This window comes from Polyodon spathula, chromosome 19 (genome assembly GCF_017654505.1).
Source record: "Polyodon spathula isolate WHYD16114869_AA chromosome 19, ASM1765450v1, whole genome shotgun sequence".
NCBI lineage: Eukaryota > Metazoa > Chordata > Actinopteri > Acipenseriformes > Polyodontidae > Polyodon > Polyodon spathula.
Window position 1 is genome coordinate 25,283,044 of NC_054552.1, and position 60,948 is coordinate 25,343,991.

The 60,948-nt window shown below is 40.3% G+C and overlaps 2 protein-coding genes across 2 annotated transcripts in view; one reads left to right on the forward strand and one right to left on the reverse strand.

Moving 5' to 3' along the window:
* LOC121294732 (OTU domain-containing protein 7A-like) overlaps positions 1-28,717 on the reverse strand; it is a 119,902-nt gene extending 91,185 nt beyond the window's left edge. Inside the window, exon 1 of the mRNA XM_041218777.1 lies at positions 28,562-28,717. The gene's annotated coding sequence lies outside the window, so the exon portion shown is untranslated. The remainder of the gene's footprint in view (positions 1-28,561) is intronic.
* A 9,204-nt stretch (positions 28,718-37,921) lies between these two features.
* On the forward strand, positions 37,922-59,946 carry LOC121294411 (proprotein convertase subtilisin/kexin type 5-like). Its single transcript, XM_041218079.1, has 16 exons — positions 37,922-38,201; positions 43,780-43,983; positions 44,566-44,634; positions 45,314-45,356; positions 46,958-47,103; positions 49,116-49,310; positions 49,915-50,001; positions 50,195-50,384; positions 50,895-51,118; positions 51,668-51,910; positions 55,324-55,569; positions 55,689-55,884; positions 56,165-56,370; positions 56,781-56,881; positions 57,486-57,651; positions 58,377-59,946. The coding sequence occupies exons 1-16, from the start codon at positions 38,027-38,029 to the stop codon at positions 58,781-58,783; spliced, it is 2,898 nt and encodes a 965-aa protein (XP_041074013.1). The 5' UTR covers positions 37,922-38,026; the 3' UTR covers positions 58,784-59,946.
* The last annotated feature ends 1,002 nt before the right edge of the window (positions 59,947-60,948 follow it).

Sequence of the window (60,948 nt, forward strand, 5' to 3'; positions counted from 1 at the left end):
TGAAGAAGCAGTCCCTGCTGATTTGTCTCCCTAACCTACAGGTGCACAGCCAGGATGTGTACCTGAGCATCCGTAAAAGACCACCAACTGTGCTGTTACAAGGTGAGCCATTTCCATGCTTTGCTACAACATTTCTTTTCATTTGCCCCACTATCTGTGGCCTTAAGCATTAAAACTAACCCCACACACTCTATTTAACTAGAGACATGTGGTGAATTACAGAATTTGAATTAACTGCACAGAAAGAACGTTGGCAAGCTTCCATGACTCCAAACACAGGGTCAGCTTTATTTTACCAACTGCTGAAATCCCATTCTTAATATTTATGTTAGGATCAAGATGTCAGAAAAATAAAAGGCATCAGATTAGTGCCGTCCTGGCTACTGTTTAACCAGTAATAAATTGGTTAAGGACAGTTAAGCAAGAACTATACCTTTGCATAAAATACCTAATTATTAATCACACTAAAAGTTGTGTATTGTGTTCAAATCAATCAACACCTACAAAGAAAACCATTATAGTAGCAGTAATTCATACAAGACAGATGCTGCCAGTCCTACTAAGAGATTGCGGTCACATACTGAACTGTGCAGTGCAATGAATGCCTCAATTCAAGAGAACACATCAGGACATCAATAACTGCTCAATGTCAAAAGTGAGCCTGTTGTCTGTTCCATTCCTCACTGCTTAGACAGTCTCCTTTGAAACTTTATACACACATCCTCAATTTATGCAAAACTGACGTAGCCCACTCAGCTCCTGATCTTTAATGATCTGTAACATGGTGCATTTGGAAAATAAGATGCCACCTCATATAGTCTTAACAAAAAAAAGTAATCTTCCCTTGTCAGACAGTATTCTTGGAAATAAAGGTTGACAGACTGAACAAGTTGTGAGTTTTAATGTTAAAGAGCAGTATATAATACTGCAACTTGGCTGGATGCAACAGAAGAGCATGAAGATCAGGAAAAGTGATGGTATGTTTGTCACCCTGCAGCATGCTGCATTCACACTGACCCTCGTTGACACTTGATGCCAGCGCCGATACGAAACAAGGGCTCGGCTTCTATTCGATCCCGTTTCCAACTTTGTCCTTGTGTTCCTGCTTTATGCTGCTCTGCAGCGCATTGTTTTTCCCTGGATATAACTGCAAACTGGTGGAACTTCCCTGTAATTACTTATCAGGTCAACACAATGAAAATCACATCCTTACTAAAATACATCTCAGGTTTAGCAGGTTACATTTATTAATGCAACCCTACACCTCATGCATGCTCAGCCTTTTTGTTTTATTCAGAAACTGTAACAGTAGGATGTAACACTAATATTGGTTAATTGCTTAATTTCACATGAGCAAGTCTGAAGCACAGGTGTGCAGTTAGATGTTACAGTATGTTATACATGTGCATGCTTTAAAATGCATTTCAAACAACATGCTTGAACGCTCTGGTTATTTTGTGAAACCTGAGGCACTTTCCAAAACAGAGCTCTGTAAGAATGCAGTCAAGTAAACTAATAGGAAAACAAACAAAACAGTTCAAAACCTGCTGGAGGTGATCTAACATTAACCTAATGTGTGCAATACATGACACAAGCTTAGTGCTGCCTGCAACTCACCAGCGTCAGCATTCCTTGGGCAAGAACAACAGGCACATTTGATTCAATATTTATAGGTCACATTGTGAGAACATGGCGAGTAGTCTTAAGCAGGGGACACTAAATTTAACAATGGGGTAAGAGAATTCTGCATAAAACTGTCTTGGATCTCACTGTCTTGCAATCCAATTGACACATATGCACTAGGATGAATTTGAAATGTGTTTACTTGCAAACAATAATGTCATACCTTCATAAAAATTACAATGATGTTTATCAGATTTAGATATGCAGTTCTCACAAATAAAAAAAAGATGATCTAAATAAGAACAACTCTCTCCGCTATAACCCAATGGGATATTTAATCCCCCGCAAGGTCAGACATGCAGAAGATCTTTATGCACAGGTCAAACAAGGTCTTGCTGAATCTAAGTGTACAAGTGTACCCAACCATTTCCTTTCATGCCAAAAGCAACAGTGTCAGCTGTCAAACCATATACTGGACTATTACTACAAGTGCTACTATAGTACATGAACTGATCTTTATTGTTACTACATAACAGGGTCTCCCTTAACAAGCGCAATACACTGCAATATTCTCTAAGCATCTAGTACAGTGTTAGCAAACTGTAGTCACAACACTGTAAATAAATAATGAACTGTTTAACCCATGGTCATGTGTGCACATCTCAGCTATTTACTTCAGGATCCCTCTTCACCTGCTTGGTCATCAAGATTAATCCAAAGCAATTGTTTCAACACATCAGGTTTCTCTGAAGGTGAAGCTGGGTCCTGCCGACTATTCACTTTACTGAATGGGCCTCACTTGGTTTAGTTTTATTGCAAACCTATTCCTGTGTTTCCAGAGTGGCCTCCTTAATATTAGATCCTAAAGAGATTATTCATTTGTATCTGCTGTGATCAGGTGTGGCATGATTCACAGTGAGAGTGAATACAATTTAGTCTGGTGATGACAAATCCTGTTACCAGTACAGCTGTACAGTACGGATTGCTAATATTTTAACCTTCTAAGCACTTGTGAGTAATTATTACACTACCACGAGGATCCTCTGTATGCAAATGCAAAGGTTGTCTTCTGTCTCTTCCGTGACAAGAGCACACACACACAAAAACTGGTTCATACAACAAAAAGGTTGGACTTTTGTAATTCTGTGAAATTCCTCTAAAATGATATCAGCATAAAACCATTTGGAAAAAAATACAATACAATACAATACAATACAATGGCAATATACCTTTTGATATACAGTTCTTTTACATTCTGAGCCATGTTGTCCTTTACAACCTCCTAGTGTTGTCTGGCAAAGTCCTGTGCCCAGGAAGACATTTTTCAGTGTCAGAACCTGGTATCCATTCCCGGTTAGGGTTATTTTACAGGACGACATCTCATGAATTTGAGAAGAGGCCATACAGACCCATTACTTTATGTGCTGCTGACATCACATGCCATACTACAGCTACTGTAGTAACTACAGTACAAAGCTACTTCAAATCTATCACTAGCCAGTTCTTACAAAAGTTTACCAGTCAATTTGCATGGTCATTGCAGTTTTCCCATGCTTCTTCCATGGTTATACTATGCATTTACCACAGTTTAACATTGTTTGCCAAGTTTATTAATATGCTTTACTATACAATACTTCTCTGGTTTATCTATGCTTTACCATGCTTTATTACACTTCGCTCTGCTTTTCCTATGGTAAACTTCTGTATGAGAATGTGTACAGTGCATGCCATTCTCTCAGAACTGAACACAAAATAATGTGAATCAGTAATAAATGTAGGTATATTTTCCTGGACATGGCTTGACGGTGATTCAAGACACACTGATTGACAGGTGTGCAAGCCCGTCCAGAGAACGCTGACCTGTCAGAGACGTAATGTTCTTTGGTTGCATAACTTGATTTAGCACAGACACACATGTATAAATATGGGAGGGGGTTCAGCTAAACAGCTCACAACAGAAAGATGCAATGCAAACCAATAGAAAATAGCAGAAATGGATCTTGTCAGTCACAGTCACTTTCTATGGTACACAGCAAGGGCCGTGCTATCAGCTGTTCAGAGATGGGAAATATAAAGTGCAATTATACCCTTTTGAATGGTGGAACGGTACACAAAAAGCAGTGGGTGTTGGGGGATTAGCAGTTGGCACAATGTCTGAAGATCCGAAGATGAAACTGTGCTTACATTAACCTGGACCTGATCGGCCTACCAACAACCTGACTTGGTTTAGAGATAGAGATTTTATGAGCTTCTACAAACCCTATGCATTCATACCTTGAAGCTGGCCACTTATGCTTTTTCAGGGTCTTTTTTTATTAAGTTTTTTATATACAGTATCCAGTTACTAATATGGCCATGGTAAACCCAATATTTGTATAAAATATAAAAAAAAAAAAAAGTTGAACCAGTAGTAGCAAAAAAATCCTGTTTAGTTAGTTAAATAGTAGTAAATTTTGGTTGTCTGCAATTGAAATGAACAGAAATATATATATATTTTTTTTTTTTTTTTTTTATTAACTCAGGAGTACTAAGTGAGAACAATGGATGCATGCAATTAACAGCGGGTAAAGATTTCTATTGTATTAGAAAATGTTAGTTATCAAATGAAAACTTGTCAAACCTCCACCACAATTCAAATCAACACATAATGAAATCTTCTGACAGCTGCTGTTAAAAATAAATAAATGGAGGAGGCTTTTGGTACAGAAATGTGTATGAGTCTCTGCACTGAATCATTTCAATGGAACAAAACAGACAATGTAAGCATTAATTTGAGTATAACTGCCATCCATAATGAAGACTATATTGCTGACTGCTTAAGTTACTCAGGGGTCAATATGAAGGTCCCAAACACATTTAGCATGGACGGTATATTTAACCTTGCAAATATGAAGTTGAAACGGCATATGCTTTCTGAGATAAGGGACTGACACTGCAGCTTTGTACACTGCTGATACAAAACAGTTATCAAGCTATGTTAATAGACAACTCTGCTGTTAAAAGCTATAAACAAAACACACAGAGTTGAACTTGAATAAGTCTCTTGTTCTGATGCTGAAGAGTCTTCTTGAAGAATAGAAGTGTCTAAGCCAAGGACATTGCCTGCATGCAGGGGCATGAAAAAGTTACATGGCCTGAATCTGATCAACAACAAAAACATTCTTGATTTTGTATACTGTACTTAAATAAGGGATAACAGAAGGGTAACATGCTGGCCTTCATCAGACAGTGCCCCAATTTATAAAAATGAATTAATAGTTCCATTTCAGGGATTCAGTTAAAAGCCTGTTTAAACAAGCGCCTGTTAATCTTAAAAAAAAAAAAAAGTATAAACTTAAATTCAGTTACTGTTTTTTTTCAAGTTTTGTAACGTCCATGGGTGTTTTTTTTTTCTCTTTCAGAAATCATGGTTACTTTCATGCATGGGTTATATTTTTGTGTACATTGAAAGAAGGGCAAAAAACCACAATAACAACTTTGTAGCACTGGAGCAGACTACAGCATGACTTGCCAACAGTCTACGACTGGAGCAAGGTGACAATGGTCTGGGGTTTGAAGATTCATCAAGGGAGAATAAAATACTTGAGGGAGAAGGGACAAGGGCCTTGCATTGATCAGTACTTCTTACGAAGTCAGTCAAGTCAGTTGAATGAAATCCACAGTTTGCAGGATATCAGCACCCCTGTCATAGACGGAAGGAGGACTTGCATGGATACAACTATTAATGAACCTAATGATCCTAGCGAACCATCAGATGAACCAGATTAAGAGAGAAAAGAACGTCAACAGGCACAAGCCTCGAGTTAAATGGCCAAGAGTTTGTGAGAAAACTGCGTGGGACACAGTAAACACGGATCTCTGTTTTACTTTGGAAAGGTTAAGTGGAACAGTTGAAAAGAAGGTAGATAAATGTGGGGACATTATCTACACATATGGAAGCAAGAGGTTTGGAGTTGAAAAGGAAGGAAAAAGTACAAACTATTCCTGAAAAGTCTAGACGGCAGCAGGAGATTGAACGCTTAGTTAGAGAAAGGAGGCAGCTGAGGAAGCAATGGAGAAGAGCAGAACAAAGTCAGAAGGAGGGGGACTCAATCTGTTACAAAGGGTCATAAAAGATAAGCTTGCAACATTGCACAGAACTAAGCACCTAAGGAAACGCTACAAAAAGAAAGAGCGTGCGAGAACTAACTTTTATAAAGATCCATTCAAATTTGTAAAGAAGATATTCACCAGTGCGAAAAATGGCACACTAAAATCATCTAAGTTTGAGCTGGAGAGATATTTAGAGGAAACACATACAGATTCAAAAAGGCTGGAACCTATGTCAATTCCTTCAGACATCCCACCTATCAATCCACTTGAATACCAAATGGAGGACTGTGCAGCTAAGTGGAAAGAAGTAGAGCAAGCTCTGAGAAAAGCAAGGGCATCATCATCTCCAGGGTCTAATGGATTTCTGTACAGAGTATACAAGAGTGCTTCTGGAGTTCTACGAATCCTGTGGAAATTGATGAAAGTGGCATGGGAAAAACAGGTTGTACCAAGAGCATGGTGCCGAGCAGATGGAGTCTTTATATCAAAAGAAAAAGATTCTACAAGCACCAGTCAGTTTCACCCTATTTCCCTTTTAAACATAGAAGGCAAGATTTTCTTCAGCATTATTGCTCAGAGATTGTCAACCTACCTATTAAGGAACTGCTTCATTGACACTTCAGTACAAAAAGCGGGCATTCCAGGTTTCCCTGGATGCATAGAACACATCAGCGTAATCTTTCAGTTTGGTCTACTGCCAAGACTGCTGTGGCCACTGACTGTGTACAAGATTTCCTTGACAACAGTTGAGAAGCTGGAAGCTTTAATCAGTTCACATGTCAGGAAATGGTTGGGAGTTCCATGCTGCCTCAGCAGAGTTGGACCATGGTAAAGGAATACTGCAGCTACCAGTTTCAGCTCTAACCGAGGAGTTTAAGTGCGCCAAGGTCTGACTGGAAATGACATTAGTAGATTCACACGACAAATGTATAAGGGAGGCAGCACCTGTGTTGAAAACTAGAAGTGGGCGGCAAAGAAAGCATTGGAAGATGCTAAGGCTGCCCTTCGAATCGGTGATATTATGGGGCTAGTTCAGCATGGAAGAGGGGGTCTTGTCTCAGTTTAGCTACTCATACATGGCATAAGGCAATCCCAGCTCAAAAGAGGAAGCTGGTAGTCAACGAGGTGCAAAAGCAGGTGGAGAGGATGAAGTGTGTAAAGGCCATTTTCCAGGCCAAGCAGGGAGAATGGATAAGATAGGAGATTGTGGAACAACGTAAGATTGGCTGGCAAGACTTAGGGACAATGGAACAGAGCAGGACCAGTTTCCTCATCAGGGATCAACATATGATGTTCTCCCATCACCATAGAACCTAAACCTCTGGGTGGGTGAGGATCCCACATGTCCTTTGTGATCATCACCTGCAACATTAAGGCACATTTTGACAGGATATAAGGTGGGTCTTAGCCAATGACGGTTTACTTGGTGCCATGACCAGGTGCTGTGATGCTTGGCCTTAGCATTGAAAGACAAGCGTAACCTGACCAATAAGTTGCCACCAGTTCCATCAAAGCATTACACACAAAAGACAATATTCCTCCATCCAGGTGAGCAACCACCAAGAAAAGGTGTTAAAACCAAGCCTTGCCCAGGACAACTGGAAGCTGCTAGAGACTGGAAAATGCTGGCAGATGTTGGTCAACGGCTTATTTTTCCACCTGAGATTGCCACCACTAACCTTCGACCAGACATTGTCTTGTGGTCTGGATCAGCACGCCTTCTTCATATGGTAGAGTTAACAGTGCCACAGGAGGATGCTGTGGATGAGGTGTATGAGAGGAAGAAACTCAACTAGGTATGCTCAACTAGCTGCTGAAGCTGAACAGCGAGGATGGAGAGTCCAGGTTTACCCAGTGGAGGTGGGTTGTCAAAGATTTGTGGTACACTCTACAACGCAGTTTCTCAGAGATATCGGGTTCAATGGCCAAGAGTTGCGTCGCACAGTGAAGAACTTATCTGAAGCAGCAGAAAGGAGAAGCAACTGGCTGTGGTTGAGAAGGGGATCTCAAGCACAATATAAAGAAAGCAATGCTGATGTACGGGTAAACAAGCTGGGCTGAGCTGAGTGGGGGACAGAGGGGGATGATGCTGGGATGCCAGAATCGCTGTCGAGCCCTCTTGAGGTGTTGTGGGCTAGTTGATGAAACACAGAGGACAGAAGGTGCCCACTTGAAGACCATAGAGATGTACCCTACTTAGCTCAATCCAGACGGTTGTCATGCTGATGTGCTGGGGCGACTGCACTGTGGTTGATCCCCGGAGCAAGCATTGCAGCCGTTGTGTGTGCTGATGCACTGGGGAGGCAAAATAAGCTGATCCCTGGAACCAGCATTACACTTCAGCCATAAACACCAGGCAGAAGGATATCTACATCATCAGATGGAAAGAAAAGCAAATGGATGGAAATGCAGATGGATCACATTAGTTTACTGTAAAGCTACGTCTTAGTTGTTGCTTATCTTGGCCAGAGCCAAGTTCAAATCAGCATGAAATTTTAACATCTACTCTCATGTAATGAAAATCAAACAATTTGTTAAAGTCACACAACAAAAAGGCTCCTCTAGGCGCAATATGACATTTTTATGAGGTTTCACTTATGAAAAAATATTACTTCTGCAAAACCAGTTCTCAGTTAAAGTAAAAGTAAATGTACACTGGGAAAAGTACATATTATTTTTAGATACAAAATTGAGTAGTATTTATTAGAATAATGTTTTTCTCCAGAGTGCAGAAAGGCTATTATGCCACATTCACACAGCCAAGTTTGGACAGTCAAAAAGCTTTTATAAGAGGCTCACCTGATGAAAGCATGTGTGGTGTGGTGTGCAGGGTGAGTGATACAGTAAGGGGAGCGCAGGTTTGTGTCCTAGTTGCACGAAGTCGCTGTTCTTCACTGGGGATTCTGGAGGGAGAGTTGCATTAGCTCTGGATTTCCCGTGGAATAGGGAAGCAAAACCTAAAGGGACTGTTTCTCCTCATTGCACTGCAGCAGACCCTACTGGCCAGATGTCTAGTGAGCTCAGACAGACACCTCCAGAGGCTGGTAGTTTGTGACATTCGCTCGCGAGGTCTTTGGTGTAATAAAGGAAATTGGCTTGGACGTGAGATCGGTGGACACCTACTGAACCTTCAGTTCTGGTGAACTGTGTGGGGAATTGCTGCATAAGTAAACATAATTGGCCTTTCTAAATTGGGTATAAAAATGGGGGTAAAAAAAGAGACAGGTCTAGTTTTGAGTACAAATCAGCTTGATCATGTTTGGTTGAGTCAGGTTATTTGTTTGTAGGTGCAACAGAAACATTTAATTTGACTAAATCGCTTTCAGCACACCAGGTTTTAAACTTATGTAAAATATGCTTGCCTTCAGCTATCAGTAAATCTGAACTAGCGATGCTGAATGTTATTAACTCAAAGCACATCAAGCTTCTGGCCAGCAAAAATTTGGCAGATCAGATAAAAAATGTCATCATCTCACTTATAAACCACAACCTTTAAAGGATTGCTAACCGGGGCTTTCAAATATTTTGCTTGGCAGAATATTGTGGAAGATTTATTAGCTTGGCTTGTTTGTTGTTTTCTTTCTTAGATCAAGTACTGTACTCTGTATTTATTCATGTACTTAAATAATACTTCCCATATTGTGGGTATCAGAAAGAAGCAGACACATCAATAAATCCGCATTTAAAAAAATATTTAAAAAAAAAAAAAAAAAACACAAGCACTCACGCTAGTGCCGGGAAATAAATTGATTGGCCTTATTTCTTTGCATTCTTACTTTATCCAACGTATCTTTCAGTAAGTCTGTTGATATTAAAGAATGAGGCCTCTGACTACTGCAACCTGCACCAGAGTACTGCCTGCCAGACCACAGGCCAAACAAAAGAATGGGGCAGACACAGAGCTCTGTGTGGGGTATTCATTTATCATTTGCTGTTGGCCTGCGCTGAGGAACAATTATACAGTAGCAGCGGTGAGCTTCAATGAAGTAAGAGCCATCCTGACACACTGCAAGAAGTACATTTTGAGAAGAACTAATTCTAGACAACAAGGGTATAGTCTCCTCAGATCAGAAGCAGCTAGTGGGCTGAGCTTTGACAGTCACACAACAGCAGTGCCTAGCCTGTTGACAGATATGTTGTGAAATTCCTTCTAAGTAGGTAGGAGGACAGCTCAGATGTTTAGAGGTCAGAGGTCTCTCATACAGCTCAGAGAGTTGCATACACTAGTGGCTATGCAGTTTCGATCCTTCCCTTTCCTCACACATGTAATGCTAGTGAAATGAAAACAACACCGGAAGCATCCTCTGGTCAAAGGTTCTCAGCACCTCGAGGCTGATAGGACAGCGAGCGTGACGTTAAGGGTGTAAATGTAACAAGCCCCAGGAATCACTTCAAAGAAGGGGCTGTAGGGGCAGTCAGAGAGCAACAAATACTTTAGACCGTCTTTCCTGTCGCACAGCCTTCAAGAGTGTTCTGTTCTTTCACAGCGCTGTCTGACATCTTGAACTTGAAGTCAGTCAGCATCAGAAGTTGTATCCATTCGTACATCCTTTAGCAATGCGCCCTCAGAAAACACATTTTCTGAAAAGTATAGAAAACACATCAGTACCAAGGACACATTTCCCCTATATATTAAATAAATGAAATACCCAGATCCGGATTACCTTAGGTAAGGAAGTCCAAGATTAATGCTAGCCAGTGTCTGTGAATCATGGTCAACTAATTCAGGTCTTCAAATGCTGGCTTCCTTGTTATAGTAGCATTTGTGCCACACACAGTGGGGTATACTCTGCCTAGGCGAACGTTGTAGAATCTACATTGCGTGGATGGCTTAAAGATGAAGAAAAACTCCAAAGAGGGCTGCTCTTGGGGTTAAAATGCAATGCATTGCGCTAACGAGTGAGACAAGCTGCTGTATGAGTGTGCTGAGTGCAAGACTGTTTGTTGTTTTTGGTGTGGCCCAGGCTAACGGGCCGGAAATAATCGTCCCAATAAACCGTGGATTTGAGTAGCTGCAAATTGTGTGTCTCCTTCCTTCATTTTCCAACGTATGTTACAATAGTAATTTGTCTTGTGGGCATTGTAGATCATTTCGGGAACAAAAATGCCAATATTCAGTACCTAATTATGGACCCTGACAACTGCATTATAACAAGGTAGCACTGTACTTAATTGCTGAGTCACTTTTGCATCAACTGAATGCCACAATTATCCAGATATATGAACTACTTATTTTACAACCTGGATGTGAAAGACTGCATTGCTTTCAATTCAAGGTAACACTGGCAAGACAGACAGAATACAAACTGCACATATTTGTATAATTAGTAGAAATATGAAAAGGGGAGGGGGGCAAAATAACTTGGCCCCTTTAGTAAATCTTTGTTTGGGAAAAAGAGTCTTTATGTAATACATCTTCAACAAGGAAGAACAAAAAACCAAGAGATTGTATCCACAGATTGTATCATCAGATGTTTTGCATGAGTGTGTAGATCTCTAATGAATCATAAGCAGAATGGCAATCAAACAATCATATAGTTGTAGCAATACCCTAGTTTTCACATAACATGTGGTCCTGTATAGAGAGTCACAGTATTTGCTTTGCCCATTTTTACTTGGCAGAAGTAATATAACAGTGGCTCTCAATATGTTTAAAACTCCTGGTGCACATGAACAGATATAACAAAGCAAATAATGTACTGTACAGTACAAATATTGGTCACAGCATTACTACATATGTATATATTTGTATGTGTGGAGCTTGGTCAGCAATATCAAATCTGTCACTAAATCTGCTTCTGCTTATTAAACATCTCACCAGCAAAGCTATTAAAAGACTGGCTCACAACTTGATCGTTTCAAAACAACCGCACATACTGGCCGAGCCAACATGCTAACCTCTACATTACGTCTACTTCACAGCACTGAAAGGATGGCCCCAGGCTCGGTCTCAACTCAGCCAAGAGAGAACATGTTAGGGATGTACTTTGGCTGACTTCAAACTTAAGAATTTAATGTACGGTTTTGGCACAATCTAACTGCAGTAGCCTCTTGTCCACACTCACTATGAGCTCCTGCTCCAGCATGCTTCTATCTCTGCTCAGTCAAGGCTTGTCTATTATGTGTCCCACTTCCCCAAATCCCTCCATTTTAGAGATGCAGCCTATTGTGCATTTCCCTCTGTGGCAGAGCAAAGCTCTGCCCTTTTAAATTGGCAGGGATGGGGTTAACTTCCCCTGCCTGCCTGGGTTTATTATGTTCAGGTGGCTGGGGTTGATTAGTTGATTAGGTTGATTAACGATCAATCAGCGCCCAGCCACCTGATATAAAAGGAGGCCTCAGCTTCTCATTTGGGGAGAGGGAGCTGAGGAAGCAGGTTGGTTTTTTTTTTGGTTGTTTAGAAAAGTTTGAATCCAGTGAAGGCATTGCCCAGCCTGGAAACCTTTATTTTTGTGAGTTTTGTTTTTGCTTTATTTGTGTTTGAGTATTTGTTATTTTGCCCTTGTGCACTTTATTTTTGTTTATTTATAATAAAATAGTTATTTTTTTGAACTGCAGTCTGTCTCTGGGCCTCTATCCACTCGCCAGCCTGCCACATTTGGTGTCAGAAGTGGGATAGCGCCACCTAGAGGCTCAGAGCAGTATTTATTTTTTTTTTTTTTTTTTTTGGGAAAAAAAAAAATGGGAAAGAAGAGCAGACAGCGGCAAAGGCAGGAAAAGCAGCTGAAGAAATGTAAGCTGCTGCAGCCACCGCTGGAGGACCCGGCCAGCCTCTTCCCCTGGTGTTCCTGGTGCGGGAAGGAGGACCATCGTTGGCGGTCCTGCCCAGACGTGCCACCGGCAAACTGGTGTGGCCGGTGTGAGGAGGACGGCCACAACTGGGCAGGATGCCCCTACAACCAGGCCCAGGAAGAGGTGCAGTGTTCACCCCGGGCATCAGGGGCCACCCCACTACCTCTAGCACCACCACCTTCACCACCGTCCCAGGAGATCTGGGACTGGTTGATGCACCCTGAGGCAGACCTCGTCCACGATCTCCCCATAGTTATCAACACGCTGTGGCGTCGAGATGGGGAGAGGTGGGAACAGTGGGAGGAACAGCACCACCCGGCCTCCTTCCCAGAGGTTGCCCTCATGGTGGTTAATTACCTGGCGGTAGACATGGGAGATCCACCGGTCACTCCAATAAAGAGGGGTGAGCCGCCTTCCCGAGAGCCAGAGAGGGGTGAGCCGCCTTCCCGGGAGCCAGAGAGGGGTGAGGAGCTGCCGTCGTCCCCAGAGCCAGAGAGGGGTGAGGAGCTGCCGTCGTCCCCAGAGCCAGAGAGGGAGGAGGATCTGCCGTCACTCCCAGAGCCAGAGAGGGAGGAGGATCTGCTGTCGCTCCCAGAGCCAGAGAGGGAGGAGGATCTGCTGTCACTCCCAGAGCCAGAGAGGGAGGAGGAGCCTCCGTCACTCCCAGAGCCAGAGAGGAGTGAGGAGCTGCCGTCGCTCCCAGAGCCAGAGAGGGGTGAGGAGCTGCCGTCGCTCCCAGAGCCAGAGAGGGGTGAGGAGCTGCCGTCGCTCCCAGAGCCAGAGAGGGAGGAGGAGCCTCCGTCACTCCCAGAGCCAGAGAGGAGTGAGGAGCTGCCGTCGCTCCCAGAGCCAGAGAGGGAGGAGGATCTGCCGTCGCTCCCAGAGCCAGAGAGGGAGGAGGATCTGCTGTCGCTCCCAGAGCCAGAGAGGGAGGAGGATCTGCTGTCGCTCCCAGAGCCAGAGAGGGGTGAGGAGCTGCTGTCGCTCCCAGAGCCAGAGAGGGGTGAGGAGCTGCTGTCGCTCCCAGAGCCAGAGAGGGAGGAGGAGCCTCCGTCACTCCCAGAGCCAGAGAGGAGTGAGGAGCTGCCGTCGCTCCCAGAGCCAGAGAGGGAGGAGGAGCTGCCGTCGCTCCCAGAGCCAGAGAGGGAGGAGGATCTGCCGTCGCTCCCAGAGCCAGAGAGGGAGGAGGATCTGCCGTCGCTCCCAGAGCCAGAGAGGGAGGAGGAGCTGCCGTCGCTCCCAGAGCCAGAGAGGGAGGAGGAGCCTCCGTCACTCCCAGAGCCAGAGAGGAGTGAGGAGCCGCCGTCGCTCCCAGAGCCAGAGAGGGGTGAGGAGCTGCCGTCGCTCCCAGAGCCAGAGAGGGAGGAGGATCTGCCGTCGCCCCCAGAGCCCGAGAGGGAGGAGCCGCCGCCGCTCTCAGAGCCAGAGGGAGCCGGGCCGCCGCCGCCCTCCGCCACCAGAGGGAGCCGGGCCGCCGCCGCCGCCTCCGCCACCAGAGGGAGCCGGGCCGCCGCCGCCGCCGCCTCCGCCACCAGAGGGAGCCGGGCCGCCGCCGCCGCCTCCGGCACCAGAGGGAGCCGGGCCGCCGCCGCCGCCGCCCCCGCCACCAGAGGGAGCGGTCCGCCGCCGCCGCCGCCGCCGCCTCCGCCACCAGAGGGAGCCGGGCCGCGCCGCCGCCGCCTCCGGCACCAGAGGGAGCCGGGCCGCCGCCGCCGCCGCCTCCGCCACCAGAGGGAGCCGGGCCGCCGCCGCCGCCGCCTCCGCCACCAGAGGGAGCCGGGCCGCCGCCGCCGCCGCCTCCGCCACCAGAGGGAGCCGGGCCGCCGTCGCCGCCTCCGCCACCAGAGGGAGCCGGGCCGCCGTCGCCATGCTACCTTGGACATTCGGGGCCCCCTCAACCAAAGAAGGCTTGGGGGCTCCGACATCAACCCCGCCCACCACCACCCACCATAACAGCCCACCCAAGGGACATAATTGGACTCTTGGGGGGAGGAGGGGGGGGGGAGGGGGGAGTTGGCCGATTGCGGCCGGTGTACGTTGTACATGGGGGGAGGTGTGTGGCAGAGCAAAGCTCTGCCCTTTTTAAATTGGCAGGGATGGGGTTAACTTCCCCTACCTGCCTGGGTTTATTATGTTCAGGTGGCTGGGGTTGATTAGTTGATTAGGTTGATTAACGATCAATCAGCGCCCAGCCACCTGATATAAAAGGAGGCCTCAGCTTCTCATTTGGGGAGAGGGAGCTGAGGAAGCAGGTTGGTTTTTTTTGGTTGTGTAGAAAACTTGAATCCAGTGAAGGCATTGCCCAGCCTGGAAACTGTTATTTTTGTGAGTTTTGTTTTTGCTTTATTTGTGTTTGAGTATTTGTTATTTTGCCCGTGTGCACTTTATTTTTGTTTATTTATAATAAAATAGTTATTTTTTTGAACTGCAGTCTGTCTCTGGGCCTCTATCCACTCGCCAGCCTGCCACACCCTCGTTCAATTCTTCAAGCAGGTGCACTTTAAGCGATCAGCCAGGCACTGAAAACACATTTGTTTATTCCTTGCTTGGCTGGCTCTGTGATTGACTGATTGATTGATTGATTGGTTGAAGTGCTGTTAAATGAGCAGACAAAACGGTGAGTTGTGTTCAGTTCTATGCGGCTCCTAAAAAGTGAGATTGAATTTATTGAATTAATATGGAATTGGTTTAATAAAGTTAACAGGAGATTTTTTGTTCACCCAAATATTGTTCATGTAGAGAAAGAAAGAAAAGACATAGGAAACCTAAAATAAGTAAAAAAAATAAATAAAATCAGCCACAAAAATACAGAATGTACGTTTTTTTTATATTAAAATGGTTTCCTACTGTTACTACCCTGTCTATTTATCTTTTAATTTTATAAAACTGCATTTGATCTATATAGGCTACATTCTGAATTGTTTATTCTGATTCTGTAGCTCTACCCAGGACAGATGCTAAATTTCTTCATGTAGAGCACAGATTTTAAAATGTAAGCACATTGAGACATCTCTTGAGTAATGAAGTGAATATGCTTATGCTTAGAAGGTGTGCTCCGGTCAACTCAGGTTTTACCTGGTTATTGCTACAGAACCAAAATGTATCACTACATCTTTATTTTAAAATGGAACTACTAAAGATCAGGGAAGTGATATGTTAAAAAATACCCAGTCTGTTCACAACAGAGAACTACCGACGGCCACCTTCATTTAAGAAGATTGACTGATGCTTAGTTCAGCCTCTTTAGAAATATCAGGAAATGATGCCAGTCAGCATTAAATGTAGACAGCATTTCCACATATCATCAGTATATGCAAACCCCTTAATTCCTACCAAACTAACACTACACAATAAATTAGGTGATGGCCCAGCTGTGCGCAACAATATGAAGTAAGACATACCAATATCCCATACCTTAGCGACTTCAGTTTTACCTTGAAAGGTTGGCTATCCGAGGTCCATGCTGGGACGCACAATGGTGTGACTAAAAGGTTAAAAAGAGTAAGTATTTTTTTACTGTCCTGTTTTCTACAATAATTCAACCATTCTGCATTGTTCTCATTATCAAGGGTTCCAAACACAGCTGTCAGAGACAATACAAACACACACCCACCACAGATCAGGTCAGGCTCTGTGACACCATCCTTTAACAAAGATGCATTGCTCCACATTTTGCTTTGTGCACTAGGTACTAGGTACAACATCCTGTGAAACACAACAGCTTAGGAGTTCTTGAGGGATATTGTTCCTGAATGACAGCACATTACAATGCAAGAGCAGTTCACAGCTGGGGAGCTACAGACCTCTGGAGTTCATGCTTATCAAGTACCAGATGTGTTCTGTTGGTTTCATGTCAGAGGACTGGTCGATCCACAGCATGGATCTTGCTCTGTGTTTCTTTCCACTAGGTGCTTGTGTGTGGGAGCACCATCTTCTATGAATAGCAGCCAGCTGGTAAACACAGGCATAAGAATTGCAATGTTTTAGTGGACTGTCAGAAGATAGCGTTTATTTATTGATGAACTTGTCAGTATTTGGGTCTCAAGGTAGTATACAAGGCATCACATTACCGAATCCATAACAGTCCACGAACGATTGTGTTTTATATAGAATACAGATGCTAAAAATGGTCACAGAGAAACTAATTTCTAGGGGGTCCTTTCTCTAACAGTGTGGTTTAATGGTAAAAACCACAGCTTTGTTAAGATAAAGAAAGCAAGCTAGGTGGTAGCCTGCTTTGTAAGCCTAAAAGAAAATCTAAAAATATTTATATTAAAAGCTTATGTTTGTTTGTTTTTATGGACAAAAGTCCATGTGATCTAATTAAAAACACTTTACATTATTCACAGTACTAATCGTTTATTTACATTTTTCAAATCTGGCATCTAATGAATGCTAACATGAAAATGTGCATAGAAAATATTGAAGGGATAACCATAGGGTGAGGGTACGGGGCAATGTGACTCGTGACTAGATAGCCACTGAGACAATTAGGAGGAATCATGCTACTAACCCCCCCTTTTCCCCCTCAACACATCTTTCATTCTGGTTTCTTCTCTCCCTGTAGAGGTAGATGAGACTCCTGACACCTCATCAGCACAGTGACAAACTGAGAAGAAAAATACAATTTATATATTCTAAGTTTCCACAACACTCAACCACTGCCCTAGGCAACTGCCCATGTTTCTTCCTGGGTATTGTCATAAATATAACTCATTGTAACCCCAATCTCATATCAGTCTGTAGAATAGACCTGCAAAAAAAGTGAAGAGACACCCTGATATACTTACTTACAGTATGTCTCTGACAATAATTACAGATTTAAGAAAGTAGACAAACATTGATTAACTTGACTTAATTCTTTAGTTTTACCACTTAATGGGTGATTGAGTATAGTGTATGTTGGATGGGTGGGTCTGTTCAGACCTCCTATGCATACCGAATAAAAAAAAAGTCCTCAAAGCATCCCTACCCTAAGCACAATGGGGAGTGGAATGGTTCTGATGAATCACGAGTACAGATAGTTCAGAATGTCAATCCCTCTCTCTCACTACCTCACAAGCTGTAGTGGTGGGAAGATTAACAGAGTTTGTGGGCGTCATGTCAGCATGATTGCAAATCAATAACCCACCTGTTTTGCTCTGGATGTCCGTGTGGTGTAGGGTTCTACTACGGAAATGTTTTCTTTTTTCAAAAGCCAACCTTTGCATTATGTAATAGGAGCTTTATGTTTCAATTAGGAGTACTGAATTATACCCTAAATTACCCCCCCCCCACACTCATCTCTATTGATTTGTGTATTATAAAACATCAAAATAAAATTAACTGACAGAATGTAAATCCTGAGAATCCTTTCTGTATTTCACACTGACCCACCCTGGATTATGTTACTTATCATGTGATTTATGTTTTTAAATCTGTAAACTTGCAGATTGTCTGTATTCCTAGAAAGCTGCATTGTGTATTGTGCATTGTGTGTAGGAAGCGCCTACCTAATTAATATGAAAAAAATAATACTGAATTGTAGCAGGGCAGCAGGAGACAGCCTGTGCATGATTGAGAAGAGGCAGGCAAAGCCCTGCTTGTATGTATGTTTTTTGTTATTATTATTATTATTATTATTATTATTATTATTATTATTATTATTATTGTTATTGTGATGCGAATAGCCGGGTGTGTTGTTACTGTTGATCTGAATTAATGTTGTGTTATCTGAAAATACAATGTTTTCTTTGTTATTGGTTGGTTTGGATGTGGTCTGGCAAATGCGATGGTAGCAGCTCATATCTGCCAGACAAACCTGCAGCACTATGCACTCCGGGTGGGTGTTCGAGAGGAGGAACGAGAGTTAGATGGGAGAGAAAAACGAAACATTTTTTATTATTTATTATTTATTATTTATTAATTATTTATTTTTGCACTGTGATCAGCGCCCTTTTTCAACGTACCTGCAGTGTCTCTGTTTTGTGTCCTGCATCTGGCCTGACGTCACCACTTAGCCAGCCTGTCACATGAATTACAGTGTCTATAGACAGTCTACACCCACTTTCAAAATGTTCACCTTTTGTTGCCATAGCCTGGAATTAAAAGGCATTAAAATAGTTTTTTTTTCACTTATCTACACATCCTACCCCACAAATTCCAAGTGAAAAAAATATTCTAGAAATTTGTAGAAAATTAATTAAAAATAAAAACTGAAATAGCTTGGTTGGATAAGTGCCCACCCCCCTTGTAATAGCAATCCTAAATTAACTCAGGTGTAACTAATCGCCTTCAACATCACACACCAAGTTAAGTGGCCTCTATCTGTGTTAAACTGCAGTGATTCACATTCACTGTAGGCTCTGCTGGGTAGTGCATTTCAAAGCAAAGACTCAACCATAAGCACCAAGGCGCTTTCAAAAGAACTCTGGACAAAGTTGTTGAAAGGTACAGATAAGGGGATGGGTATAAATAAATATCAAAGGCCTTGACTATCCCGTGGGGCATAGTCAAGACGATTATTAAGAAGTGGAAGGTGCATGGCACCACCAACACCCTGCCAAACTGGATGACTAAGCAAGGAGGAGACTGGTCAGAGAGGCTACCAAGAGGCCAATGGCAACTTTGCAAGAGCGTCGGGCTTTTATGGCCAAGACTGGTCAAAGTGTGCATGTGACAACAATATCCCAAGCACTCCACAAATCTGGCCTATATGGTAGGGTGCCAAGAAGGAAGCCATTACTCAAGGAAAAAAAAACACAACAGGAGATTCTGTAGCCATGTGGCAAAAATTTTGTGGTCTGACAAAACTGAAAATTTAACTTTTTGGCCTAACACAGCACATCACCTAAAGAACACCATCCCTACTGTGAAGCATGGCGGTGGCGGCATCATTTTATGGGGATGTTTCTCATCGGCAGGAACTGGGGCACTTGTCAGGATAGAGGAGAAAATGAATGGAGAAAAGTACAGAGAAGTCCTTTAGGAAAACCTGCTGCCCTCTGCAAGAAAGCTGAAACTGGGACGGAAGTTCACCTTTCAGTAGTGACATTGACCCAAAGCACACAGCCAAAGCTACAAAAAGGTAAATGTCCTTGAGTGGCCCAGTTACAGCCTTGACCTAAATCCAATCGAAAATTTGTGGCATGACTTGAAGATTGCTGTCCTTCAACGCTCCCCAAGGAACTTGACAGAGGTTAAATAGTTCTGTAAGGAAGAATGGTCAAATATTGCCAGATCTAGGTGTGCAAAGTTGGTAGAGACCTATCCCAACAGACTCACAGCTGTAGTTGTTGCCAAAGGTGCTTCCACCAAGTATTAACGTATCCAATTATGATCTTTCAGTTTTGTAATATATAATTTTCTTCTCAATAAAAACCTTTTTTCCCCTTAACATTGTGGAGTATGGCATGTAGATAAGTGGAATAAAATTCCTCATTTAAATGCATGAAACTATGAGGCACTGACACAACAAAATGTGAAAAAAGTTTAAGGGGATGTAGACTTTCTATAGGCACTGTATATAAAAACATCTTTGCATGCATTACTGAGAGATTCAGAACAGAACAGTCTTTTCTTTCCTTACAAAAAATTAAATAAATACAACTCTGTGGCAAAGTGCACCACCCCTGGGCTATTTATTTGTGTTGTAGGTTATGTGTAGTGTGTTAATGTTGGTGTATAGTCACCGATAAATGGGATATAAATGGGTCTGTGTAACACAAGTGTTTAAAATGTATATTTGTATTTAGGCACGAGGATTGCACAGCACTTCACGTGTAGATAAAATGTAATAATATGTGAGCACAGGGAACTGCATTTTTACTGATTCACGTGCAGTTGTACCGAGACTCCAATTGAATGATTGATTAGCAACTGAGTCTTGGTACAGCTACATAAAAGCAGCATGTTTTTACTCACTTGGGGTTGTGTGTTCAGTGAGTGGAGAACAGGCGTGGAGAGGAGAGAATTTAAAATGAAAACTAAACGTAAATATATAACCGTTGTTTTGACTCACTATGTTTGTCTGTTAGTGCACTGTTTGTTTAAGTGTTAGTCCGTTTTGATTGTCTATTTATTTTGGCATCAAGTGCCGTGTCTTGTTTTTTGTACTGTTTTATTTTATAATAATAAACCACGCAGAAGCACATCCATCTATCATTTCATCTCGCAGTACTGCGTTTTATTTCTGGTCTGACGTCCCCACTACAGCCGTCTTTGTCACAATCTCACACAGAGATAAATGAAGAGGGGGTTGGGTTGGTTTAAGTTTGCAATCAAGGAGTCATGAAATATAAAGTACAGCATAAGTAACAGTTACCAGTACATATTTCCCTTTCCCACAATAGTAAGATAAATAGTCTGGAGAGTCAATGAATGGAAGTCCAAATGATTTCCGCAGAAGGCTACAGACTCAGAGCTTCTTAGTTTGTGTAAGTGAGTAGTCACACTAGCTTTTTAGTTTTGATCTAACCAGCTTTAACAGCGTATGGTTTCTTACAAAAGCATTCAGGCTACATAAAAAACAAATGATAAAAACTGCTTCACTCTCCCTTATCTTCCTAGTCCATGACATTGGGTGTTATGGTTGTGTAAAAAAAAAATAATAAACATTTTTTTTTCTCATTCTCTTCTCTCTAAGAAACACTGTAATACTGCCTAAGATGATCAAGAGAATCATAGAATACAGAGTGTAACCAGTATGAAGCCTATGTCTAACATTGTTACATGTTAGAAATAGTACATTGCAGTATGATAACTTTTATACAAGGCTCTTTATTGCAAGTGTGCACGTGGCCTACAGGAACCACCTTCAAGGTAAGAGAGCATAGGTATTGGCTTCTATAACATTCTTCCTCTTTCTTTGCTATCTGAGCACTGTTCCTAATAAGATTATTAATAAATAAATGATTATTAATAAATCATATTACATCATATAAAATCTCATCAAATATAAATTGAATTGATTCAAAGAGAATTACTAGTACAATACCTTCCACGCCCGAGAACGTAGACTTGCTTTTGAAGAAGGCTATTTAAATGGTACAAGGACAGAAGATAAATGTACACGAGGAAAGCAAGCAAGCAAACTACATCCCACACAATGCATTTTGTCTTCATTAAAAGTTCTGCAGCCCTGTGGCTCCATTAACCACAAACATACCTCCTATTAAAAAAAAAAGACAAACAAGGAAGCCAATGCACACCAGCATCTGTATGCAATAACTCTGTATTGTTAACACTTTCTGTTGTATTAAAGCAATTGTATTTACTGGAAAGGTGAGTAAATGAACAGAACAATGTTAATGTAAAACAATAAAGAAAATGTACTGTCCTTGGGGTAGGAAGGCACAGCCACATATTACTGGCTGATGAAGAGTAATGGTTGTAGTAAGGACCCCATTTTATTTAATTGCTATTGAACAGCAGTAGTTAAACTGAAAGCCCTCTTATTAGTTTTGCTGCTGAACCACATACAAAATGATACCTATCTGCCCTTTCCAGTGCTTCTGCAGACTCTCTGCAATAATATCTGGTTGATAATAAATTGACTCGAAATTAAAAACGATAGCAGAGCAAATTTTACAGGACAAAATTTTTTTAATTTTTTAAATTAATTTTAGCAGATGCCTTTATACTTTATATGGGCTTTGAAGGTATTATCACAAGTGCAATTTTACAGATTTGTACCACTCCTTGGGGGTGCATCATAATCTGCTTCTTTAGCATTTTGCTCATAACAAGAATATTTACACAGAATTGGTCTTTGCCTAAACCCAATGTGTGGCAAATATCAGGAAATTATCACAAATAATTCAAGATCATTTTAGCATAATAGCTATTATTATTATTACTATTATTATTATTTATTTCTTAACAGATGCCCTTACCCAAGGTGAATTAGTTATATACAAAAATACATATCAAGAATTACAGTACAGTTAAGAGCAAGATAAAAATACAGTGACTTCAGTCCTAATAAGACCAAATACAAAACAAAGTACAATTTGATATCGGGCAGTTCGAGAGCAGATAAGTGTTGATGGATACATCAGGGTTAGATATGAGTGCAAGTGAAATACAAAGTACTACAGATTGGGTGAAGTGCAGGATTAAATACAGTAAAACAGGAAGCAGATAAGTGCAAGTTAAAGTGTACTAAAGGCAGAGTGCTATATTGTCCAGCGGGAGAGCTGAGTTTTACAGGTGTTGTCTGAAGAGGTGTGTCTTGAGGAGGCGCCGGAAGGTGGACAGGGACTGGACAGTCCTGACATCTGTAGGAAGGTCGTTCCACCACTGCGGGGCGAGGGTGGAGAAGGAGCAGGAGCTGGCTCTGGAGGCAGGGGAGCATAGAGGAGGTACAGCCAGTCATCTAGTGAAGGCCGAGTAGAGAGTTCCAGTGGGGGTGTAGGGAGAGATGAGGTTCTGGAGGTAACTGGGTAAAGTCTGGTCAAGGCATGATTAAGCAAGTACAAGTCTTGAACTGGATGCGAGCGGTGATCAGGAGCCAGTGGAATTGCGTGGGAGAAGTGAGGCGGAGAGAACACCAAATGAGCAGCGGAGCTCTGGATGAGCTGGAGTGGACGGGTGGCAGACGTAGGGTGGCCGGCCAGGAGGGAGTTGCAGTAGTCTAGGAAGGATAGTACCAGGGCCTGGACGAGGAGTTGTGTGGAGTAGTTTGTGAGGAAGGGTTGGATTCTTCATATGTTGCTCAGGAAGAACCGGCCGGTGCATGTATAATGCAGACAAGTGAAACCAGCAAAGAAGACTAATATTGAATCCAGGTTGGCTTGATGATATAACACCTACTGACATGATAAAATGAAAAAGATTCAGAATGCATTATTCCCATGAATACTGCTTTAGAGACTCTTAAGGTCCAATTTACTAGGCATTTGCTGGAAAAAAATTTTTTTATGAAAGCAAAATACTGCACATATGTTTCAGAACTAGTTCTAGCTCTCAATTTTGATTATATAATTATCTACTATCCTTATTGCAACTTTGAAAATATGCTGAAACACAAAAACTGTGATAACCATGTGCTGTGGTTATTATTATTATAATTATTATTTGTCTTCTTGTATTGTCGCTTGTAGTTGAACATAGTACTGTGCAATTTCCTGAATAGACTTCTGGGCTTTGATGTGTTGAGACAGGTGGCAGGCATCAAGGGTTGCTCTTGGCTGCTGAGCTGCTGAGGGCATTACTTGCCTAGTTCTTCCTCATCTACCCTCATTCAGTCCAGTGCTTTAGGTGTTCTGCTGCATTTTGCTTCTACTTCTGGCATCAGTCATTCATCTGGGACAAAACCCCCGTGACCCTCACTGACATAAAAAGCCAGTATCCAAACAAGGCTTCCATTGTGGCAGAGCAGTTTAGCCATTACAATTTTTACATTGAGCTTTATGACTCACACCTGAGTCTAATTAGGCCAGTCACAGTGGGAAAAAAAAAAAACTCAGGTGTACTTCATTAAAAGGTTATTAACCAAGCTTTTGCCTCTCATTAGAGCACCTTTCTTACAAGTCCCTTCAGTATACAGTTTACTTTATTTCCACTTTGACTCTGGTAAAGTCCATTGGCTACCACACTAAAGATTCACTTCCCGGGCAGCAAATATTACATCAGATATAAAATTGTTTTAGTAGAGCATTTTACAGTAATAGGGAGTCCATCTGGGTAGTAACAATCACCTTTTTATGGTGAATTCCAAAAAACCAAGGATAGCTTGTCGATTCAATAAATACTCTAATAATCCAGCTGTGGTTAATTCTGGTATGGTATGGTATGGGTTGATCAGATCCACTGCTAGAAATAAATCAACCTATATTGGCTTTCTTTGCTGAGATAATGCTGGTCCTCTTTACAAATATAACACATATCCTTGTATTCATTGAAGATGTACTTTTTCATAAATCAATACTGAGCTACAACTACCTTATGTGATGCTTCATATCCTGCTGTGTCATTTCCAAGGTAAAGCAGAGCTTTTTAAACAGAGACTGGACTGCTCGTTATACTGCTAATCCTTGAGGAAGGGTCATGCTATGTATTTCTAACCATGCTGATTTTCTACTGGGCCTCAACCATGACCTGAGGAGATCTATACTGGCAGGAGGAGGGTGGTTCATGGACTTCCCATGGTTATTCAATCTAGGGCTTCCCTTTCAGAACACACTGGCAACAGAGTCAGATTCAACAATAATGTTACAGTTCATAGAGACTGCTCTGACTCTCACACAACCACAACTCCTTTTCCCTTGTGAAGAGGCTACATTTATTTTCTTAGCAGATGCCCTTACCCAGGGCGACTAATAGCTGTATACAAAAAATACATGCAAAGAATTACAGTACAATTAACAGCAAGACACAAAATACAATGACTTCAGTCCTTCAGTTTGAATTCAGATCACCAGCAGTAAACGGTGGAAGTTAAGCCCACTGAACAAATTATGTCCCATCCGCTGCAATGAATGCTGATCACGTTTAGGTGTGTTTAGTTGAATTTAGTGCTTTAGTTGGAAGTGCAGCTGAAAAACAGAATGCTACACCTACCATATGTGTCAAATTTAGAAACCCACTTACGTGGAATGTTGCCATTCGCCTCACTTGCGTTGTTGGAGGTAATGAACTGACAACATGAGCACTAGTGATCAAACAAAGCAACATCCATTACCCTTGTGAGCTAAAAGCTATTTCATGGAAGGGTGCAGACACTTCTTAACAAGGTTCATAAGCAAACTGGAAATCCCAAAGGGCAGGTCTAGGTTAATTAGGTCTTGACTTTGAGAAAAATTATATATGTAAGCCTCCTGAAATACACCCCAATCATAAATCAGCTGCCCTGAAGATGAAATAAATAAAAACGTACTGATTTTGGTGACCTAACTTCCCAGTGTATTTTTTTTATTCTGTCAGTTGCTTCATGTTTTATTTTCAGGCCATGATGACAATTACAATGAATTGACCTGACGAATGTGTCCAAGTTAAACTAAATATCTCCCCTCCTACTGTTTTCACAGTATAAGGGAAATACAAATAAAGCTAGACAATTTGATTGCATAAACCCACTATGTGTCTTCCAGTTACTGGTACATCCTCAGTTTACTTCTCCATCAATCCCCTTACCGTAATCTTCAATGTCAACTATCTCCAGTACTGTGAAACCATTGTTAGAATGGTGCCACAATGGTATGCTGAATAAATCAGTGGGATCGTTTAACTTCTGACAAAGTTTTGGGATCAATCAGCTTCTAGGACCTGGACAAGCAAATATTAGGAAAATAGTGGATTTTAATTTTTTTGCCGTTATCCACAAAACTGCTATCACAATCTGGCATAGGCACCAAACATTCAAGACACTGATGTACCAGTACTGTTAATCTATTGCCTTTCACTAAACCTTAATTCATCCAATACAAACAAACAACAACAAAAAAGCCCCAGTCAGTAAAGCAAGTCTGGCATTCTTTAAAAGCTTTTCAGCATGTTTGCAGAAAAAACAAATGTCAAGGTTCATTTCATGTTCATTTCAAATGCAAAAATGCGCAAGACTTGAACAACCCAGTTTATGACTCTGTTCTGGTCTCAGAAGAATACACAATCTAGAACAACAAAAGCATTTTTTAAATATATAACATTTCTCGAAACTTCAAGGGAAGTTATGCCTCGTATTTGCATTTAACGGGCAAGAGATGGGTTCAAATATGTGGGTCATGATTTTACTCAACGTTTAAAATGAAGAATTAACCTTATAGATCAGTATTTACACAGACAAAACATAGTACAATTACCCAGATTAAATATAACACACAGCTCTTTAAAGATAAAAAAATAAATACATACTTGTTTTTAGAAAGAAAGACCACCACTAAGAGTAGAAGAGTTCAAGATTTTGAAATGGTCTCATATTTCCCCCAGATAACCCTATTTTGGGGCTTTGATGGTATACATTAATTACAGAGCTGATGCTTAGAATGATTTCTTGCTTTTGACAGGATATTAAAAGGAGGGAGGGAGTAGGTCTTTCAAATCACATTATCAGGAGTGGCATCTATGCCATGCCAAGCTCTTAGATCATAGTGCTAATTACCCAGAACCAAAGTTTTCAAACAATACAAAAGACAAAAACAAAGTTCCAATCAACTCCAGTGACAGAGTTTGAATAAAGCTACTTACATTCCACATTTTGAATTATTCAAATTAAAAATGTTACCAATATCTGTCTTACTAAATTGTATTTATACAAAACCAGGCTCATACAGTAAAGGGTAATTTTCATAAAACGGTCATGTCTTAAACTAAAAGCATAATCTTATATGATTTTTTTTTTTTTTTCTCCTTCAGGCATTTACAGTGCATACAATGGCTGAAAAGTGCTATTTCTTATTTTCTGTCTGAAAGAAATGTTGAGACAGTCTATGTATGAGACCATCTCTATTTAGGTCTCAATAGCACTTTCCTTAAGGTGCCCATACAATACCATTTGATTAGATTGTGTATCAGAAATGGGGACATTCTCTAAGAGAGTGACCAAATGTCTGTCCAAAATATTTAACTTTTTAATAAACGTATAGAATTCTTTCACTTTAAAACGTTCCTTCTAGTCCTGAATGAGTCACACTATAAAACATAAATTAGTGGCTGAGATTGACCCAAGTATTAACCTTAATGGTTTGCGATTTAGTGAAATTCGCTATTGCTTCATGTTGTATTTGTTTTATATGACTCACTGCTCAACGAGTCAGATGCGAGAAAAATAATATTCTATATCATTACAAGCTGCTCTATTACTATAATTAACATTAACACAGTAATGCAAAAACAATATTTTCCTAAGCTACTTGTTTCAGACCCCTACAGATACAGCTGTTTATATTCTGACCTTCTGTGCTTTTTGGGGCTTCTGGGTACTAAAAAGTCCGACCACACCGGTGCAGGTTATATAAAAACAATGCTTCTATTACATATAAAGGCTAGTTCTGTATAGGCAGGACCCAGCGGAGTGAAACATTTTTGGCAAAGCACAACAGTTTGACCTTCCTGATGTTTTAACACTAGCTTGCAGGCATTTTTAAAGACATGTAAACTACGTACTGTATTTTGACGTAGGTTAGCACGAGCATACTGTACATGAGTATACACACGTGCTACATGAGCACTGTCTTCACGAAATACTATTGCATTTACTGTTTAAAGTTCCTGTCATGTACAGTATAGAATGTGCTGCATTTCACATCACCGTATTTTGTTCAGAACCTTATGTATCAGATAACGAACAAGTATTGCAAATTAACGGTCCACTATAACGGGAAACAACGCTTTTGTAGCAAATGCCACATGATCAAAGTCAAAACTAAAAGTCACGCTTTCTGGAAACCCGAATTCACACAGTCAAAAGTAGCTGCTTTCCATTATATTCATTGTCTTTGTACTGGGAATATTACCTAAACAGGGACATCGTTTTAAGATCAAACATAGATCTGCCAATCTCTGTTCAGTTAGTTCCAACTGCAGACAAAATCACGAATCCAGCGAATATAATACAACTACAAACTACAGTAGATTATCAAATGAAAACACCCCTGCGTAGACCTATATACAGGTATCCTTCCAAAACAAAAGCAGCGCACCTTATCTTTACACATGTTTGGTGTTTTTTTTTTTCTTCTTTCTTTTCGACTAAATAATTAAAGTGACAAAGTTGGTTGGTGTGCTCTGACTGCTAACATCTTTACATCTTTATAATGACCACTTTCTTTTTGTCCACACCGTTAATTTTGTACATTAGATCGTTATCTATCAAGGTGCCTTCAACCCGACATCCTAAAATAACAGCAACTCTTCTGTTTGTTGGAGAGCCTAATGTGACTGATGCTTAGATGCTTTTTACAGAAACAAAACCAGCACATAACATGCAGCATGCAAATTGACACAGGCGCGTACTGAATTAGGAATATCTCTGAATGCACCTGTTTCGGGTCCGCAGTGATTCAGACAGCTGACTCTATTAAATAATTAATATTTACAAGTTACCGATCGCTGTAATAAAACAAACATTGTATCTTACCAGAGTATATTCAGTCATTACTCCCCACCTCCATTTTTTTTTCCTCTGGCTGCTGAGTGAATACCCGATTCAGCCCCTATAATAAACACGCATCCCCGTCTCTTGCACTATATTTTTTCGCTCTCCCTCTCTCATCCTGTCATTCTCCGCTGCAGCAGAAGCACAGTCACTCCTCCCCCTATCTCTTCCACACCATGACGTCAAGCTCCAATAACACCCGCCCCCATACGCTATCTCATTGGTGTTCTCTTCTCCCGTCGTGTCGTTTGTGAACAAAACGTACGCTGCTGTTTGTCTGGCTTAACGTCTGTTAACTTCGAGGGTTTATTTATTTATTTATTTATTTATTTTGAAGGCGGTGGGGGTCAAAATGGCGTAGCGAGCCGCTGCATTCGAGACTGCCTAATGTACAGCTGGTTGAGGCCAGCGGGTGGCGCCAGGTCCTTCACTTCAGAAAAGTGAAAGGACAGGCACTGCTCCACTGTTTTCCACCGAGTCTGTGTTAGCTAACAAAGGGTGATGGTAATGTTTTCCCTGCTAGGAAAATAAATAACACACTTGTGCAATATCGGGATAACAGATTTTGCTGTACCACTGTATACATTCTTTGATCCAGCCTAGAATGCTGAACATGCCAGCAATTATTAGTTAGCTGGTGCCCAGCAAGACATAATTGGAAAATAATTGTACTGGTTTCTTACTCGGTACCCAGATTATATAGGGGAATATATACTCAAGCACAGTAATGTAAAGAGGGAAAAACTTTGCATTCAGTTATAAAACAATAAGTTGTCATCACTTTGGCCATCATATCACAGAATGGGACAATTTAAAAGGGAAATAGTCACTTTACCCCTTAAGGAAAAAAGCAGGAACAAATAACAGTAACAGTTTATTGCATCCACAATTCAAATGGAAAGGAGAGTGCATGGCCTTAACGATTACAGAGTGCAAGCAAACACACTTAGAGAATCAATATGTTCTACAAATACTGTACCTTTAAACACCCGCTTGAAAAACGTAGAGAAAAACTAGACCCTACCTTTAACTTTTTTTTGCTGGTAACCTTTTAGCCTGTGAATAGGGCAGGGATGAATTGGCTACTATCCATGTAAAACAAAATACAATTTTATGACAAGGGAAAATTATACCATAGAGCTATTTGATTTAGTTGGCCGTAAATCTACAAGTCATTCAGCCCCACCAAGAATGAGGATTTATGGAAATACAGTCTTTAGAAAAGTCACTTGAACTGCCATAGCTCTGTTGACAAAATAAAGCCTAGCTTTAACTTGAAGTCACACTTACAAAGCCTCAGCTGCAATGCAATGGCTCTGTGCTTATAACAGCATAGCTAAGTGCAGCTTCAATTGCATACAAAACTGGTAGAATGGGGCAACACTGTTAATATTTTCATATAAAGTGGATTGCAGCGGTGATTTAGGTCTATCCCGTGGTAGACTTTCCTATAGAGGTTATTAGAAAGTCTTGCTTCTTGGACTCTCCCACTCATTCTCTCTGTAAGCTTGTGATAAAGAGAGAAAGAGGATGCACAGCCTGTTCCTGGAGGCTAATCGGGGAAGGGAACTGGCGGCCAAACCAGCAGTGCCACTACCAAGGGTAAAGGTAGTAAGAATGTCACTGGAGGATGACCCCGAGGCTTATTTAGTTGCCTTTGAAAGACAAGCAACTGCAGCATGGTGGCCTCGTGAGTGGTAGGCTACCCAGTTGGGCCCCAATTTGATCGGAGAGGCCCAGACAGCCTATCAAGCCCTGACACATGACTAAGCCCTGGTGTACGACCAGGTGAAGCAGGCTATTCTCCAGCAGCTTGACATTACAGGCCCAGCAATTAGTAGATCATGTGACCCAGTGGCTCGTGAAGGTGCTGGGGCCGGACACCCAGAACTGGTTCACCAGGCATCGACCCACCACGCTGGAAGCCGCCGTTCGATTGGCTGAGGGATATGACAATGCATTGGCATCCGCTCCCATGGTCGTTGGCCGCCCCCAGGGCTACTTCTCATCAGCACCCCACAGACGGCCTTCCTCCACAGCCATAGAGGGCAAGGTTGACCCCCTTTGGGGTGAAAGCAAAGAGCCCCTCCCCACTGCCAAACTGGCAGCGGGACATACAAGCTCCGTGGGCACCCTTTCACCCCACTTGTTACCGATGCCATGAGGTTGGCCACCTCGCCCGCAACTGTGCAGCGGCGATGGAATGTGGTGCGGCCTCCCATTACCTACCCACAGCACCAGGTCAGTCCAGGGGTATTGACTGGGAGGGGCCTTGCATTGTTGATGTAGGGGTTGGTGCTGTGAGCACCCATGCATTAGTGGACTCAGGATGTGGGCAAACTTTGATTGAGGAGGCTCTGTTGATGGGGGTACCTTGGTGGTCACGCAGGGTAGTGGTCATTTCCTATATTCATGGGGATGACAAGGATTACCCCCTCAATAAATTAGATTTGACTGTTGGATGTCAAACCTGCCGCGTAATCGTGGCCATGGCTGCAAAGTTGCCATATCCAGTTATTTTAGGTCGAGACATTAATAAAATGGTAAAGCCAGTCTCCGGTAAGACCATGGGAGAGGCTGAAGAAACTACTGGGGAAAATCTTCCCGCTGCAAGCTGAATTGTTCCATTCCCTATTTCACCTGAAAAAAACAAAAAGAGAGCAAAGGGTTGAAAAATGGAAAGGAATGTTAATGAAACAAGGCTGGTGTTTGGTGGGTGAAACTTCAGAGTCTGTTAAATGCAAGAGAAAGGGGGTTGGGACTCAATGTGAATTGCGGGGGCAGGTTACTGAGGCCCCCAGTGCTGAAGCTACTGAAGCTCTGCTCAATATCCCGAAATTCTGGGAAAGAGATGTGGACCTAGCATTGGAACAAAAAAATGATCCTTCGCTGGCATACATCTGGGGGCAGGTTTGGTCTATTGAGGGGAAGGTTGTAAAGGATAACCAGCCACTTACATATCCTCACCACATTATTGTCGAGCATTTGCTGTATAGGGTATCCCAAGCCACGAGCACAAGCCAGATTGTAACACAATTACTCATTCCCCAGTCTTTTCGACGTGAGATCATGCGGTTGGCTCATGATGTCCTGTGTTCGGACCATTTAGGTAGCGATAAGGCTCAGGAATAAACATTGGCTCAGTGTTATTAGATGGGAGTGTTTAGTGAGGTGACACGACATGTGGCGGAGTGTCCAGAATGCCAGCAAGTAGCGCCGGGGAGGGTTTGCCCGGCCCCGCTGGTCCCACTGCCACTGATCTCAGTTCCCTTTGAATGCATTGCTATGGATAGTGGGTCCATTGAGCCAGTCTGACTCTGGATATACACATATTTTGGTAGTGGTGGACTATGCGACTAGATATCCAGGCTTTACCATTGAGATCCACTAGTGCTGCAGCAATTGCTCGAGAGTTAGTACAATTTATAGCGAGAGTAGGGATTCCAAAAGAAATCCTTTCTGATCATGGAATGAACTTCATATCACAATGTTTGAAAGAATTGTATAAAAATTTTGCAAATGAAGTCCATTTGAACCTCTGTTTATCACCTGCAGATGGACGGTTTGGTGGAACGCTTTAATCAGACTTTAAAACAGATGCTGAAGCGATTTGTCAACCAAGAGCAGAAACATTGGGTTAAACTCCTCCCCTACCTGATGTTTGCAGAGGTGCCTCAGAGTTCGACTGGGTTCTCTCCCTTTGAGCTGCTGTATGGGAGGCAATCATGAGGTATCCTTGATCTTGTGAAAGAAGGGTGGGAGGAGCAAACAAAAACTTCCAAAAACATAGTCAAATATGTACTCATGTTAAGAGATCGCCTAGCATTGTTTGGTCGTTTGGCACAAGAAAATCTGAAACCAGCTCAGCATCATCAGGAGCAGCTGTACAACAAACAAGCACGAATTCTGACTTTTCGGCCAGGTGATAAGGTACTGTTGCTGCTTCCTTCATCAGAATCTAAGTTGTATGCAAAGTGGTAGGGGCCATATGAGGTGATACAGGGAATTGGTAATGTGAATTATGAAATTAGACAACCCGATCGCCGAAATAAGATCGAAATTTATCACATTAACTTGCTAAAACCCTGGAGTGAAAGGGAAGCCCTATTTATGACAACTAACATCCCTATGGGGGAACAGTTACTTCCAGATCAGAAATGTGAGCTACACCGGTTGGTGGAACTGTTTAGTGATGTTTTTCTGACTTGCCCGGCAGAACTAATGTTACTTATCATGCTATTATTACTCCGCCAGGTGTCAGGGTCTGAGAGAGACCGTACCAGATCCCGGAGAGTCACAGGGATCCCGTTCTCAGGGAGGTGGAGGATATGCTTGTGCTTAGAGTCACTGAGCCTTCCTGGAGTGAGTGGTGCAGCCCTATTGTGAGGTGGGCAAGAAGAATGGCTCCACTTGGTTCTGTGTGGATTTCCGAAAGGTTAATTCCATCTCCAAGTTCAATGCATATCCAAAATCTGCATCAAAATGCAAATTTTTTTTCAAGGAAGGGGCGCCCATTGGGCAATGTAGAGTTGGCCTAGTGTTCCTTAGGCAGCACTCTGAGGGGTGAAATATGTGATAAAGAGAGAAAGTATCAATGTTGTAAATCTCCCTCCCTATCAGAAAGGGCGTTGTGTAAAGACGGTGGTACGCCGGTCCCTAGAAGAACTGCCTTGATGGTAGGTGGAAACCGGAAGGTGACCATATTAGGGGGAGCGCATAGTTGCACGTACCCGGAATGACCCCATTGCGATCAGCTGCGGGACAGCCCTCTATTGGAGAAACCATGGCGACGAGTTGATTGCATGGAGGAGGTCATGGGTACAAAGGGGAAGCAGCTATGTCAGTACGCCACTTTGCACTGAACAAACGTAACGTGATGGCCAAAGCCAGCAAGCACCCAAGAGCACTTTACTGCACAGCACCACATATTTCACCACGGTCCCCGGAACAGCGCATGCACTATTTCGTGCACGGAGGACGTGGGACCGACCATCGGACTATTGTTTAATAATTATTATTTTTGGGTGTGCAAGCCCGTCGTGTACCCCCCCAATACAGTTGCTGGTAAAGGGGTGGATTCTTTTTGTTATTTATTATTAAAATACACTGATTGTTTTTGGGAGAAATACTGCATGGACATTACTTTCATTCACTGCACCACTTATACCTAATGACAAAGCTGCATAAAGAGTTCATACTGGTTTAGCCACACTTTGCGATACCAGTTAGAAAATTACATGTTTAGCATGAAACAAAGGGAACACAGCACTCTCCCATTTAACCAGTGAATATAATCTAGCAAAGCAGCCTGTATCTTTGCCTCCACCATTTTAGTCACAACCCTCCACCAGTAAACTATTATCATTTTCAGAATGTATGATTCAGGGCCCTAATCACAACCCCTTTATTTAAAGATCTTGATCTTGTGTGTGGGAGTTTTGCTTTTGCCTTTCTGCCGGGGGTGTGCTTCATGTTCCCAAAAGTGTTTAGACAGTGAGATTGGAGAGCTCACGATAATCTTCAGTCTTCGTGGTCAAGAAGTGGGTTTCAGCAGAAAGGAGACATTTAAAATGGACATTTGCAATTGGGTTGAAAAAATAAATACAAATAACTGGCTGTTCAGAGCAGCCTACCTGAAGGCACAGAGGCAGTGTGGGCAGAGCTTTGTAAGTTGGAAGGAGAGTTCTGATGATCTGCTGCTGGAAGCCCCAATGTGAATAGCAAGCAGAGGAGAAAGAGCTAGCAGAAGAAATTGCTAAGTAAATTATGTATTGCTCTGCTGTCCGTTAGTAGCTTACTTCTGCTGCTTGTTCCTGGAATAAATTATTAAAAGGTGTAGTGCTACAGATTTACTGTAAGGATGTCGGTTTACAGCATATGTTAAACATATACAAATCATAACATTTCTAGGTCTATGGTAGCTTTATTACATTTTTAGTAGCAGAAAATCTGCAAAAATCTCAGTACGTTTAATGTGTCACCATTTGTAATTGCTCAAACAGTCTGTTCCAAATCTAATTCTAAATGTTGTTCTGCATGGGATCGAACTCTACTCTGAACATTGGAAGCTGAACCTCTGCTTTTGTACTTTTCTGGGGCAAACAAAAATTCTCATTCCCATTCTAGCAGATGATCATAGCAGAATTACACATTCTGTGTAACTTGTGAGACTGCCAAACATGTTACAAGAACAGAGAGAAATTATTAGAATTTAATGAAGCATCTTCAAAGTGTTTTTAAAAAAAATGTTGTTTTTTTCAGAAAGGATAAAACAATACAAAATGAATAATAAACAAGACAGTTTCCTTTCAGAATGAATAGTAGGTAGCTCCATTTGAAAATAGCTACATTGATGTTCTTTAAGACGAAACAGAATTGGTAAGGCAAGCCTTTGAGTTTTCTGGTATTGTCTCCCTGGAGAGATTGGACTTCCAATAGTTGTAATGAGTTGAACAACAGCACACCTAAAGAATACATCTTAGTCCAACAATAATTAACAAATTTAGAGCCAGATCTGATTTAATTAAACGCAAAATAAAGAGACTGCTAAACTGTGTTAGATTGTGTTGTGGTTTTGGGGTATAGACTATGGACCACTAGGGGCTAAACTGAGACCACCAAACTCACTTCATTCACTCCCAGAGCTGGTCTGAGGCCTCCAGAGGGTGAAATGCATGATAAATGAATGGATTAGCCTGCTGCACCGAATAGCCATCAGAGATCACATTTCATTAACAAAATAATCAGTCAGATGAATGTGCACAGCCCATTTACACAAATGCATTACAGATTTTAAGTGTCTTTATCAGATGCACTTTTATGTTTTTGGACCATATATGTTGTACTTATAATATAGAAATTATATCAAAACACAAAATAATAATAAAAATAATAAGTCTTGGTGGTTAACGTTCTGAAACTTCAAGGACATCTTTGGAAATTACGTATTGCCCTTATTCTGTTGTGAAATATTGTAACTAAATAAATAAGAATTACTGTAATGGAAGGTCAGCTATATTGAATCAGTGTAATCCTTCCCCCTTCTGCTCATTGTTTTCTCTTATTGTCTAAAAGGCAGGTTAGTCATGTGAAATTTAAATCACAGCTCACTCAGACTGCAAGGCACTAAATTCCTATTCTAAATTTGCTGTGTGTGCGAAGGGTAAAGTCTGCAATCTACTGGTTGGGTGTTGCACTTGTGAATGAGAGGCAGTGGCCACCTTTTACCTTATCATCCCAAAATGTCAATAAAGAGGACTCTTAAAAGCAGAGGTTCTACTTGTTTGCCTTGCACATGCAGCACAGATCACTTTGATGTTGTTTAAGGTGAAAGACAATGTTTGTTATATTGTTGAGCAGGTGGAAATGAAGCACAACACAAGAGAAGCAATAACTGAGCTGCACTGCCCAGGTGAACTGAAAACAACTGCATCAGCACACAAGGGCTGCCACAATCCTGTAATTAAGCCTCTAAACACTGTCTCGCTGGATTCAACCCTGTACAGCTTTAAAAAAAAAAAAAAAGAAGTGTTCTCTCATCTAAGGTTTGTTTGAATTAATATATTTCACAAGATTCCCATCAGTATTTGGTTTCATTAACAATAATCAAGGGATGATCATCTTTTGCTAACGTTACATAAGCAGCAACAGGAGAAGATTACAATGTGTATTCATTTGTAGACTATTGTCTTTTAAAGACTTTTTAAGATAAAAAAAAAACTGAAGGATGTGATACAGATGTGACTAGTGCAGCTAAAAACAAGCCGTTTATCATTTTTATTTTATTTATCTTAACTAAAAAACAATTTCTCAATCCAATGAATTTAACATTCTTCTGTAGAATGAGAAGGACATGCCAGCTGCAGGAAAATGGATGGATTTTCAGCAAGGGCTGTGGATCTGACTAGTTTTACAGCTAGAGGTAAAAGTAAAGGAAACCATAAGTAGATAAGCATCCCTGGCTAATGCCTTCATCTTTACTTTAAACTGTACTTCTGTAACGTTGACATTTCTGTTTTTCAAACAAAACAAGTCTACTAGCCTTTTTTTTTACTTAAATATGAATGAAGTATTTAAAAGAAAAGAAAGTTTATTTTAGCAATACAACAATGGAGTGATTTATTTTTCTTTAACTCTTAAAAGGTCCTTAAATAGAACCAGTTCTATATTAAAAAGATAACTCCACTCAAAACAGTAAACTAATAAACTAATCTAGTATACTGATATGAACATATATTTCAATACTATGATATCCATCACTTTTCATATTTGTTGTTCATTTAAATTTGGTTATAGGAGGCAAAATGCATCTTGTTAAAATGTAGATGTAATTAACGGTATCCACCACTAGACGTCCTTAATTCACATCCTAAAACGTTTTCATTTTTTCACAGGCATGTAAATAGTTGGTTTCCCATCAATGTAATTAACGCCTGTAATGTATTTCCTCCAATACTATATCTGTGTTGTGGAATTCCTTCTGAAATTAGAGGGATTAATCGACCTCTAGTTTAAGCACTATACACTGCACATGTGTATGGTAAGTGTTTTATTCCATCATACATTGAAACAATTATTCTGTGGCTATTCAGCCATGAAATTGTTGTGTGACTGAGAATAATGAAACAAATTCTTCATGCGTGAACTTGAAAACAGTAAGGCGTTGCCTTTCTACAAACGACAACACCAAGCAACGTTTAAACACTGGTAGTGCACCTTAAAAAGAAAAGAAAAAAAAAACATCCACAAGTCTGTATGAAAAATAGTGTGGAGAAATTAAGACATGTGTTATTGTGTATAAACACAATAACGACCTCATTTATATCCCAGTACATCGGACAAAACGTTACAAAGAGTAAAAAACTCGAATATATTTAAAGGATTCATTATTTATATTTTGGATTGTAGAATTCATAAAAAATGAGAAATAGTTTATTGTGTATGTTCACGATTTTTTATCATCATCATCATCATTAGTATTTTTATTAATTTGTTTTAACTGCAAATTATATATAACAGTTTAAGGAGTAGTACATGGTACGCGTCATTAACGAGATTCTATTAATAGTGTGTTTATATTTAATGCTAAGGATTTTATTCTTTGGGTTATCGACTCATTAAATGTATCAGTCTCAACAAAGTAAATCTTAACTTGATATATCAGCAACAACGTTGAGCGCTCTCAGTTACATAGCCATTTATTTAGGAACAGCGCCTCTATTTTTTCCAAAAGAGAACAATTTGGTCATTCAAGTCAGTTCCGTTGACCAACCCCCATAAATAAACTAGTCAAACCTGTCTGAGGTCTGATTACCAAGCACTAAACTACTTTACTGAAGAGCACCCCAGCGGACCTATGTGCTGCGGTGTGCACCTGCAAGCATCAACCTCGGTTTAGTTATTTTATCCTCTTGCAGATAATTTGTTCCAAGGTGGAGGCTCATAAAGATGAAACGTTTGCAAGGAGTATGTTTTGCTCTTTGCTTTGGATACGTGCAAAATACAGTTGCTCTCTTTTGCCCGAGCGGACAATTTGCTCTGAAGCATCAATGTGTTGGCTGCCATCCTACCTGTTGGGAATGCAACGGACACGAGCTGTTTGAGTGCACGAAATGTGGCGTCGGTAAGTATCTCCGGCGTGCTTGTGTGGGTCTGTAACAGGAATGTGGTTTTTGTGTGTTTTCCTGAGACGTTAGCAATTAAAAACCGAACAATAGGCAATTGGCGTTGAATTGCAATAAATTACCAGCCAGTAAACTCCAGAGAGGATTCCAATACAAGTAAATGATTAAGCATCCGCAACTTACGAGTCCCGATGGTGACCAATTAATTTAGGGTTCACTGTGTGTGTGTATATATATATATATAAAACCAAACCAGTAGCTATTATTTGGGCATGTTTTAGCGTGTACTCCATTTAAAAACAAAATGACTGTTATAAAATAAGAAAGAAACTTAAGAGTACAGTAGAGGCCTGGGTTTATAGTAGTTGGCTAGTTTTGGAAAACCAACAGGTGTTTTCTCCTTTCCAAAAACTGGAGATAAAGACTGGAGGATGTAAGGAACTTGAAAGAACTTGGCTACCAATTTGTATGCACAGGTGCTAGAAGTCTGACAAAAAAAGGCACACCTTACTTTATCTGCATAACAAAATAATAAGTATTGATATGAGATCAATGCCAGAACTTTAATTCAAACTTTTAAAATACAAAATAATTGATGGCTTTGATAATTCTGAAATGCATTGTTGTTTTAATTTGGCTGGGAGATTATTTTTCTTCTTAAAGGGGTAGACTGAAATTCATAGCCTGTCTGAATTTTGGCTAAACCCTCATCTTCCACATGCAAACACAGAGACAATGCCTCTGGGAAAAAGCAGCATGCACACTTCCTGGAGATGTACAAGTACAGTTAATTAATTAAGGTAAATACTATCTAATGAGTTGCTACAGCTGATTTAAAATGTAGCAAAACACTTTATTTTACATAGTTGCGAAAAGAAAAATATTTTGTGTTTGCTACTTAATTCACAAACAAAAAGTGCCAGGCAAGGAACAATGTAAGACTCACATAGCACAGAGCTATTCCAGGTTTTTTCAGCCTTGATTCAATCAAAACAATGGCTGTGCCATAGCCAGAATCATTTACAGCTGTATCCTCATAATCTTTGTTTTAATGTCATTCATTTTAAGTTACACAAGCAAAATATAGGTGTAGCGTCTAATTAAACAAAGATATATGTAAGTAATATCACACAAAAAGCTGCAATGGCTCAAATTGCTATGTACTGGGAGGGGGTCTTTAATTGTGCATTGCTTTGAACAGCACCCCATTGAAACTTGTGTAAGGAACAAAAACAGTTCACAGGTGATCTTTGCAAGATTTGTTGTGTTGTGTAGAACCGTCAGACAAGGTAGTTGTGGCTTTCTTTCCAGCGTAACATTTATACAATGCCCTCTGTCTTCTCAGTGGAAAGTGAAATATCAACACTGTTTCTTTCCACTTCCCTAAGGTAATCCAGCTACTGTGTTTAGGACAGTGGTTACAATGTTATCCTGCAGGGGTTGGCTGATTGTATTGCAGTCACAGCCACTTAATAAAATGCCTGGATAGCTGCTTTTTGTTTCCTCCTTTCAAACAATTGCTGAGAGGCATAGTTTAATAGAAGTTTGCCTCCTTTCTATGTAAGTCAAGCCAGGATAATTTATAAAGCGAAGTGTCTTTTAATGTACATTAGTAATACATGAATAACATTCACGCTTTATAAAAACACATGAACATATTTATGCCAAAATGTTATTTCAACAGTCAGAATGTGAAGTATTATGAAAATACCTAACTAAATACTGAGTTGCCTTGTAATATGCCTAGGTCAATTAATACAGTAGGCTGATGCACATATTTAAACTTCTTTAACCCTGTATTTAGTAAAGCTAAAGAGCAAGTAGCTTATCAGGGCCTATGTATCTTATATGCCTGACATTAGGAGGAGAACTAGAAAGAGCACTTATGCATATTCTCACAAGTGCCCCCCCCCAGTTCTTGAAGCCCCTTGTGAAAACTATTTATCCAGATAATATCTGATAGCAACACCAATGAAAATTGAGTAGCAGTACTCTTCAGTGAATAAGAATTGTGCTTTGAAATGCATGACAAAAAAGCCAAAAGGAGGCATACTCTGACCTTTCCATAATGTGGATTCAGAACCACACTCTTGTAATCTGATAGACCTGGCACCAAGCCCCATGAGCAATGTCTCTCCACAGGTATCGGATACCTTTTGCTCAGTGCTCCCTCTCACAACCCTTTCTGTTCACGAAACAATACAAAGAATGCCTGTCCTCCATTCTGATTGCGGAACACCTCTCTCAGTGGCTGCCCACACCACAAAAATATCCAAGACAGCTTTATTTTTAAAATTTTGCCAGGAAGGCACCTGAGATTAGAAATATCTTTTAGAAATGAGATCTGAGCAAGAAAACTGAATAAACATCAACATCCCTTAGTTCAAATATCCTAAATAATAAACATGTCTCTCAATTAGACAGCGATTCCTCGGCATTGCATGTTTTCAATTGTATTTGAAGGCTTTTCTGAAGTCTACCTTACAGAAAGCTTCTTGCTTTTTAAGAATAAGGTTTTGCATATATTCTTGTACTATGCATACTAATATGCATGTGCATGTTTACATTTTAAGGATTTGGGTGCGGTCTATACATTTTAAAAGAAATAATAAAACAGATTTTCACAGAAATAGTGATGAGAGAGAGTGAAACACCAGGAATGGAATGGCTTTGCAGTGTGGAACTGTTGTTGTTGTTTTTTTTTTTTTTTTTTTTTTTTTTTTTTTTTTTTTTAGTTTTTAAGGAAAATGGAACCCATTCCTGAACGTTCCTTTTTTGGAAGACAGCAGGTGATTCCAGTTAGCTTGTTATGTTAGTCTGTAGAGTTTGGACATTTTTAACTGCTCATTTGTGGGCATGGTCCTTTTAAGCACTCAGATGTTGGCATTGTTGAAATGAATTGAGTCTTTGCCCGCAAGATACTGTAAATACAGCATAATGAAGCTCAGACAAAGGTAATATTATGTAGAGAAGGGCATCATCTTTACAATAATGCTACTTGACATTGGTACTTTCTCTTATTATTGTGAGGCATTTGTCACCATACTGAGGGGTTCTGGGTTTTGTAGTTCCGATATTGAGTTATCCTTGTTTTTCTAAATTTGGTCCTCAGCTGGCTTTGAGCTTACTTGAAGAATCCTAAGTGCCAGCACTCAACAGCCTTCCTCATTCTATTCAGGTCATGTGATAATGTGCCCTTTTAACAATGCCAGCCCCATCTACTCTCTGTCTATATACAGTACCTTGCAAAAGTATTCAGGCCCTCTCACGGTTTTCACATTTTGTTGCTTTAAAGTTTGCAGTTATGACACTTTAAAGTAAGAATTAATATGTGTTATATACACAACCTACTCCACACATTCAAAGAAAAACAAAAAGAAAGAAGTAAATAGATAATTAATATGAAATAAAAATGGAAAACCCATGATTGCATAAGTATTCAAACCCTTTGCTGTGGCAAACCTAAATTAATTCAGGTGCACAAAATGACCTTAACGAGCCACACAATTAGTTGAATGGCCTCTGTCTGTGTGCAATATTAGTGATTCTCATGATTTCAGAATAAAAACACCTGTCTCTGTGAGGTTCCTTAGTCAGGTAGTGAATTTCAAGCAAAGACTCAACCGTGAATACCAAGGAGCTTTCAAAGCAAGTCAGTGTCATTGAAATAATTGAAAAGCACAGATCAGGAGAAGGGTACAAAAAAAATATCAAAGTCTCTGAATATCCCTGTGAGCACAGTCTACTCAATCATCATGAAATGGAAGGTGCATTGTACCACCCAGACACTGCCTAGATTAGGCCGTCTCTCCAAACTGAGCAGCCGGGCAAGGAGGAAACTGATGAGGGATGCCACTGTGAGGCCAACGACAACTTTGAAAGAGCTACAGAGTTCAGTGGCTGAGATGGGAGAAAATGTGTATCAGTCAACAATATCCAGAACACTTCACAAAAGTAGTCTGTATGGCAGAATGGCAAGAAAGAATCCATTACTGAAAATAAGCCATCTCAAAGCCCTCATGGAGTTTGCAACAAAGCACCTGATCTTGCAAAAATGTGTCAAAAGGTGTTGTGGTCAGATGAGACGAAATTGGAACTTTTTGGTCTAAATGCCGAGCATTACGTTTGGTGCAGACCCAACACAGCACATCTCCCAGTCGACACCATCCCTACAGTCAAGCATGGTGGAGGCAGCATCATGCTATGGGGATGCTTCTCAGCAGGGGCTGGAAAGATTGTTAGGATTGAAGGAAAAATGGATTGAGCAAAGTAAAGGCAAATACTAGAGGAAAACCTGTTTCAGTCTGCTAAAAACTTAAAACTGGGGCAAAAATTTATCTTTTAGCAGGACAATGATCCAAAGCACAAGGCCAAAGCTACACTGGAGTGGCTTAAGAATAAGTAAGTGAATGTCCTTGAGTGGCCCAGTCAAAGTCCTGACTTGAATCCTATTAAGAAACTGTGGAAAGACTTGAAAACTGCTGTCCATAAGCGATCCCCAAGCAACTTGAGAGAGCTTGAGCAAATCTGCTAAGAAGAATGGGCACAAATTGGACCAAGCCGGTGTGCAAAGTTGGCAGAAACTTACCCAAAAAGACTTGCAGCTGTAATTGCTGCCAAAGGTCCTTCCACCAAATATTGAGTTGACAGGTCTGAATACTTATGCAATCAACATATTTCAGTTTTTTCTCTAGTTTTTGTTAACATTTACTGTAACTTATCTTACCCTTAGAAGTCTTCAGTTTGAGAATTCAAGTTTTGAATAAAATATTAAGTTTAAAAAAATGTGTATGCATCATTCTGTAATTTCACAAAATGGTACGCCATAGGAAGGGTCTGAATACTTTTGCAAGACACTGTAAATATATTCTCCAGACAGAGCTCAAAGCCAGATAAATGCAGGGTTAGAGAACACGTCACAATACCCACTGAATTCTATTGTGTACAGCTTTTTTGTCCTCGGCAATCCTTAAAGTAAAGGTCTCATTACAGTGAAAACAATCCAGGTCCTTTGTTGGTTCAGTGGTGCTGAAGGAATAACGCTTCTTTGTGTGTGTGTTTAAATAAAACTAAACCCTTCACCCCAGGTCATAGAGGAGTTTGACACTCATATACTCTTTCCTCATTCAGAAAATGTCTCCTCTTATATTTACTGAAGTGACAACTAAGTAACAGACAGAGCCATGGCCTGAGCTGCAAGTATTAAGCTTTTCTACCAACAGCTTATTATTTGTCAGTGGTCAGTGTTGGAAAACCACAATTAATCCCTAAAGCTGCAATTCAGTGTTTTTTTTTATTTTTTTTTATAAATGTGTTATAGGGTGTGTCTTCAGCTCTAATGTTACCCGAATGCTATTGTGATGTCTCTATTGAAAGGTGGCCAGTGTTTTTTTTTTTTAACACACAAAGTGGTTGATTCAACAAATCTGATAAGACTATAGTAAACACCCGGAAAATATGTTAGTATACAACCGAGCAGGGTTATGAGACTCTTTGTATCAGAATTACAGGCTCTTAAAGCAGCTCTAGGGTTGTCAATCCATTTCCAGAATTCTTTGTTTTGTGTCTTTTTTCCAGATGAAGACGGGCAGGAGCGCTTTTTCCACCAAGGTCGTTGCCGGCTGCACTGTCCCAGAGGGTTCTACCCTGAGCAGGACCTGTTCACCTGCGAGCCCTGCATGGTAAACTGTGAGCTGTGCGCCGACGCCAAGGTCTGCGCCAAGTGCACAGGAAACTACAAGCTTCAAAGTGGAGTCTGCCACACCACAGAATGCAAAGAAGGTAGACCAGGATTCCTTTCTACAACAGTGAGAGCTGATTGGCAAGCCTTTGTGATCCAGTTTTGTATAAATGTTTTACTAAAATAAAGAGTATGTTACCTCAGCTGTCATTTTAATAGTTTTTTTTTTTTTTTATTATTATTATTTTATATAACATTTCCCTTACCTTTTGACAGTCTTTGGAAACAGCCTCATGCTACAGTATTTAAATCATGTGACAGTGGAACCTTTCAACTCAATATCGGAGTAACAGAAGAACCCAAAAAACACTGACTGCACCATAAAATAGGAAGGGAAATATGAACAATGAAACTAAAATGTACACCTAAAACATTCCTAAGGATTTATCTTGAATGAAATATCTTATCTAAAATATTTACCAAAAAAGAAAATGTATGCACATGTTGAAATATGAAAATGCATGTATGTTATGACAGCTTTCTTTATTTGATGTAATTAAGTAGGGTTATCAATCTAGAAATAGTTGAAACAGGTACTTGGTTTCCAGAGCTGGGCTTGCTGAAAGGGTCTGTCCGGTGTTCAGGGCCAGATTGGTGCTTTAATGGCTGTGTTACTGTTACAGGGCAGGTGGAAGATCCTGAAACCGGAGAATGCATTGACTGTGAAACTGGATGTGAAACATGCTCTGCAGGTAGACATGCATTCGATGAGTATACCCTTTAAATCTGATCTCGTTTAAAGTACTTATCAATGTATTAATCGAACTGGAATAAAAATCTGCACTTGGCAACATATCAAGAAGAATGGCACATACATTGATGCCAGAAACTGAATCGTAACCTACAAGACTTTGTAAAGCTGTATCTTTTGAATCTTTGCGATTTTAAATGATAACTTTAATCATAGCCTAATAAACAAATAATTCCATTATACTACATTTGCCAGTATGTACAGTAATTTCAGAAATGGTTGCCAAAAGTCTGCTTGTGAGATATAACCTGGCAATGCAAAAGTTGTGAATGGGACAATAGTTCATTGTAGCTAATTAAATTCCTGGGAGCTAATGAGAGAATTATTATTATTATTATTATTATTACAGGGGTTGAAAATAAGATCCTTGGTTAAAAATATCAACTCTAATGGTGTTCCCTGTAAAGTATTTTCATTGTAACAAAAATAGTTTAGCTCCATCGACTGCAGTTAAATTGGTAGTGACAGTCATAAGCTGCAAGGGGAGAGCTTGTGTGTCTATAGCAGAAGGGTGGACTATAAAACAATGCAGTAAACACTAACCCAGGGTATTAGATTTTAGTACTGAGCTTGATTATGGTTTACTGTAGCTTTTAAATGTCCTTTTTCCTCTCACACAGATGACCCCGAACTTTGTAAAAGTTGCATGGAAGGCTATTTCTTGTAAGTAATGGTGCATTTTGCATCATCTACTTTAACATTTAGTAGAGGCAGGCTATTATTTAAATTTTTCTGGAAGATCATTCTCCTGAACATTGGGTTAACTTAAAGTACCCTAATGATGACTTGTTTTTCTGAAATGCTATTTTAAGAGGCACTTTTCTTAGTTTTTTTTAACTGTTAAAATGCTAGTTTACTTCAAAAATCAAATGAAGTTTTTTAAACAATACATATGTAATGATATATATATATATATATATATATATATATATATATATATATATATATATATATATATATATATATATATATATATATATATACATGAATTATTAAATATTGCCACAGCAACATATTTAAAAGAGAATTTCAATCAATTTAACCCCATTTCAATGGCACGATTGACTTGGAATTGATAATCCCTTAATCAGGGTTTGAACAGTTTTAGCTAACCTTTGTATTACCTTAAAAAATAGGTTTCTATATGTGAAGTAACAATTCGCAAAGAATTAGCATTTGCTAATGTGTTTGTAAACAAGGCAGTTAGTTAATAAACAGTTAATATACTACAGAGTGCCTCTTAAACAAAGCGTGACCGTCTAATTTTTGTTCTTGTTGGAAGAGAGAAATGAGTCATATTCATTGCTAATTCAGGCTGTTCTGAACCCACAAAGGTTCTGTGGGTTTGGTGGCTGGTTATTACAGGCTTTGAGTTTGTATTGAACCATTCTTAAAGTTGTTTTATTGAATAATTTGTGACGTGGTGTAAAGCCTGCTTGGCTTCAAATAAATTGCAGCTTTCTGTAAACACCATGTATTCTCAAAGGTTTGTCCTATTTGTATTCTCAAAATGAATGGAAGGGAGCATACTACATACAGCAGAATGTCGAGATCAAGCCAAAACCCAATAAGCTGTATTGGTATGTTAATTATTGCCGTCTGTGCCCAGAGGGCTGATAAATGCTCTAGCAGATAGCAGTGCAAGATCACAGCTAGTTTTAAATAAGCAGCCCTTGGATCAGACCAGAACAAGAAAACATGATGAAAACACCCTTCTTGATATGTCTAACCCTTTAAAATACCAAATTGTTAAACCTCAAATGAAGGACATGCTCTAAACAACAAAATGAGTTGCAATAAGCTTAGTTATTTTAAGTATCATTATTTACCAAGTATTTTAAAATATATGAAACAGGTTATTAATGTTAAATGGTGTTCTGTAATTAAATGACAGCGATCACAGTGCTTGAACAATACAACAAGTGTTCTCTGAGTGCCTGTCTTCCAGGAACACAGAAAGCATTCTCCAGCTCTCCAGGCCCTGGTTTATATGATATGGTGTGTCTAGCTCTAATGTTACCTGGATGCTATTGTGATGTCTCTATTGAAAGGTGGTCAGAGGCTACAGGCTGTGTTTTCCAAGCTGGAAAATGAGACGTGATTGAGCACCTTTTTTTTTGTAATAAGGTCTTTGATTAATTAACTCATGAGGTAATCTTTAATTACCTCATGAGTTAATTAATCATGAATTTATATTTTGGCAAGCAACAGGCTGCTGAGTAAAATTGGCAATTACCCTTTCTCGTCTGTCTTTTTTATCCTAGGTACAGATACCAATGTCGCAGGGGCTGCCCTCAAAAGACCTACCGGGATGAGGGGAAGAAGATGTGCTTTGCCTGTCCAACTCCCTGCATTGACTGCAGGAGCGACAGCCTCTGCCTGTCCTGCCAGGCTGGCCATTATTTAAGTGGTAAGAAAGACATCCATAAATGATTCCCAACAAGCTCCATATACAATACATTTCCTCAAACGCCTTCTGCATGATGAAATCCCATCTGCATGAAGTCCTGCCCTTTGAAATCTTAATGATTTAAAGTATACCTTGTAATGATGTTGAGCTGTACTGCACCTTTAAGATGTTATATTTGAATTATTCATTATTCCAATTACTGCTAGAATATTTTTTTTTATCAATTTGAATCTCCCTATCAGAAGTTTCCACATACTGAGTTGAGTTGTGTGTGCCTGCATATCTTGAGCATGGTTTCCATTTGCCACAGTTATTTGAAAATGAGTAACTTTTGTTTCCAGGGGGAAGCAGAACAAAATAAAACCGAGCTTGATTTGGGACTCCGTTAAGTTTGCAGGCTCTATTTGCTTAGCTAGAAGAAGCAAAACAAAGAAAATATGTAAATAATGCAGAGGCAGATACCAAATCTCAAGCATCGGGCAATCTAATGAAAGCTAACTGTTGGGTGTGGTGGAGTGTTAGAGTTGCCAGACAGAAGGATGATGCCAGAAACAAGATTCTTTTCAAAGGGGCTCTTCACCTCTGTTTAACCCTTGACTGAGAATGGAATAGGCAGCAGCCCCGCGTTGATATTGGAACAAGGTGCAGCAGTTTCGTCTTTGGAAGTAAAGGTTAAAGTGGGCTGTTCTCTTCCATCCACTCTATCAAAAACAAGCTGTTTTTAGCAAGCTGATTCTAAGATTCATTTCCAAGAGATTTAGGTCACAATTTCATGGCTGACTTGGAACGCAAAAAAAAAATAATCACTGCCTTATTTACTTTCAGTGAGGGAAGGCCAGGTAGGAAATACAGAAAGCCTTTGAAAGCTGACCTGCAAACATGAAATTAACTTTTCAGCAAATTGTACATTTGTGTTATTGTGTTTGATTTTCTGTTAATGGGTGGCCAGTGTTTTTGATGTTTGCATGTCTGAGTGGCATATAGAGGAGTGCAGAGTACCTACAATGTGGGGTAATACTGTAAGGGAGTTTCACTCAAGTGCATTGATTTAAGCACTTTTCACGAGCACTGAAAGAAAACTAAAGAAACAGATATGTCTTAATGTTCCATCCAGCAGCATGCTTGTGGTGCAATAAGGAGCCACGCAGAACTGTTGAATTCTCCATGCCAATGAACTGGCTGAGGAGTGACGGTTATTATACTAATATGGAGAGTGGCTAATTGCAATTAAGGTTTAAAAACTTGAATCCTAGTTGTTATTACTGATGCAGAAAAAAAAGACAAAAGATTGGAGTGGCCAATTACTGTTTAAATTCCCATTTTGTGTTGCCAAGATTGATAACCAGCGCTTGGACGCTAGGGTTTCTAGTTAAGAAAGAACACCAGTATACTTGGTACTCAGTTCCAAAATTAGATGGTTGGATCATGAATACCCTCAGGTAACTTACAATATGAAGAATAAAAGTAATAAAATAAAGCTTTAAACCATGAGAACTTAAAGAGATGCAAAATCTTTACAACCATCAGTGTCCGCTATCTGTCAAATTTATAATGTATTCCCAACATAATCAGATTACTATTTATCATACTCTTGACAAGAAAAAAAAACAAACAAAACATTTAAGGCTTTTAATATACTTCCATTTAATATACTAATTGAAAAAAAAAGATCACAAGCTTTTCTGTATTAGTTACATAAGATTAATAATATTTTTGGTTAATAATTGTAGAACATTTTGAGATTAAATCAGGTTTAGCCTAAATCCTAAAATGTTGGGAGTATAAATCAGATCGGTTTAAGAATAAGAACCCGTTTTTAAAATACTTAATACCCTTTTTTTTGAGGGGGGGGGGGGTCACAATTACTCAAATTACTTAAGGGTGCTTTGATCTCACAGCCCCACACTCCCTGTTAAGAGACCTGGAGAGCAGGCATGCAGTGTGGACTCTAGAGAGGTGAGTTAATAGTATTGCAGGAACTCACCATGCCCTGCCATATGCCTCACCCACAGATGGATCTTGTGTAAAGCAATGCCCAGATGGCACCTATGGTGAACCAAGCAGCTGGCGCTGCGAATCTTGTCACGGATCCTGCCAGACCTGCCACGGGTCGCTGCCGAGGAACTGCGAATCCTGCCCTCACGGGAACCTGCCTATGTACGGGCAGTGCCCCACTACCAGCTGTGTGGAGGGCCAGTATATGGATGGTAATCTGACTCCTTTGATTGTGCTGTAAAGAAAAAAAAATCCTGTCCCTCACAATAAGCATATTGTCTTCTAATTTATGTACAATATGTTCTAGTTTGCACAAGCATTGCTGTTCATTTTCTTTCTTTCTTTCAACGCTATTAGCATATTTATTAATGGTGCTTCTGTGCAAGTACCTTAATCTTTTTTTCAGTTATTTATAAAATACATGGATTAAGCCACTCTAAGCACAACACTGCCCTCAACTGGACACAAATAGAAAAATAATCGGTATATCTCAATTTAACTGCTAGAACTCCACTGTGATTTGTAAAGTAAAAATAATTTAAATGTGTCAAACAAATCAAACCAATCAGGTCTGGGGATTGTAACTACGGATTGACATAAATGATATAAATGTTAATTTCTGTAAGAACCCCAAGACTTTGCTAGTAATCATAAGCAATAGAATCTGTGAAGAGATTCTTTGATTCTGATGCAATTTTAATGCTATAAATAATAAATGACTAAAATTGCTAGCTTTAGTTTCATGCCAAATGCACATTTCAATATAAGTTCATGATGAGTGTGTACTGTTCTCAACCCCCGCTTTTCTCTTCCTAGCTGCTGACAATAAGTGTTACAGCTGTGATGTCTCCTGCAAGACCTGCTTCGGACCTCAAGCACTGGACTGTTCCTCATGTTGTACTGGTAAGCCTGTTTAAAAAAACAAACAAACCTAAAACTGCAACCCCTGTGTGAGACTGCCACGTCTCACAAGAACGCAAATGGGGATTTTCTTTTACCTTCTATTAAGCTATTTTTAAACCTTTATGGGGCTCGTCATATTTTTGATCAGAAATACCGAAGGGAGTTGTTTTCTATATTGTTTCTTTTTTTCCAGGTTATTTCCTTGACCAGGAGGGGGCCTGTGTGGAGTATTGCCCTATGGGCTACTTCATCAACCCTGCCACCCAGCTGTGTGAAGAGTGCTCTGCAAACTGTGAGAGCTGTGAGGGGGGCGCTGAGAAGTGCCTCCGCTGCAAGAAGGGACAATTCCTCCATCAGGGGAATTGCTGGTCTAACTGCCCAGAGTGAGCGATCTTCCATTTGGAAATATTACACTGGGTGTCTCAAATCAAGGTCATTCTCTAATTAGCCAAATATCCTTGAATAGAAACAAACATGCTAATTTATAATTTCCAGAGGGATAGTTTGTTTTCCAGTGATTGCACTTTCAGTAAATTGCCATTTTCATTTTTTTTTTTATATTGAAATCCTTTATTCTTTTTAATCTGATATGGGATACAGCGTTGGTCTGCTTGTTAGGTACTCCCAGTTGCTGCAGTGGAGTTCTACAATTGGTGGTGCAGAGGAGGTGCTTAATTATGGGGCCCATGACTGCCAAGTTGAAAACAGTTTGTATCTAGTTGAATCTGCATTTTCTGAACCAAAGGCATGCCCCCCCCCCCCCCCCCCCCAACCAGTCACAGCTGTGGAGGTCTTTCCATTTGCATACACCCTAGATTGTTTCCATGGCCTTGTAGTTTGGATACAGAGGGGTCTACTTATACTCTAGTACTTACTTTAACATCTTTCTGTAGGGGTTACTTTGAAAGTGCAGAGGGCACATGTGAAGCCTGCGACAGCCTTTGCCTGAGCTGTGATGAGAATAAAAGTAACTGCATGTCATGTGCTGTGGGGCTGTACCTGGAGAATGGGAGCTGCAGTCCTAACTGCTCAGTCAAGTACTACCCTGACGTGGACAGGACCTGCAGACACTGCTCGGCACACTGTGACACCTGCACCGATGGGAAAACCTGTAAAGGTGGTTATTATTGGCTCTGGGTGCTCAGCAGCATCTGGATTAGCCACCCATATGTTACTGTAAAATCTTTCTAAAGATAATCTGCTGTAGGCTGCTTTAGCTCCAGCTATTAGCCACTCTAACAAGGATGGGTTTTTACATTTCCCTTACTGTTTTATTGATTGATTTAAAGTGAAGGCGGCCTTTCAGTCACAGCACTTGTGTACAGCAGAGACACTGTGAGGCAGGTAAAGGCAGAGCTAAAGAAAAATTATAATAAATAAATATTGGAGGAACAGAAACACTCAGAATTATTGCAAGACCATACAATTGCATGTGGGATGTAAAAAAAGCAATTAAGCAAAATGTGAAGCTACTTAGTCTGGCCTTCCAAGGGGAACCATTTAGACATAAATAAATACATTCTGTTATTTGGGTTATGGGGTCCTGCTCTGCGAAGTGGACAGGCAGATATATGCGCTCAGGCTGCAGTACGATTTATTTCCATCAGAAATAGGTCTTACCTGGCTAATTCATGTTTTCTGACGTGTTGATAATGTTCCTCTGCAGCGTGCAGCTATTTATACCTGCTTCTCGATGGCATGTGCAAGGCCACCTGTCCTAAAGGGTATTTTGAGGACTTGGACCAGGGGAAGTGCATCCCCTGCCACTCTACCTGTGCAAGCTGCTCGGGGACACAGCATGATGACTGTGACAGCTGCTCCTCCCAGTCTCCAAGGCTGTACGAGGGGCAGTGCTCCGTGGAATGCCCTGCTGGAACTTACTATGAGTCTTCAGCCAACGAATGCCAGGGTAAGGCCATCACACAGTGGAAACAGTGCAAACAATAGTAAATGCCTGAATGTGCTATAATACTCAGTTAACATGTGGTGAGCAGGGTGTCTCCTGTTGTACTTTGGGCGAGGAGACGGCACTGTGTGCTATGAGAAAATAAAATCTGTATATTTTTTTTAGATCTGGTCTCAAACCACATATCTAGCAATGGATTAAACATGACTAGCTAATAGAAAAATAAAGTCGTTTTCCTCAACCTGCAAGCACACCAACAATCATCGAGACGATTTGCCTCCACACAAATGCATGGTATAGTTACTGTATATTATTGCAAAATGTGGTTTAGAAAATACACTGATTCAATTGATTAACCCTTTGAAGCACAGTACCCAATTTTTTTGTACTATCATAACTCTAATGAACATATAATAAAACTAGAACCTTGAAAACAACAAAACTGTTGAAAAGAAAATAGTCTCAGAGTTCTCATGTGGTTACATATTAAAACCAGTGTGACTCTGCAGTCGTTTATTGTGAATTGACCAATAGTTTATTTTTGGTGGAACACAGTAAAACGATTCTTCTCCGACTTTGCTGTACTGCATACAGCACAATGCCTCGAGGTGCTGTGTACAGGCATGTGTTGGGCCTGGCTTGTGCGTTGTTAAACAGTAATGTAGGATTTCTGCAGTCGCTATCTTCACTTCTTGAACGGTCACCAGAGCTTCTCTTCACTGAGCTTGTTGCTGAAATCTGAAAGTCACAGAGTCATGACCATTCATGTCAGCTCGAGATTTTATACCCTCGCTTCACTGGACCTTCCTTTCAATTTGACCATCGTTTGTTGGCTTGTTGCTTTGCTGGGGAGTAATGTTTCTGGAAATTGCTTTTTAGTTTTTCAGTGAGTGGTCTAATTTTGTAAAGCTTGTCATGGCTTAAGTCATTTCTCTCAGGCATGACTGAATTATCATTCAGATGTATGTGCGTGAAAAGTCAGCTAAGTCTGTTTACTGACATAAGTGATTAAGTGTAGCGACTCAGCTCAGGGTGGGATGACCAACAGTCATGGTAGGAAGGAGTTTTTTTCACTCCCATGAGTATATTGATTGCAGTGAACACCTATAGAAGAATATACCTACACAAAAGCAAACGTAATGGATATTATTTCTTACTACTGATTCCAAAATATTGCAGTTATAATACAGTACTAAGATTTTTTGTATGGGCATTATGGTATAAAATCATTTGATGTTAGATTAAAGTTTGCATAAAAAATTGAGTGGAAAAAGACGCTGAAAATACTTTAAAAAAGAAACCAAAATACATTTTGCGATATACAGTAAAAAATACCTTACATTCACAGTTGTACTCTAATGAAACCACTTACTATGACACGATGTAAAACTACTAAATTGTTATAATTTCTGAATTTTTCTAAGCTTTCCTACTCCAGACATTATTTCATACATGAAACTGTAAAAAAAAAAAAAAACTGTGAAAAAAACGAACCTATAACATTGTTTTGACGATGTTGCATGAAGACCAGAAAACACTGGTTCTGCAAAATGTCACTGACTGCTGTTATGTATTGTTTTGGGTTTAATAAGTAAGATTTAAGCCGGGTTTACACTGCACGATTTTTGCAATCGGGAGACGCAGCTCCACTCGCACTACTGAGTGAACTATGATTTCTCACTGTAGATCGGAGATTGCAAGCTACACACACTGCACGAGATATCTTGCCGCGGACTGCGAGGTGCAACCAAAATAATAAAATCTAATCTGTTCAAAAAGCGCAACACTCGCTCGTAGTACAAAATATTTATTAGATTAAATTCTAATGAATCATTTGAAGACTTTTAAACTAATGAATATTTTGTACTACGAGCGAGTGTTGCGCTTTTGAACAGACTAGAATACAGCTTTAATATTAGGCTACTACAAGTTTGTTATAGGTTTAAATATGCAACAACGTAATCTACATTCTCTTTATTTCACACACACGCAGACGCGCACCCCTCCTCGTATTTTGAATAAAGTAGCAATACAAACATATAGTAGGGGTTTGAAAGGGTTATCGAATACGAGTGACTGTAGAAATTGATTGCCAGGAGAGCACACACAATATCTGCTTTGGCGTTAACACGTTATAACAATTATTTACTTACTAGGTACCTTCAATGAGCGATCATGATACGGAATGTCACTTATGTCAGAGGGTGCCACAACCTTTCTCTTCGTCGCTGTTGTTGCTAGCTTGTCCTATTGGCTGCAGGCAGCATTTGTCAAGAAATCTGCCTGTAGCCCCTCACACATTTCACGAATTGCTTTGTCGAGGACCAAAGTTTTCTGACATGTTAGACATTTGTCGGGACGTCGTGAGAGCGTCGGGAGATCGCAGAAGCTATTAACGGGCCATCGCAGACCCTCTCACACACGTATTGACCATTTTATCCCCGACAACCTCAATTTGTCCCAGATTTGAAGAAATTAGTCGCCGACTCCTCAGCTCGTCGGCGATCAGCAAAAATCGTGCAGTTTAAGCCCGGCGTTACTCATTTCAGTGGTTCTTTTTTCATTGAGGAAAAGCAACTGAATACTGCCAATTTAGTATTTATATGTAACATTCTAACTTCTATGGGAAACATAATTAATTCCTTGCAAAAACAAATATCTCTATTAAAAAACAAAACAAAAACAAAACGCTGTTCAGTGTGAATGCATTTACTTCTATTGGAAGATGAGTCACAAATGGAAAAATTTCCAAAACAAGTACATTTCATTTGCATCGGTAACTGCATGGGTTTGATCAAACTTGTATCAAAGATAATTGCTGAAATATTTTATAAAATAAGAAATAGTGCCTTTTGTGTTAATAGGAATGCTATTGATAACATTTTTGTTTTGCTTCTAAGCACTGGTGTTTCTTTCAAGTCTTTTGAGTTTGATTTTAGGATAGAGCATAACTTGCTTCATACACTCAATATAAAATATTTTGTATTTAGTTTTTTTTATAATGAATAACAATTAGATCGATAAGGTTGTTGTTGTATTTCTCTGTGAATGGAAAATGTAGGAAGTAGTGTCTGAGTGATTTAAAGCCGAGGTCCTGTTTTTCAAGCTGTTTCTGTTCTAGCAAAGCTTTGAAAATCATTAGAGCTTCTGCATACCGCTCCCCCAGATTCTTAATCATAACAATTACACACCCCTGCTGTCTGCCAATGCACAGTACATACATTACACAGAAAAATGGAAATTGGGTATTAAGATGTCTGCTTTACATAGATGCTTATCACTAACAATTAATCATTATAAACTGTTCAATTGGATGTTAGGTACAATACTTGCAGTCTAATCTGAGATGTGCCATTGTTCATCCATCAATGACTCATATGAAAGAAATGAAAACTAAATTGAAGCCTGTTTTTCAGAATGTGACAGGACTTGTTCTAGTTGTACTGGACCAGAACTGACAGACTGTACAAAGTGTAAGAAGGGGCTTGCCCTGAATCCTGATACGATGATGTGTGGGGTGACTGGGGATTCCAACTGCCCTCCTAAAACGTTCCTGCATGATAACCAGTTCACCTGTGTGGCCTGCCACAAGCAGTGCGAGTCCTGTAATGGACCCAATGCCAACGACTGCCAGACCTGCACTCTACCCAACTACCTGTACAGTAAGAATGCAGATCTAATCTTTTGACAGTTGTTTATCATTGCACCCCCCCCTCCCCCCTTAAAAGATGAGTACAGATATAATTCTACTTGCGATATATCTTCTTTTCCTTTCCTCCAGATGGCACGTGTCTAACAGTCTGCCCAGCTGGCACATTCGAGTCCAGTGAAGAAGCTGATGGTGTTGGGCTGGGTTTTTGTTCTGCTTGTGACCATGTCTGTGCGACTTGTACAGGAGCCTCCCCTAAAGACTGTATAACGTGTTCTTCAGGCTATTTCAGATTCATGCATCTCTGCATTTTACACTGTCCAGCTGGGTGAGAAATATTTAATCAGCTGGGTATTGTGTCATCTAATATACATCTATAAAAGTTGGGAAAAAGCATAAACCACATTATTTTGTTTGTAGCCTATTTACAAATGTAGGGCTGTGTTCAAAAGTTCTTGTTTTAAGAAGGGAGCTAAATGTTGTAACAGGTGACACATCACAGACATTGTCTTTAACTGTAGACTGTCTTGTGTCTGTTTTGCATGTAGTCGTTATTGTCTCGGCACTCTTGGGATGAGACTTTAATTAATAGCTGCTTTCAATTGCAGGTATTATCGCGGGACCACCCATTGTGATAAATGTGACCCGTCATGCCGGCTGTGCTCAGGCCCCGGGCCTCAGGCTTGCCTGTCCTGTCCTCCCCACATGCTGCAGCTGGAGGGGACTAGGCAGTGTGTGGAGCACTGCCCAGAGAGATTCTACCAGGAGAACTACAAGTGCAAACAGTGCCACACAAGCTGCAAAACATGTAAAGGTAACACAGCTTTTGCTATTTATTTATTTATTCATTCATTCATTCATTCATTCATTCATTCATTCATATTCTTATTATTTACATAACTATATAATCAGTTTACAGTCAAGGAAAAGGACCAAATGTATTAATATATGCATTTATTTGTATACAGTACTGTATATTACTTGTATAGTGATATTGTTTATATAGGGTATTGATGTTTAACTGGATTTCATTGGGTTTACAAACTGTAGGCTTCTTAGGATTTCTGAGAATCTACAGTCAGCCACAGTAAAAGCTTTTTTTTCTTTTTTTTATTCTGGGTGCAAGTCACTACCAGCGGTATATTTTGGTAGTGTTTGTAATAACAATTGAACAGTACAAAATGAGTCATTTTGTTGTTTGGGTGGCTCTATTTGCCCATACAGACTACACACCACAGGGCTGTCTGACCTGTGACTGGGGAAGTACATTACAGAACGGGATCTGCTACCCTCGCTGTGAGGAACAGCGCTACCTCTCAGAGGATGTAAGTAACACAGACAACAGCAGCCAAACCCAACCTGCCAACATGCCAAAAATGGCCCAAATAAAATGTGGGGTTAGATGCAGTGACTGTATTGCACGTGAAAGGTGGAGGGGTTTGTTCCATACCCAGCCAATTTGTAATCCCAAGTTGTATAATTGTGACGGTGGTTTAGGATAAGGTTGTACACTTTCAATAGCAGTTGTTAACTGGCTGAAACCACAAGGACAGAGACTATGGCATCTGCTGTATATCTGCAATGACACCAAGAACTGTTTTGCATATTTGTTTCAGTGATATGAAAATATACTGATTTAATATTTAGCTAAACCTTGTAACAGTATATACTTTGTAAGTTACAGGTTTGGCTTTTACATCTTACTTGGTTGGTGCTTTTATGATTTACTGTATATTATAATTTGACAAGGCAATGAAGGCACCCATAACTACATATGTCACACAGTTTTCCTTTTACGGGTGTCTAGAGAACCATGTTCATAGGGTGGAGGAAGGTCCTTTAATGGTAGCGATGGTTTTAATTTAGCTTTTTCAAGCATGGCAGGGATGCATTACTAACATGCTTGTTCTGTTTTGATTGACCTGCTAGGAGGTCTGCAAACTTTGTGACAGCTCCTGCAGACACTGTTCTGGTCTAGGCCCCAATCAGTGTGTGAGTTGCAAACTGAACTTCGCTCTGCACCCAACTGAAAAGAGATGCATTGAGTGCTGTGAGGGGAATCAGACCGACTGCTGTCTTTGCTCTACTAACTCAGGTAAAGAAGCATGTGTGAACAACAAAATCAACAGGAAGTGCATCCACTTATAATGTTTATTTGCAAGCAAAGCAAAGTACTGTTTTCATTGTAGTTAATGTACACCGTGTCCTGTTCATTATTTACCGGACTTGTGTCATATGAAGCATTGCCTCAGGGAGTCATTCACTCCAGACACTTCCTTGTATGTTTAATAATCACTAAGTTCAGCTTTTAAATTGAGTGTGCTGCTACCCATTCCAATAAAACACAGGGATTATTTAAAGAACAAACTGTGCAAAAAAGATACAAGGGCACCTTGCACAAAACATAATCCTTGTAGTATTTTTTTTTCATACCTTACAAATGCCTTGTGTGATCCATGCATCATCAAAGCATCATGCATGTTTTGTTGGTATGGGTAAGCACTTAAGAAAGCGTTTGAGCGTGGCACCAAGAACAACTTCATCTTGCCACTAACATCAGTCTGTTAATACAGTACTTTTGATATCCACAGAGTTAACTAAGAGCCAGAATTTTGCAAGTAGTCTTCAAAAAGTATATTCATTTTAAAGAGTTGGGCAGTGAAGCAATTTAAAGAGGTGTTAAGGAAAGTGCTGTTCGTATTTATTTAACTTGTATTTTGTCTATAAAGCTGAGATGGATAATGTAATGGATTAATATGCAAAGCATCCTTTTGTTTTTTTTATCCACACAAGCAGTAACTCTTATTTTCTGTTTGCCAGCTCTGTGTATAGAGCGTCCAAATCCTGAGCTGGAGAGGAGGCTGATGTCGGAGAACATGAACTCGCTGGTGATCTCCCATGTGTCTGCTACAGTGCCTGCTCTGGTAATGCTGGTCCTGGTGATCACATTGGCCGTGTTTGGTCTGTACCAGGCTCGGGCCAGGAAGAAGCTGTGCTGGAAATTGAGTTACGAGAGGCTGAGCGGCAGTGCTGATCCCAGTGCTTCGTACCGACGCGACATGCTGCACGGCGTTCCGGACCCTGACGACAGTGCTGACGAGTCCGATGTGGTCTACACCAGCAGTGATGGCACAGTGTACCACCGATACAACTTCATAAAGGCTCAGGACGAGGAGGCAGAGGAACATGAACATCAGACTGCTTATTTAAACAAGGCAAGGTGTTAGATCATCTTGGCAAAACCAGTATCCATCTCAGATATATTTAAACCTCTGATGAATGTGTGCCTTAATTCACAAATGCCTGGGTTTATAATTTGAGTTCTGGTGTTGGCAAACAATTGCATTATTAGCTCTAAGAGTGTCCCATGTCATTTATGATCATGGTAATATCATAAGACCCTAACCCAGAAGGTTTGAGTTGTACAGCAATTTCTGCATTTCATTTTCCAATTTTAATAATTTCATTTGCACATTACTTTGCCTTTAAACACTATCTCTTATTAACTGTTTCACTTGCCCATTTTACAAGGCAGCCTTTATAACTGTTCATTTTTGTTAATGGGCAGTTATGTGTCTACCAGTTTCAGAAAGCAGTGTTGAAGAGAGATTACAGGTTTTCAAAGCATGTACAGGTAATGTATAGTCCCCCATACAGTATAATTAGTATGATTTACATTTAATAAAGTTTTTATATTTAAAAGCATTGTTGACAATAACAGTTATATACATGTTATTAGTTAAGGGGCACTTTGCCTTAAATTTTACCCTTTTTTAACATTTGATATTTCTGATACATACAAAGCACGGATAATGAGATTCCCTCACACAGGGTTATCAAGCTGCAGTAGGCTATACAATAAGAGTCAAGGATCTCACTAGTATTTTTATTACACCATCACGGAGTATCACAGCAGTCCAGTTGTACTTACTGGGAGCAAGAAATTAGTAAAATAATATATGAAAGCTAGCATAATATTAAAAGAATTGTATAGAAAACAGAGAATCCTATACTTTCATAGAGATCTTTTAATAGTTTGTATTGAGGGACCTGAACTAAAACTAGCAAGTTCAGTGGAGTTAGTGCTATTGAAACCTTGTGATTTTTGTATATTATGTATCCAAAATAAAAAATAGCCTGACAAACTTTTTTTTTTTGTTTTGTTTTTTTTCAACCCACAAAAAATATGCATTGTACATATACAGTAATCTGTGGCATGTCCGCCCATCATAGCCACCCTACATGTTTATCCACAATGCTCAAGCTCTTCAGCAAGGTTATTTTATTATTGAACAGAGAAGATTAGTTCAGATATTGTAGATCTTCCGTCATTGCTGGTAGTGTAACATGAGCTGTTTGGTATGTTGATATGTAAATAAATCCTGTTCACCTGCGGGGTGTATCAACCTCAACCTCCGTCTCGATCTCCTGCCTGTCACTCAGCAGCGAATGCACGCACCCACACGGCTGATGGCTACTCGTCACAAATATTAATACCCTGTATCTTTCTAAACAAAAGATTTAGGGGGGGTTCCCTAATATAAGCTGAATCTCAAAACAATTGTGTGAATATCTTAATTGTTACAGCTGTGTATAATGGAATTTCAAACAGGATTCATTAATGCAACTTTTTACATATATGCCCTTACCTTGGTCCCATCACAGTCGAATATGTGATGGGTTACTAAACTAGTACTTCCAGTCTTAGACAATCTCTTAAGTGTGTGTTACATTTTTACTACTGCATGAAGTAATCACCTCCCTCTACTAGCATCCTTGTATGGATGCTTGTAGAGGGAGGTGATATACAATTTGAATACTGAAAACAAATTATAATTGACTTTACAACCTTCACAGAATACAGTAAGTTTATTCTATTTTGTAACACTGTGCTTGATGGGTAGCAAGCAAGTACACGTTTAATACATATAACACCACATGCTGCATGCAGAAAGCAGCCCTGTCTGACCACATTGCACAACACTGTACAGACTAGCATGGCTGGTAACCATTAAAGAACCTTTCTAAATACAACACATGTACAGGAAACAATGACTGTATTTTGCCATTTAAGATTTAGCAAGCTTTTCCGTCCTTAACCATTTTTGCACCATGCTTTACTATGCTTTCCTTGTAGTAAGCTTTTAAAAGTACATAATACAAAAAAAAAAAAAAGAACAGAATAACCTAATAAGCATTTTTCAAATAAAACGGTGTAAACAGCAAACGTGACACTTACCAAGGGAATAAAAATTCCTGTTGTTGTCCGATGATACTGCGTATCCAGTAAAGGCACTCCATGTTGAGTGCAGGATGTGCCCAGTAGCTTGGAGATTGCAGGTTCGAATCCAGGCCATGTCATTGCCGACCGTGACCTAGGGGGCGGCAAACA

Coding starts and splice junctions, on each gene's coding strand:
- LOC121294411 (XM_041218079.1), top strand. CDS start 38,027: ATGAAACGTTTGCAAGGAGTATGTTTTGCTCTTTGCTTTGGATACGTG. Junction 44,635..45,313: donor ATGTGAAACATGCTCTGCAG/GTAGACATGCAT, acceptor CCTCTCACACAG/ATGACCCCGAACTTTGTAAA. Junction 51,911..55,323: donor TTCAGCCAACGAATGCCAGG/GTAAGGCCATCA, acceptor CCTGTTTTTCAG/AATGTGACAGGACTTGTTCT.